The sequence below is a fragment of the Theobroma cacao genome, chromosome 1 (assembly GCF_000208745.1).
Source record: "Theobroma cacao cultivar B97-61/B2 chromosome 1, Criollo_cocoa_genome_V2, whole genome shotgun sequence".
NCBI lineage: Eukaryota > Viridiplantae > Streptophyta > Magnoliopsida > Malvales > Malvaceae > Theobroma > Theobroma cacao.
Window position 1 is genome coordinate 33836358 of NC_030850.1, and position 71217 is coordinate 33907574.

General features: G+C 34.6%; 7 protein-coding genes and 1 pseudogene across 9 annotated transcripts; 1 reads left to right on the plus strand and 7 right to left on the minus strand.

Moving 5' to 3' along the window:
* Positions 11579 to 14636, plus strand: LOC18614005 (probable WRKY transcription factor 46). The gene is made up of 3 exons (XM_007051534.2): positions 11579 to 12446; positions 12575 to 12703; positions 13770 to 14636. Exons 1-3 carry the CDS (start codon positions 12154 to 12156, stop codon positions 14404 to 14406), a joined length of 1059 nt encoding a protein of 352 aa, XP_007051596.2. The 5' UTR covers positions 11579 to 12153; the 3' UTR covers positions 14407 to 14636.
* Positions 14904 to 17999, minus strand: LOC18614006 (dihydroflavonol-4-reductase). Its single transcript, XM_007051535.2, has 5 exons — positions 17552 to 17999; positions 17295 to 17464; positions 16845 to 17057; positions 16395 to 16762; positions 14904 to 15183 (listed from the first exon to the last, which is right to left on the minus strand). The coding sequence occupies exons 1-5, from the start codon at positions 17664 to 17666 to the stop codon at positions 15024 to 15026; spliced, it is 1026 nt and encodes a 341-aa protein (XP_007051597.2). The 5' UTR covers positions 17667 to 17999; the 3' UTR covers positions 14904 to 15023.
* On the minus strand, positions 18094 to 20964 carry LOC18614007 (dihydroflavonol-4-reductase). Of its 2 annotated transcripts, XM_007051537.2 has the most exons (6): positions 20607 to 20964; positions 20344 to 20513; positions 18957 to 19169; positions 18687 to 18853; positions 18486 to 18578; positions 18094 to 18352 (listed from the first exon to the last, which is right to left on the minus strand). In XM_007051537.2, exons 1-6 carry the CDS (start codon positions 20719 to 20721, stop codon positions 18208 to 18210), a joined length of 903 nt encoding a protein of 300 aa, XP_007051599.2. In that variant the 5' UTR covers positions 20722 to 20964; the 3' UTR covers positions 18094 to 18207. The 2 variants fall into 2 exon arrangements, with proteins under 2 accessions (XP_007051599.2, XP_017982303.1); XM_018126814.1 differs by having other exon boundaries at positions 18486 to 18853.
* On the minus strand, positions 27056 to 28827 carry LOC18614008 (hydroquinone glucosyltransferase). The gene has a single exon (XM_007051538.2). It carries the CDS (start codon positions 28690 to 28692, stop codon positions 27277 to 27279), a length of 1416 nt encoding a protein of 471 aa, XP_007051600.2. The 5' UTR covers positions 28693 to 28827; the 3' UTR covers positions 27056 to 27276.
* On the minus strand, positions 34328 to 35671 carry LOC18614009 (annotated as a pseudogene).
* LOC18614011 (protein trichome birefringence-like 25) lies at positions 38895 to 42158 on the minus strand. Of its 2 annotated transcripts, none has more exons than XM_007051542.2 (3): positions 41620 to 42158; positions 40710 to 40987; positions 38895 to 39769 (listed from the first exon to the last, which is right to left on the minus strand). In XM_007051542.2, the coding sequence occupies exons 1-3, from the start codon at positions 41900 to 41902 to the stop codon at positions 38987 to 38989; spliced, it is 1344 nt and encodes a 447-aa protein (XP_007051604.2). In that variant the 5' UTR covers positions 41903 to 42158; the 3' UTR covers positions 38895 to 38986. The 2 variants fall into 2 exon arrangements, with proteins under 2 accessions (XP_007051604.2, XP_007051603.2); XM_007051541.2 differs by having other exon boundaries at positions 40710 to 40993.
* Positions 44626 to 50600, minus strand: LOC18614012 (uncharacterized protein At5g05190). Its single transcript, XM_018129029.1, has 5 exons — positions 49647 to 50600; positions 46605 to 48915; positions 46294 to 46354; positions 45974 to 46197; positions 44626 to 45066 (listed from the first exon to the last, which is right to left on the minus strand). Exons 1-5 carry the CDS (start codon positions 49759 to 49761, stop codon positions 45012 to 45014), a joined length of 2766 nt encoding a protein of 921 aa, XP_017984518.1. The 5' UTR covers positions 49762 to 50600; the 3' UTR covers positions 44626 to 45011.
* Positions 57730 to 62653, minus strand: LOC18614015 (jasmonic acid-amido synthetase JAR1). The gene is made up of 5 exons (XM_018130000.1): positions 62324 to 62653; positions 61096 to 61449; positions 60892 to 60993; positions 59906 to 60729; positions 57730 to 58359 (listed from the first exon to the last, which is right to left on the minus strand). Exons 2-5 carry the CDS (start codon positions 61386 to 61388, stop codon positions 57821 to 57823), a joined length of 1758 nt encoding a protein of 585 aa, XP_017985489.1. The 5' UTR covers positions 61389 to 61449; positions 62324 to 62653; the 3' UTR covers positions 57730 to 57820.

Sequence of the window (71217 nt, forward strand, 5' to 3'; positions counted from 1 at the left end):
ATTTTAGTAATTCTTGTTCTTTTTTTCATGCAAAGCTGGTAATTAATTTAAATTTGGATGTCAAGACAAACTTTTATGGTTGGTGGAATTTATGTACACTCAAATCTTGCCAAAGGACAAAGTTGGTTGGACATCTTTTCAGTTGACTGTTCTTTTTGTTTTGTATCGGACAAGGATGCTCCAGATATAATCTACATCATTTTGGCCCAAATACCAGTAAGAGATGCCTTTTTTTCACTATATATTATTAATAGTAAAACTTTATAATATTTACTACATAAGTAAAAGAAAAACTCAAAAAGGCTTCATCTTCTAATCACGGGAAGGTCAGAGAAAAAAAAATTAAAAAAAAAAAAAAAGAAAACAGATAAAAAAAGACCCGTGTGTAACGTACGAGCCATAATTTAGTTAATAGGTAATGAGACATTTTTTTTACATATAATAATTTTAAATTACAAAAAAATATATAATATTTATAAAATATCATAAATTATTTTTAAAAAAACTTAAATAATTTTTTATTATATTTAATTAATTTTTTATATTTTTTGTGTCAAATAAGCTCTTATAATTAATTGTTAATTAGTCAAAATAATACTTATTATTTTATGTCACTTGACACTAACGTGACGTGCTAACATGTTATAAATAAGTGATAATGTATCATGCTAATGTTATATAATGAAATCACTATGGAACATTTTTCACTCTTTACATCGATGTCATTTGAGAATAAAATGGTAAGCAATATTTTGACTAATTGATAATTAATTATAAGGATTTATTTAATTTAAAATAAAAGTACATTAACTTAATTGAATGTAATAAAAAAATAAAAACTTATTTAAATTTTTTCAAATAATTTAAAAACTTTTTTCTAATATTGTGCAAAAAATAAAGAAATTCTCTTCATCTTATGTATCTCACTTTATATTTCTTATGTTAAAATTGAGACCTTTAAGATGAAATTTTGAATTATAATGGCTACAGTCTTTATTTACCTTTATTAATTTTTCATTTTCTTAACGCTTGAAAAAAAAAACCATTAAGGTCAAATGAAAGCAATAGTTTAAGAAAGAGGTGTTCTTATTTTTATTTTTAAGAGGAAAGAGGTGTTCTTATATATTAAATAATATAAAAAAATAAAAACATCTGAAATTTTGATTGAATAGTTAATGTATAAAACTATAATTAAATATACAATTAATCAACATTTATCAAATTTGAAAAAGAGTACAAAAACAATAATTTGATCCTCTTATTTTGATTTTTCGGATCAAGAGATTCATGAACCGAGATTTAATGCATATGAATACAAATGATCTAGTGGGAGTTATCCTTTTAAAGAATTGGACTCTATTCTTTCTTTTCGTAAAATAAAAAATAAAACAAAAACATTTAGAAGTAAACAAAAAAGAGCCAAAGTAGTTTGTTGGGCTGAGAAATTTTTTATCATAATATATATATATAGAGAAAGTAGGGACATGGTTTGTACTCCAACATCCTAGGTACTTTGGAGCTGTGAATATAATTATGATTATTAATTTAAAAGACCTTATGAATTATACAAAGTAAAATATTTAAATAAATTTTTATTTTTTATTGTAATCAAGTTTTTATATTTTTATTTTATATCAAATAAATCTTTATGAGTAATAATTGATTAATTGTCATTAGTCAAAATATTATTTGTCATTTTATATTCATATGGTGCTGATATAATGTTGATATGTAAGGTGAAAAATACCATATTCTCATGTTATTATATCAAATTAGTATATTATGTAATCAGTAATTATAATATGTCGGTATAACATGTTATATCATCATCAATTATGATATGTTAACATATCACATTAGCATCACGTAACATAAAATAACAAATGATATTTTAATTAAGTCAATTATTAGTTATAAGAGCTTGTTTAACTCAAAATAAAAGTATATGAGCTTATTTGATTCAAAATGAAAATATAAAAATTTATTTGAATCAAAATAAAAATATAAAAATTTATTTAAGTTTTTTCAAATAGTTTAGAAGCTATTTCACATATTATACTTACAAGGTATAATATTCAAATAAACCCTTAAACTATTGAATATTTCCTTCTCTTCTCTTCTAAGCTGACTTTGAATTGCTAAATATAAAAAGAGGTATCCGATATTAAATAATGGATACCAATTAATGTATTTATATTATTTTCTATGTTAGAATTTCAACAACTGAAACTGTTCCTACTTTTTTTTGTTTGTTTCTATCTTCTTTATGTGTTTAATTATTAATGCTGCTTCTATCACCTAATAATATCAGAATCAGTACTCTCATTTAATAGGAAAAAACGAAATAATAAAAGCGGTGCCTTTCTAAACCAATAATAATAATAAAAAAAAAACGATGGGGAAGGGGCCAGAGTTAAATGAATATGAGTTAGTTGGTACTTTTATTTTATTTTTATATTTTGAATGTTTTTATCATATGAACCTAATTATGATTATTATTTTTAAAATATTATGTAAAATTAAAATCTCAAAAACATGTTTTGAAAGTTTTGAAAATCAAAATTTGTAACACTTATTTTATTTTTTATAATTTTATGATTTTATTAAAAAAAATGTTATTCAAATTTGTTTGACTAAAAAAAATCAATAAAAGATAGTATTTTGTTATTGAGTTTTGTCCTTGACAATTTACTGCGGCTTTCAGGTCAATAAAATATAGGCTGCGTTTTTTGGCGCCAGTCCAGCAAGTCACAAAGTAAAACAAGACAAAATGATCAACCAATACACATGACGAAAGCGATATGACCTGCCAACATATACTCACTACAAAAAAATAAATTGGAAAAGCATAAAAAAAAAAGAAGAAGAAAGAAATGGAAAAACTCAAACGCAACGTTTTGATCATTCTTAGCTTCAAAAAGGTTAGCGAGGCAAAATGGGAAAACAGTATACAAATTGGAGAGTACGTCCAATAGCTAATCTTTAAGAGGTGTTGAGAAAGGAGATGTGAAAGTGAAAAAGCACACACGTGATGAGCAAAGGGAATTTTACGTAGTAATATGTGGAGCCTAGGCAATGAGAATGTCGCATCATGACACCTACAAGGGTTGTTTTAGCAATGGGACAAGGATACACCCTCTCACACGAAGGGGAAAGAAAAGGAAAAGATTGGAAAAAAAAGAAAAGAAAAGAAAAGAAAGCACCTGCCTTTTATTCCTCAGGAAGTTGTTTTCCTTTTGATTTGAACTCTTAATGTTTGTATCATCATTCCTTGTACTTTATCTGCATTCTTTTGAGGCGTTAAAGTGTTGCACGTACAAGACGAGTTAGCTGCTTAAAAATCACCTAACAATGTCCCCCCTATACACTAACTGCCTCATCAATTTTTCTTTTTCTCAATCAACAGTCAAAACTCACTAATCTTGTAAATCTGTATCAAAGTGAAAGGGCCCCACGAATTGCAACTTTTTTCTTTAATTTTGTGTTAAATTTCTAGTAAGCAATTCTTATATTAAAGTTTAAGTTTTATGATTTAAAGTTTAAAATTAAAATTTTTAATTGATAGTATAAAATTAAATACATAGTGAAAAATTATGAAAGAAAATCATCAAGTGAGAATAAGAAATTTATATTTCTTATGAACCATTCAGTTTTAATTAATACAGTGCTCTTCATCATTAGCTGTATAATTGAGTTAAAACTTAATTAAATAGCCTCGAATAGTTAACTACGTCGACCTTGAATTATGTTTTAATACTAAATTCGAGTGACTCGAGCTTAATCGAGTTTTTAGTATTGTAAGTATGCAAAGTGATCATAAACTTGAATTGGAGCATTTGATTAAGTGATTGGTATATGATGTTTTACTCAAATAGAAAGATTTGAATTCCCGTCATTTAAATTACTATCTGGTTTTCAGAATAGCAACGTTTGATGATTTTTGTCTTCTATCAGGGCAATCCACCAGTCCAACAGTCAAAGCCCATAGCTTCTGGGCAAGTATCGACCCGTGTCCCCACTGTAGCCTGGCCCATAGCCCTGCTCCGCGGCTGGTACTCATCATCAAACTGTTTCCCACAATCTATCGAATTTCACAATGAGTCGGCTTTTGTGGAAAGCGCTCTGCCATTTTTGTATATGTGCTTTGCTTTTTTCTTATTTGTCGGAAGAAAAAGAAAACAAAGAAAGAAGAAAGAACAGTTTTATTTTTACACATACGATAATGAACTTTAGAGTTAAGAAGGAACCACGACCAAAGACAGATAGTGATTAGATAAAGATAAAACTGAAGTCCTTTATCTTCTAGCAGATTTTGAAGATGTTTTTATTTCTTTTTGTTTTGTCGAGAAACAGGCCATCCTTGCAAGTTTGCTGCAACAGTTAATGGTGGAGAATAAGAATCCGGGCTCACTAAATTTTGTCCCTCGCGTACTAGAGTAATTTTTTTTCTTGTTTTTTGGGTGCTCAAAGTGACTTTGCACATATGGAAGTATTAAATTGGATCGACCCATCTATCCCAATTAGTTTCCTAGTGTTGATATATTATTGGTGACATAATTATCAATATCATAAGATATGCGATATGATATGATGCGATATTAATGAAAAATAATATGTATTTATAGTTATATCGTATTTGATTAAATATTGTGTATCACATTTGATTAAATATCCAAATTTTATTTTTTATTGTGAAAAATATATGTTTATTTAAAAATATATATTATTAAAGAATTATTGACTGTTTAAATTTAAAAATAATTATATTTTTAATTTATATTCTATAATCTTTAATTTTATTTAAAATATAACATATGTTTTGTTTTTACATGTATAAATATTAATTATAATTAATTTTAAAGTTTTTTTATTATATTTTATGATACAATACAATATTTGATATTAAAAAAATTTATACTCGTTATTTATTTCGATTTAATAATTATGATAAATGATCCAATGATAAGGATAGGACACGAAACTTTTCTTAGTCAAGTGAGCTGCTCGGTACGGTGGCGGGCTGTCAGGCATTTATTTTAACAGCTTGACGCTTACTTTGGGACGCTGTAAAGCCCAACTCAAGAAGTTGAAAAGGACTCGAGAGAAAAGTGAAATGGGCTCTGATTCACGAATTCTCTTATATTTTTGAAAAAGAAAGAAGAAAAGGCTTCTCATAAGAATTTTTTCTTAAATTCTTTTTTTAAATTTTTAAAAAAAAAATTTAATTTTTTTTTTAAATTTATATTTAGTCTGATTTTTACTTTTAAAAGATAAATAAGATAAAAAAAAAAATCAAGCCAAAAAGTACTTAGTCTGGTCTACTCTGCCCACTCTTTAGAGGGAATGAAGCTCCAAAATCAATCTTCCCATAATCCAAGGGTTGTTCTATTATGTCCATAAAAACTGAAAATAAGCAGGTTGTCTTACCTTTTTAGGGTTCGGCTAGTATGCATATTTATATCACTTTATGGAAAGTGTAGAAGCTTAATAGGAATTAAGAAACTAGAGGAGACTGGTTGGTTTCCTCTAGGCCAGCAATAAAAATACATCTGTTTAGTCTATGACTTGATCACAAGTTAAAACAAAATACAACATTTGGTTTTGGGTTTAAACTTAAGTTTAGAATTCCTATGTTTGCAAATCCCTTGACGAGACATGTGGTAATTGAGAACTTGAAATCTAGAATTTAAACAAATTGAAATATATTATATATAGGGGGAAAAAATCCTACAATAATAATACTGTGAGTAGATGAGGTAAGCGGGGAAGGTGTCAGCTCTCCTCCGACGACCCAACTTATAGCTAGGAAAAGATATGCCTGCCCTGGCTTTAAGTTAAAATGCTTTGTTTGAACAATTCGGATTGCGTTTGAATTTAATTTAGTACTTTACATTATAAACTAGAAAACGAATCTCAATTAGATTTGAATTTCTTAAATATTTCAAGTCACATCAAAGTCTGTAAAATTCTAATTAAATATTAGTAATAGTTTATTGGCCAAAAGAAAAAACTATTACTTTTAGTTTAAATACCATCTGCTTTTCAAAAGAAAAAATTTAAATGCCATCTAAAAAAGAAAGAGTTTGACTTTAATTTAGAATTAAATCAGCTCACATCCAAATAGTTTTATTCTTTCTATATAAATATATATCCCAAAGATGAGAACAAATATAAACAAGGGTTAACCTTGCACCCCTTTTTCTTCATTAGAATTCATGAAAACTTCATGTGAATTCCTTTTCTGTACCCTTTCTTGCCCAGGTAACTAACAAAAATGTGGCCACACCATAGGCCAACATACACACTCTGTGATTTCCCTTTTAGAATTTGTGTTTCCTAGGAATGCTATTGTTTCACACCCAGTTGTTCGATTGATAAATGGGAACGGATTGTAGAATCAAAAGGCCGCCTTACGCTTTATCACTTTGTCTTTCTTTTCAAACAGTTAAAAAAGGGGGCCGACACTCTTTTTATGGACCCCCATGATAAAGATTACATTGAACTACAGAGAGATGAAGGGTTTTTCGTTCTTTTCCAAAAAGAGTCTCAGGCAAGCTTGTTTCTATAATCCTAAACAATTTCCTGGTCAAGGAGACAAGACAACGTTAGAAGGAAGTTCATAGGAATTGAGATATAAAGCAATAACTTGGGCATTTAATTTATTAATTAATGTATAATTTTTTATTTAAAAAATAAATTTTAATTTTTTTTCTTAATTATAAAAAAATAAACCATCAATATATAATCTCAAGCAAATTTTGTTTCTTTGGGGGTTTTAATGGTAGTAGAATCTAAGAGAATGAAGAATATAATTATGATATGCTTTATTTCATAAATTTTCATCAGGAATTAACCACCAAATCAAGTGCTAATGTTACCCGATTCTAAGGGCGTACAAATCATTTTCTTTTCAAAGTTTTTCTGAAGTACGAGATCATCTATAGAATCTTCCCTTAAGAACGACGTTTTTGAAAGAAGTTTTCAACTTTGTACCCACAAGAAAAACGAAGAAGAAAAATAAGGTTTTGTACTAGAATATGATTGATGAAGAAAATCTAGGTGAAGATCAAATACAATCAACCTCCCCTAATAAAATCTTTATCAGAGAAACCGAGTCGGATGGAAAGCTCCACGTGGGGGCATTGCCCGATTCTTACCCAACATCATAATGACCTGTGGAACTTGACCCAGTCCAATAAGAAGGAAACAAAAAACCAGAACCAAAACAAAACAAAAAACTTGGACCCTACATATTTATAGCTTCTCCTCACTCAAGTAATGGCTTCAAAGTTTCCCACCCAACAACCATGAAATTTCTTGGAAGTTAATGGGTATATGCATCTTGTGCTCACAAGTAGAGACTTTTGCCTTTTCCCAGTTTTTCAATGTGTCGCCAATAATTGTTGTGGAAGAAAAAAACCTAGCAGGTTCTATTAGGTGGTTTTGTCAAAAAGGTGGATTCAGGGTTTAAATTCATGGCCAATCATGATTGTTGATCCACATTTTATTTTTATACATATCATTAGAAGGAAATACTTTTCTCCCTATAAAGACAAACTATATGCTTGAATCTTTTTACATAATATTCTCTTCAATACTAGTAAGAAATTGAAGGAGAGAAGGAAAATTCAATGAGAGAAGAAAAACAGAAAGGAAAATGAAATTCTCTTCCTTTGATTGCTATGCATACGTTACGGTGTAACTTGATAGATAAAAAGCATACAATAATCTAATGTGTGTTGTAATAGGACCAGTGCTTTATAATGAAAGATAACAACCAGTCCATCCAATCATCGTACGCTGTAATAAACATTGCATGTCCCACACAAATACTAGGTAAGCCCATCTTTTTACAGCACGTTTGGTTTGCGGAATAGATAGGAATAGAATAAAATAGTTATTACGTGAGAATAGAATGAGGTGGGAATAGAATAGAATAAGTATTATGTAGTTTGGTATGATGAATGGAATAAAGTATGAATAATTATTATGACTTATTATAGTGTTTGGTTGGTAACAATAGCTTTGAAATAAAAAAGAAATAGAAAATAAAAAGATAAAAATACTCTTTATTATATATAATTATTTTTTTATTTTATTTTTTAAATATTAATAATTTATAATTAATTAAAATATTAATAATTTAAATATCAATATTTTAATATAATTTAATTACTTATATTTNTTAAATGAATAACTTACACTATTTTAGAATAAAATAATATAAAGAGACTAAATAAATTTTTTTGATATTTATAATAGTATAAAAAATTAAATTTATTGGACTTAGTTTTTAACTTGAATTGAACTCAAATAAGCAAAAATAGGTTGATTTAGTTACAACTTTCACAATTTACAAATATTTATTCTTTTTTATTCTATTTTTGCCTTTTTTTTTCATGGGCCGGTCGCCGGAAAAGGCGATCGGTGTAACAAAACGCCGATCTGGCGCACCATCTGGCCGGATCTGGCCACTATGGCGCCAGATCGGCGCTTCCCCACGGCTGGATCTGGCCGTGGAGTGCCAGATCCAACCGTGGGATCTGGTCGGGAAGCACCAGATCCGGTGCTTCCCGCGACGAGATCTGGCCGTTGAGTGCCAGATCTGGCTGGATCTCGGTTCAATATTGTCGGAAAGGACTAGATCGACGTTTTTCGATCATATTCGGTTGCTGCCGTCGCCGTCGCCGCCGTTGCCGCCGGTGTTGAGTTCCAGTTAGAGAGAGAATGAGAGAGGGAGAAGAGAGAGAAAGAAAAGGGAAAATGAGAGAAAAAAAGTATTTATAGGTATAGGGTTGTAATATTTTTAGGTTATAGGGGCTATTTTGGTCATTATATATTTGAAAGCTATTTCATGAGCCATGGAATAGCTATTACTGGAGAGGGGGAAGAGAATAGCTATTACTGACTTTTAACCTATTTGACAGAATTTTTATTCCTGCGGAATTGCTATTCCGTATTTTAATTTGGTACCAAACGAAGGAATAGGAAATGATCGAGAATAGAGGGGGAATAGCATAGCTATTCCCCGTACCAAACGTGCCATTAGATTTTTATTTTATTTTTTTTGTACCTTGTTTCTTTTATACTTGGGTGTAACATTTCAATTTTAATGATCATTAAATATTTTTATTTGGCATGTATGAAATTTTTGAATAACGTAAAAGAGTAATTAATGCCAACAATGCATTTTGTAAATCTAACTAATTTTCATACTAATATTATTTTTTTTTCTAATTGAGTTTTAAAATGACGTGTACTAGTGAACGAGACATCACCAATCATTACAAGATAAATAATATTTTGATTAATGATGATTTAATTAATTATTAATTATAAAATTTTATTTAATTTAAAAGAAAAATATAAAAATTTAATTGAATGTAATAACAAATATTTTTTAAAATGATTAAAAATTATTAAAAATATTATATCAAAATTTAATGATAATAATTTTTTTTAATCTGGATAATTATGACAGGCTCCTAGGTTCATAATGTAAATCATTCATTGGACGGAGTCCTGTTGTGACATAAAGAAGCCATCCATGTGGGAATGCTTTTCAAAGCAAGTGTGAACGCGAATTTCAGAATTTAATTGATGTATTCTCCCCCACACTGAAACTCTCAAGTTGCTACCTTAAATCTATGAGAACCCAACTTGCAAGGCGAACTAAAAAATTCAGAAAAAGCCAAAAATCAAGCAAACACGTGCTTGGACTTTGTATTGGGGGGACTCCATGTTCGAGTATTTTAGCCTTTAAACCCCTTTTGTCCCTTAAAGTAATGCACTTCTCTTCACCTTCGTTCGAATTGTTTCTCTTCCAACCAAAACTGTGCGATTAACACAAGTTTACCCTCCCAAAAAAGAAAGTTTTCATGTGGTCACAGCAAAGCATCTTGATCCTGCCTTATCATCTTCTCTGTTAAACGCGGGATTCTTGCCTAATATGTAATTAAAGGGGTCAAATTGGCTTGTTAATTAATGCCACCATCCCAACAAAGGCCATCAGGTTCAATTAACCTTTTGATCAAATTCGCACGAGACCCAGTTCCAGCTTGCTTATTTTATGTTGCAAGATTCAAGGGTGGTGTTAATTAAATTACTATAACCTAACACTTGAACGCAAAAAGAATGAATATCCTGCAATATATGTGAACAAATTCCATACCCAGATCTCTTCCATAGTCTCTAGTTAAGGCCTACTTTTCCTTTTTCCTTTGAACAAAATTTGAAAATGTTCTTATATCTTTTGATTTTGTCTGATTGCCATTCCCCTGTTTTCTTCGTTTACTTTGTCTGATAAGCTCATCGTGACATAATCACAACATAACTTATAATTTACTTATTGGTGTGTATAATAGATTAATATCTATTCGCTACATTTTAATTGGAAACAGGTTTGAATTCATAATAATGCTAGAATCTTGAAGTCCCAGCCATATCTTTATGCCGTGGATTTGGATTCAAGACTTCAACATCATTTACATCCGTTACCGGGACAACTTTTTCCTCTTTGGGTCAAGTATAGTTAGAACCGTGCCATCAAGCTAATTATGAACATTACCTCATAGTTGCAATAATAAAGTGGCATATATTACAAAGTGCACCACAGACGTGTCCGCTCAAGTACTCTGAGAGAGAACTAAAAAAAAAATACATATATAAATTTTAGAGAAACAAGATGAAGTAAATTCATTTGTTTAAGTTTTAATAATCATTATGGTTATGTTTGATAACTTGAATATAACTTTGAATTTCAAATTTAAATATAAATTATGTGATAAATTACGTACAAACATGATTTTCATAATTATTTTTAAATTTATGAAATTGTTAGATCTTTGTGGGGAAATATCGAGGGTATGTCACAAGCAACAAAAGGGATACCGACCAATATTTATTTTTCTGGGATGTGTTAACCTGCTGTATGGTTGTAAAAGGAGTTGTATACTCCAAGCGGTTATGAATGCAATTATTATGATTGTCTTTTTTTTTAAAAAAAAAAAAAACTCTATTTAGTGGTGAATTTGAAATATTTATAAAAATTCTTGAATCTAAAAAAATACATAAATATATTAAATTTTAATTAGTTTTTACATAATGTTTGAAACATAGCATGAGAAAATTGGACTCATGCCTAACTATAACTCAAGTATTTGAGAGAACCCTTTTCTTGTTTTATGCAGAGAGAGAGAGAGACAAAGCTTATTGTGAATACAGCGTTAGGCTTTCATCGTTTGTAAGTTGTCCAGGAAAGAAAGGGAGGGGGGCGGGGCGGTGTTAAGTTAACGAAATCTGAAATGCACAGTCTACATGTTTTTGTGTCTCACATGGGTGATCAATCAACATCCATCGTAAGCAAAGGGTTGGACGTGACGCCTCCGAGTTACGTCACTCTCTTCAGCCCATTTAGTAATAGTGAAATGTGGGAGGAGCAAGGGCAACAACGCGGAAGCAGAATTGAAGATTCTACCCTTTTTCCTTTGGTCCCATCGGCTCTATCACTCTCTTTATTCGTTCAATACTCATCTCTGACTTTCCACTCTTCCTCTCTAGAACTTATCGTCTGTTCACGATTGCCAATTTTTTTCTTGCTGGGTGGGGTTTGAATTGGTCAGCAACTCGCCCTTCTCTCGCTCTCTACTATATTAACACGTACCACTCCATTTTGTGACTATACAAACTTTCTCTTCCCAGTCATAGTTGCCCCCCTTTTCCACCTCATTTCTTTCCAATATCCTCCTCCCTTCCGGGGTTGGCTTTGTGCCAAAGCCTCTTTTCTTATCCTTTGCATGCATAGCTTTGCCATCGATACCTTTTCTACTTAATTTATATCTCGCTCTCTTTCTCTGTCAAATTACCCACCATCATTTCCCACATTCTAGATTTGCTGTTTCTGCTTATTCTCCCTTGTATTTGGGTTTTGGTTTCTGAGAGCCATCTGGATCTTAACTTCTTCTATGTTGCTTGCTTTTGGCTCTTCACTTTTGTACACTTTTGATTCTTATCAAGCTATAGCTTTATCCTGACATGATCTAGTACCGCTCCATGTTCTTAAAGTTTATAAATTAACCCCACAACCAAGCAAAGCTTATCACCGCCGAGAGCGTATAGTTCACCACAGATATTTGGGAACATTTTTGTTTTTGAATGGAAAGAACGATGGATTGGGAGCAAAAGACTCTTTTGAATGAGCTAACACAAGGGAAACAGCTGACCAATCTGCTTAGGCAGCATCTCCATCCTTCTTCATCTCCCGAAACACGCCAGGACTTACTTGAGAAAATTCTCTGTTCCTATGAGAAAGCTCTTTCAATGCTGAATTGGAGTGGTTTTGTGGTTGAAACTAAGCCCACAAGTAGCACGTTGGAATCTCCTGCTTCCATTGCCAACAGCAGCCTAGGAAGCGAGGGCTCTGATAAAAAGGATGTGTCCAAAAAGAGGTAAAAATACCATTTTCTTATTCTTTCTCACAGCTTTCTCTAAATAGTAGAAGTATAATTTGATTCAAGTTCAACTTTTGATTACTTTGTAGTATGGGTTTTTATGTCTCATATATTAACTGTTACAGAAAAACATCGTCCGGGTGGACCGAGCAATTAAGGGTTTGCTCTGGGACGTCATTAGAGGGGCCTCTCGATGATGGATATTGCTGGCGAAAATATGGCCAGAAAGATATTCTTGGATCCAATTTTCCAAGGTGAGAAATGTTCTTACTATTACAGTACAGAATTTCGTATATACCACGCAATTAAACCTTGCTGTAGTATAGTTCTCTTTCCCCCTTTTTTAAAGAGGTTTGCTCAACATGACAAGAGTCTCATCGGCAAGCTTATCCAACGTACACCTTTTAGTCACGACACCACATGTAGGTGGGGTCGTATTATCATCTCTTAACACTTATTGGCAGCAGGAATGGTCCTAGTCCGAACCCGTTAGATTTTTTCCCCCCCCATCCGGGGCCTCTGACAATTTCACCTTGAGGCTCTGCCTATTGTCTTTTGTTATTGTTCCAAGCGTTGAATACTACTTAAGTAACTACTTTGATGCCACATAAACAAAAAAGGCACATCCTTTATAATGTGTTCTAAGTTTTAAAGGTGACAAACAAAATGTTATATCATCTGTTCTCTAGATATAAATTCTCAACATAACATTTTGTTGCCGTACATTTCACTGATTACTTAATTAGACAAGTTATGAAAGCAGAAATTCCTCCTATTTAGCATTTCTCTTTTTTTCCAACTCAAGAGAGAGAAATGAAGGAGGGAAGAAGTTGCTCAAAATGTATGTGAGATGATTTTGAAAGGTCAGCCAGTTTGACTGTTTATAGGAATGGAAATGGAGGTCTTAATCAATGTTAAGGCAGTGCTGCACAAAATTTTCTTTAAACTATATGATACTACCAATTAAACGAGTAGCAACAGTCAAAAACTTCCCCCCATTAACCTTATGGAACGAGGATTATTTCAAATCTTTTGACCTGGTTCTGAAACTGTGGTAGCAAAAAGTGCAAAGATAATAGCAATAATAATATAAGGATCGTGGTCAGTTTTGATTGGAGTTGTCCTAAGGACCACAAAACAGTTCCCAAGTTCAATTATTCTCCAGTCCAGTTGAGGTTTTGATGTTGAAACATGTCTGCAAAGTATCGATAAAGACATACCGCCCTGTTTTTATTTTCTTGGAATTTGGTCTAGTAGACGAATAATTTTCTAATTGTGTTGATATGGCTTCTAACATTTAATTTGCGTGCTCAATTTCAGGGGATATTATAGATGCACTCATCGTCACTCACAAGGCTGTTTAGCCACTAAACAAGTTCAAAGATCAGATGAGGACCCTACAATCTTTGAGGTGAAATATAGAGGAAGACATACCTGTAACCAAGTTTCTCACTTTGCTGTCACGTCTGTACCAGTAACAAGAGAAATGTCCAAAGGGCAAGGCAATCATTCTCGGAAAAGGCAGCAACTTGAAGAGAAACAGAAACAATCACAAGAGATGTTTATGAGTCTTGGAGCAGGGCTTAAGGTTAAAACAGAGGAATTGGACACAAGAGAGGACATTTTTCCTTCATTTCCTTTCCCTGTTGAATCAGAAGAAGTGGAAAACAGCATGTTCGTAAAGTCCCTAATGGAAAATGATATCATGGGAAACCTTTCTCCGACATTTATGTCTCCAGCGACATCTGAATCCAACTATTTTTCAGTGTCACCGTGCCACATGGGCAGCTTTGGTTTTGCCCAAAACGTGCAGACTTCTGAATCTGATCTTACAGAGATTATCTCTGCACCGACTTCAGTTACGAATTCCCCAATTGGAGACCTGGATATCTCATCACTTGATAAGTTGGAATTCGATCCGAGTTTCCCATTCGATAATTCTGAATTCTTCTCTTAATGAGTTTTCAAACTTCCACCCCATTAGGAGCAGAAGGAAGAAAAAAAGGGAGGAGAAAATAGAAATGTAGTGCACTGGTTTATTAGAGTAAGCTGATCCAGAAAAAGAGATTGAGGAGTGTTCATATAGCTGTGACCAACAGCAATGTATCAGTCTCTGATGGAGCTGGCCAGGAAAATTAACAGTTGATTAGGCAGTTCAATTCTTAGAAATAATTTGTTTTCCCTTCATTTGCTTTTCATTATTCATATCTCTTTCTAATCCAGTAGGCTTGGGAGTGTTTCTTGAAAGGAAGTCACAGAAAAAAAAGAGTCGTAATCTTCCATCCATGTAAAATTTTCTAATCTTCAATTGACATGGGATAGTGATGTTTGTTAATAAATGTGTCAGGTAGCCTTACCAATAAATGGTCTGGTGATGCAATCAAATCAATAGCAAAAAATGACGAGTTGATCTTTGTCTGATGCAAAAGAAACAAAAATATGTAATTGGTCTAGTTAAAAAAAAAAGCTTTTCTGCAGCTATCTCATCATTGTGGCAAGTACATAGGTTCATCCGTCCAGAGCAGAGTATCTGGCATTAGATAAATTAGAAACGAAAATCCGAGAGGATGGCTCCTAACGGGTTGCAGGAAAATGTAAACCGCATTCACCTAGCCTCAGCCCACAGTTGATACTGTCTTCTAGTATCATTTTGACATCACATTTGTAACCAAATCCAACTTCTTCCAGCTTCGCAGAGCCCCAAGAGATTTCCCTCCCTAAGTTCTCCACAAACCTGAAACCAAGCATGACTAACTTATAATAAATCACAAAATCTGTGAACCTGTTTTTTGGGTCTTAGGTTTAACAACCGGCAACAAGCTTCACGTACGGTTTCCGACGATCATTCAGATTCTACAGTCAATTCGTTGGGAGACAACAATGATCTGACACTAGCTGAAGTGGCAACAGTAAGCAAGTTGATATTAACGATGGCAATACCCCCAATGCTAGTCTCCAAATTCAAAAGGATGAATTAGAAAACTAGACAGATGTAACGAAGGATGGGTTGTCAAGCAGGAATTCTAGAGGTGTTTCGGTTGGAAAAAATTCCAGCATTAAAGAGAAAAAATCACACGAAAACAGGGGTGATGATTTCTGATGCTGGGAATTCTGATGGGCCCATTCTTGTAAGCCCAGATAAGCAATCAAGGCTTGGGCATTTGGACGTGACTCGAACTCACAACTTTCGTCGAAAAATTACTTTTTGCAAAGATGCTGATGATACTATCATTTTCGGTTGCTTTCAACGTATTTCGGGCATCAAGATAAAGTTCTCTAAGAGTTGTTTGGTGGGGGTTGGACTTGGACTGATTATCAAGTGACTGAGTCATGGGCAATTTGATCTCCCAGAGACAATCAAGTACGTTGGCCTACCTCTTGCTGCGAACCCTAATGCTAAGGTTGCATAGAAGCCTGATGTAGACTCTTTTCAAAGTAAGCTTGCTGGCTGGAAAAGTTAGTACTTATCATTGGATAGAAGGCTCATCTCGATCAAATCTACTCTTTCTAATGTACGACTAAATTTTTTTTTGAAAAGCAAATGTACCACTATATTACATGTCTTTATTTCATTTACCAGCAGGTGTTAGCTAGAAACGAGGTTGAAAAGATTCGAAGAAGGTACTTTTTGTGTGGGCTCAAAATGACAATTTATCTTTGTTAATTGGGATTGTTGTTGTCGTAGCAAAGATCTAGATGGCTTGTTGAAGAGTTTGGATTGATGGACTTATTCTTAATATGAAATTTCCTTGCGGTTTTGCTCTAGCTATTAACAAATCGCGTCTAGCTGAAGAGATTGGTTCGTGGATTGAAGAAAAATGGTGCTAGAAAATTGAGCTAGAAGACCTCTTTTTGATTGGGAACTTCATCAATGGAATGATTTTTGGTATCTGATAAGCCTGTCTTTTTAATTAAAGGACTAGAGGATCATGGAAAATAACTTACTCTTCATTTATCTCGATATGTGGATAAAGTTTTCGACTGTGGCTCGCAATATCTGCAGAGCTCAAGTACGCGCTGGCACAGAGAAACCTGCCTTTGATAGAGGGCTTCTCCAGGCAAAAAATGAGAGCATTGCAAACATCTTCAATGTGCAAAATTGGGACTCTTCCCAACAATTCCTCCAAAAACCTTAGAGTGCGATACCTCCTTTTGTTCTTTGCTGCTTGTGAAATGAGCACTCCCATGCTTTCAGGCATGCTAGAGAGAAGTGTTTTCCCTCCCACTAAGCCACAAACGAGGCTCACAACCTCTAGCTCTCCGTTATACCTCAACAATTCTTTCTCGGAAAGTGTTTTTGAGCATGTATATCCCTGCAATGAATACAAATTCCAAGGTTTTAATCATGTGACGGTCCAATTTGCATCAGCAAGGAAGAAAGTTAAAGTCGTTTACCACCAACAACTCGTTACTGTAGGGAAGTGCTATTTCTTGGAGAGTCCAACAGGATTCGTCCATCCGATCTTTGAAGCCCTTTCCATTTTCTTTTATAGGTGATGCGGCCGTCACAGAGGCTGTGTAAATGAGTCGCTTCACAGTTCCTGATCTAATGCACAACTCCATAATGCTCTTCACTCCAGCAACTGCAGCCTCGGATGTATTTTTGAACTGTATAATATTGATTTATAGATTAAAAAAGAAATTTAAGTGATAATGCATCTTTCATTTTTGTTGGATAAGAACTTGGGATAGTGTTAATTAGTACGACTGATTTTCATGTCCTGATGTAAAACTGGTTTGATGGAATTTTTTTGATCCATGTATATATGCAACTCCACTGTTACATCCTTGAGTTTTTGGGAATGAAAATGAAGTAAGGAAACCACCATTGATGCAAATTCAAACCTGAGAACTGAGGGGTTGATGGAGCAGGGGGGTGGCCATATGGACCACATATTCACAACCTTCAATTGCTTGTTTGAACAAACCGAGATTATACACGTCAGCTTCATACAACCTTAATTTGGTCCCTGCATTCGGGAGGCTACTAAGAAGCCCAACCTTATACGGATCTCCTGCAACGTATCGTACAACAATTTAAACAAGACCAGAAGAACCATTTCAAAAGACTTGACAGATGGAGGGGTAGAGAGACAACAAACCCAGATTCCTTAACGTCGCATGGACAGTGTATCCCTTTTCTAGGAGCTTTTTGACAAGCCAAGAACCAAGGAAGCTTGCTGCTCCTGTCACACAGACCTTGGTTTCCTTCTCCATTGACGGAGGATCTGAAGAGAAAATTGGAATATGTTCCCTTTCTTTTTCTTATTGCAACGGCTCTTTAGTGGGTTGTACTTCGTCAGTCACCTCCCTTTTATAATGTTTCTTATCCTCGTTAGTCCAACGTATTTCTCCGATGCAGACTGAATTGATCATATTTTAGTAGTAACTGACTTCAATAGGAATAAATTTTGTGCAAGCCCACGTGAAGCCAAAAAAGGAAGGCCAAACGTAACAGCACGGTACTCCTGCTGCATTGAGATTGGAGAGTGATTTTGCTATTAATTTTTACTTAATCTTTATCTACTTTTGTCATTTAAGTGCTCATTTATTTAATCCATAGACCATCGTCTGACCACTTTTACTCTTTTCCTGCAAGATGCATTGACAAAATTCCAACTTCTACAAACGATAAGGAAAGGAGTTGTTTAAAGTGTCCAATAATAAGGGACATTCCCTTTATTCATTGAAAACGAAAATTCGAGTCTTGAGAGCATGTACTTCTAATCAAAGGATAGCAATTAACAAAGGGGTCGGTTCAGAATATTGAAAATTCACCCAGCTTCAGCCCACAGTTGATACTGTCTTCTAGTATCGTTTTGACATCACATTTGTACTCAAATCCAATTTCTTTCAGCTTAGTAGAACCCCAAAGGATTTCTCTCCCCGAGTTCAACACAAACCTGAAACCAAGCAGGAACGAGATTGTCATAGCCATAGCAGAGAAAGCAGGAAATCTGTACACCGAGCTGTTTCAAATTCCTTGATTAGCCTGCTTTCAACGTAAACAGTAAAGCATTACGAGCCATTACTTACTCATCAGGTATTTCGATATCTGGATAAATTTTTCGACAGTGATTCGCAATATCTGCAGAACTCAAATATGCGCTGGCACAGAGAAGTCTGCCTCTGATAGAGGGCGTCTCCATGCAGAAAATATGAGCATCACAAACATCCTCAATGTGTAAAATTGGGACTTTTCCCAACAATTCCTCCAAAAACCTTAGAGTGTTATACCTCCTTTTGTTCTTCGTGGCTTGTGAAATGAGCACTCCCGTGCTTTCCGGCATGCTAGAGTGAAGTGTGTCCCCTCCCACAAGCCCACAAGTGAGGCTCACAATTTCTATCTCACTATCATACCTCAGCAACTCTTTCTCGGAAGCGGCTTTTGAGCTAACATAACCCTGCAATGTTAACACCAATTCCCAAAATTTCAAACCATGGGATATTTGCATGCATCCTATTTATCTCGTCATGATAGAGATGAATTTTGAAAGCGACGTCTACCATTAATAGCTCATTGGTGTAAGGAAGAGCAACATCTTTGGGAGTCCAACAGGATTCATCTAACTGATCTTTAAAGCCTTCCCCATCTTCTTTTAAAGCTGACGCTGCTACCACCGAAGCTGTGTAGATGAGTCGCTTCACTGATCCTGATCTGATGCAAGACTCCACAATGCTCTTCACTCCAGCAACTGCAGCCTCAGATGTATCTTTGAACTGTATCATGCACATAATATTAAGTAAAAGAAATTAGACTAATTTCTAATTGTGTCAAATTGTTACCAAGAGTCGACTTTTGAGGGATGCTAGTCTGCTATAGTGGCACGATCTCTGTTTTCTAATTTGGGGAACACTTCTTGTTATTAACTAGAGCATATCTTTCATTATGTTAGGAGATATGGAGGAACCCAAATTATCATCAATAATGCTAATTTCCAAAGAAATATTCCTATCATTAATTACTTATTGAAAAATATAGTAATTCATGCATGTGATGTGGGATTATTTCAGTGATATGGTAGCTCTGAATACCTACTAGTGAATTTAAGCCTTGAATAGTTTTATTGCAACATCAATTATTACTAGTTTTAATTACTAAATATAATGCTTCAATATTGTTTTGTTACTTGAGCTTGTATGTCTTTTCATGTGCTCATCACACACTACGGACTTATTTCCTTACTCACAAAAAAAGGATATATCTATTTTTTATTATATAAAATATTTATTTATATATTTTTAAAAAAATTACTATTATTGTAATTTTTATGTCTCAATGCATACATAAAAGGGTTTATAAATTCTATTGTTAACTACTCAAAATATTCTTAAGTCGACTACTCATTTTTTGATTTCAAGTAATTTATTTTATTTAATATCGAGTTTAGATTTACATAATAAAAAAATTAAAATACTTTCCTCATCTAACTAGCCAAATAGAGATTATAGATTTAAAAATCTTATCAATAAGTCTTTTATCACACCCTGAATAAGACATCATTTCATAGACCTTGAATTCGTAATAGGAAAATGAGGTGATGGTTGGTATAAATTAAAATAGATTTCAATAATAATATAATAATTTTCCCTTTGGCCCAAGTACTAAAGGCTTAAAAAAAAGGTGAAAAATACAAGAGCAACTTCCAAAAACGCCCGGGCCTTTTGATACTTACTGCTGACTTGACTACTATACCTAGCAATTAGCATGGAACATTACAAAGGAAAGTATACTGTCATTTGTTTTGTTCTCTGCTTTTGAAAAACGGTCGAAAAGGAGTAAAAACAATCACATCTTTCCTTTTTAACTTGTAACTTCCCTTCTGAAGGAAAAAAAGAACCCAACAAGGATAAGTATGAAGATGAAAAATGAATAGTATAATGGTTTTGAAACCTGATGATTCTGGGGTTCATGCTGTAAGGGAGTGGCCATATGAACAACGAATCGACAGCCTTCAATTGCATGTTGAAACTGACTGGGATTATATATGTCAGCTTCATACAACCTTAATCTGGTTTCTGCATTTGGGAGGCTTTTAAGAAGCCCGATCTTATTCGGATCTCCTACAACATACATATCATACAAAAACTTAAAATAAGACAGAATTCAACCATATCAAAGACTTGACAGCAGAGAGTAGGGGCAAAAAAACTAACCCAAATTCCTTGCTGTTGCATGGACGATGTGTCCCTTTTCTAGCAGCTTTTTGACCAGGGAAGAACCTAGGTAGCCTGCTGCACCGGTCACACAGACCTTAGTTTCCTTCTCCATCTGGGTGAAGATTAATTTCAGCAATTGATCTCTATCTTCTTCTTCTTCAGCAAATCTCTATACACAAGAACAGGGAAAGGATGTTAATTAGATTTACTAGCCAATATCAATATCCCTAATAAATAGATTGAACAGTTAAATGAGCTCCTGGAAGTCCAAAAGGGACCAGCCGCAGAGCAAAATCCAACTCGTGGTTGTGGTTTGTTTTGCTCCCAAGGCGGTCCCCTTTTTGTTTCATCCATTGAGGAGGCTTTAACTGTGAGATGGTCTGGCCTGTTGTTATTGGGCTAGTGGGGGGACCTCATGCTCGTTTGGTTTTTTCTTCTTTTGTGCTGGGGTTATGATTGTTGGATTGTACAGTGTTGTTTTGATGTTTTTGTGATTTGCTTCTCTGGATGGGGAAGGTGGAAGTTTTTTTCCTCTCCTGCTGAGTATGGCATGGTGTACATTTTGGTTTTTGGGGTCTAAAGGGGTTGCTTTTGCAGGTTTTTTGTATTATCCCAGGCTAAATTTTTTAAAATCGACATTTTTAAATAGTTCATGGTCTTATACACTTATTGTTGACTTTTGGATTCTTTTCTAATTAAATTAATAATCATTATATACAAAATAAGCTAAACATTTATAATCTATAAGCTTTCAACTCATGAAAAGGATACCTTTTTTAAAAAACCTTTATCATTAAATTAAGAACTATTTTAAAAAGTTTTATGTTGAATATAATATTAAATATATAATTTTAAAAAAAAAAACAATAACAGTAAACAAAATGAACTAATGAATGAATTATAATGTAAATTACATGGATGTATGAACTTTCTTGTAATAATATTTATAGATTTGACACACCATTCTTTGTAATTTACATTACCAATAATAGAATATTATTGCTGAAATTATTATTTTTTAGAAATCTTATAAAATTTAGGGTGAATCTTAGATCACACCAAATAGTTAGTTGATACTAGGGATGCTATTATGAAAGAATGGGCTAATTTGCGGTCTAGATCTTTTAAGACCTATCCTATATGGATGGTCTATCATATCAACTTGTGATATAGACTTTAAGACCGTCCATCAGGACCGTTCTCATTCATAATTTGAGAAAAATATCTCATTCATAAATGAATAGTCCGTGATCTCAATTGGTGAGAATGTCAATATCGTTGACTAAGATCAATCTCATTCCTAATTTGAGAAAAACATGATGATAAGGAAACACAGGGAATAGGGACTTGCGTGGACAAATTAAAAAGCGACTAAATTACAAATTACTACTACTATTACTACTGCTGCCTAACAATCACTGTACGAAATACTATTGGAGATCCCCTGACCTTCTTGCGTATTTAAGTTCAAAGCCCTTATTAATAAGCCTGCTTGAGCTCCACTTTATTTCTCCCTTCGGATTATACAAATACCTGAAACCCAATTTTTTAGCCCTGTTAGAAACACTTTTGGAACATTTTAGCTCTTCTGATTTGCAGCAGAGTAGAAACTAATTACACTTGTTTTATGTGAAATTCTGGATAATTTTGTTGGTAAATATTTAGCAATTTCCACGGATGAAAACTATATAGGAGCTGGCGCATAAGAATCTGCCACGTGATTGAGGGAATTATTTCCGTGCAGAAAAATGAGCTTGGCAGACATCAAACCATGGATGTCTCATTTGCAAGCTATGAAATAGATATGCAAACTTTTCAAGTTTTATACGATAACCAAAACACAGGTAGAGGTCATTGGTGGTTGTATTTTTATCTTTCGCACTGACACTATTTATGTAATGGCCAATTGGCCATGGCTAGCTGTTCCTTCGCTTACAAGTTTAGAACTCAAGTCCTTAACTCAAATTGAGTTAATTGGTCCATAACTCCATTACCCACTCTTCAAGGATACTCAGATTTATATTCAATTTATGTGAAATATAAGTTAAAATTGAGGGACTGCATGTTATTCCTTTTATAACAATCTCCATTGCCTCGGAATCATTCCTTTTGTAACAATCTCCATTGCCTCGGAATCAGTAGTCGCATTTAAAAATCTTTGATCTTTTTTCTGAAAATTTGGTCAGGGTTCAGTGCACAAAATGTCACCTAGTCATTAATACATGATGCTATTTCAGTGGAATTGTCACTCTCATGTCCTTGTCATATTTAAGAATTAAATAAATTAAATATTTTTAAAAAATTAATTAATTAATTATAAAAAAAATCAAATTGATTAAATATAAAATTAATTTAATCGATTCGATTTTGAATCAATAAATCAAAATTTTATATTTTTAATAAATGATAATATTAAAATTTATAAATTTTATTCATAATTATTGAATATACAAATAATCTAAATATAAGAAAAAACATGCATTTATTGCTTTACTTATATAATTATGTCTTTTTACATAAATTATCAAATTAACATTCAAAGATAATAAAATTAACATCTACAAAATAAAACTATAATGTTATAATGTTTTATATCAAAATTTGAATAAATAATAATTAATTATAAATAATATGTTATAAAAACTAAAGTTATTAAATGTAATCATATAAATAAAATTTATTATAAATTATAATAATACTTATATATAAATTAAATACATGTACATATATAATATGTTATTTTATTATATATAAAATTAATGACACAATTCATATATTATAATAATTTAATTTTTATATCAAAATTTGTAAAAAAAAAATTAATTATAAATAATATTTTATAAAAACTAAAGTGAAGTGTAATTATATAAATACTTTTTATAAAAAAAGTGTAATCATATACATCAAGTATGTTATAAGTTATAATAATGATTATGTATAAATTAAATATATGCATATATAATATTATTTTTATTATATATATAAAATTAATGATACAATTTATATATTATAATATTTTATATTAAATTTTATATAATTTAATATAAAACAAAAGAGGCCTTACAAACATTCCTACATGTTATCTGATCATGCCTGACTCGATATTTCAACTCCTATCGTTGCATATTTACTAAGTGCAGATGCCTGCAGACTGCAAGTCACCTCGAAAGGCAATGGTACAACATTTTAGAAACTTCAAACGGGCCGGAGTTAGGCTTACGCTCCCACAGATTAGGGCCTTTGCTCTTTTTCACGAAGTGGGCCTTCTGAATATTTTCTCTCCCAAAACATGGGCCTTAGCCCAAATTTAGTCTACGCCCTGATTCCTCAAAAAACTCAAAAGCCTGATTTGTGCCCATGAGAACAGTGTGGCAGAGGAAAAATGTCAAATATGAAAGCTAGTTATTCCATTCACATTTGAGTGGAAATTTAGAAAGCCATAAAAATTGAAAAATCAGGACATATCATTGATAAGTAATAAGTAGAAGAAGTAAAATATTTGCATTGAATTGCATAATAAGATAATAAGATGATACGATTATAGGCAACTTTTCACCTTGTGGAGTGCTGACAAATAATACTCCAAAGTATTGGATAGGGTACCTAACAAAAATGTTCTAAAAGGGCCTTAAAAATTAAATGGTGATACATATATATCTTCTAGATGGAAATGATGACAAGATCCTTTTAGCTTCCGAATCATTCTCCTTTTGACGGCTGTATAAACAATAATTGCAGTACCTTTTCTTGCCCAGTTTGTTGACCTTTCACTTTTTTGAGGTCTTGAGTGGGAGTTTGAAAGGTGGGAGAGAATAGCAGCCCTTGGCCTGGAGGATTTAAATTTAAAATGTGAAGGAAAGGAATCTATTAATCTATTATTACTACTATCATTATTTATTTACATTATAAAAATATACTTGTAGAGCGCTAGTGTCAAAACTATAGAAAAATGCTGTTAACCTAACCTCACCATTGTGGATTAAACAAAAATAATAATAACAATAATTACAGTGGTTGAGTTAATTTCAGAAGCAGAAAAAAAAGAGCCGACTACCAAGAATCAAATATAATGTTTCCAAAGTCTTTATGACCTCTTCCTTTTCCTCATATAATGGATTTTGTTAAGGAAATCGTTTAGCTTATGTATCCATAGTTGGAGTTAGTACAACGGGCTGGTGATTAGTCACAATCTAATAACTAATGTATTCCAACTTTACAAAATGAAAAAGAGAAAGAAAAACTTATGAGAATTACCCAATGTTGCTAAGGGCCACATGAATTGTATAAGGTCAAACGCTCTGCGGACTGTAGCCGCCCGGCCGGCCGGAAAACAATTCGGCTTTTGACGAATATTTTTGGATAATAGACTCTTCTATTTAGAATGGGATTTGTTCTTTGAAGTCAATGCCTAGCTTCTGATAGCTATAGCTATAGCCTTGTGACCATTTCGAATTTCCCCAATACGTACGTTTCAATATCGATCAAACAAATACTATTTCTAATACAAACAACAACAATTGCAAATCATTATAAAAGTTTGATTCGTGTTCCTTCCTTTTCCTTCTTTCTGTGCCGATGAATAGGAGAAAGTCGTCCCGCCTATTCTACTTCTACCCTGTTGCAGCCTATGAATGATTCATCGATTCCCTCGTCCGTCATGCATTCCAACAAAGACAACTTAATAAAGACGCAACAACTAATCACAACCACATGCATGAGGAGAAGCCATGATCAACTTGTTAAATACTACATTTGTGCTAGGAGTAGATGCATAGATGAGGAGAGTTGATCCTTAGCTCCGAACCCTTTTTTGTCCTTAGTGAAACTGAAACTCTAAAGGTCTTAATCCATTAGACAAAACGTGAGAGATTTGGATGCCATTAATAACAGCATAGGTTATCCTAGCTCTCCGACGGCACCAATCACGATTCTTTGAATTAAACAATTAACAAATTGACTTCTTAGTTAATAATTCCTTCCCCAAAATATAGTTCTAGTGTTGAACTTGATAATCTCACAAATGATTTCAATTAATTAATAAAATTAAAAATCATTTTGATAATTTATTTATATAAAATTTTTATTATTTAATTGACTCGTTAATTGATACATAAATTCTTTTAAAAAAATAAAATTTGAATTCTTCATTTCTTAAATATAAAAAAAAAATGAATTCAGACCAGATAATGTCGGGCGATGGAAGTTTTGTCTTTCCCTCTCACACTTGTTTTGACCCAAAAACATTATCCCAATAGCTACAAGAACATTATGTACCGATCCTAATGGACTAGTGATAACTCCCATGCTTCATCGTGGGGCCAAACGATGACACGTAGCTTTTGAAGAGGTCAGTGATGCTAAGCTTAGGTAAGCATCCCTTGGCGAGCACATTCCAAGTTTCCAAGGTTTCCCTACCCGTCATTATTGCATTAAGGGAGGTTTCGTGTTTCTTTTGAAACTAAATAAAACTTGACTTTGCTCCTTATTAAACCCCTTATCTTACATCTGCAAGTAATTATTAGAAACTGATTAGCCTTATCTCTAATCTTTTCAACCTTCTATGGCTCTGATTAAATTATTGAATTGATGTTGTAACTAAGTCCAACACTTTGTTAAAGTGGTTTATGGCAGAGAGAAACATTGGAAGAGTGGCTTTGTATCCGAAATAGGTAGGTCCCCTGTGGGTAACATTTCTCTGGTATTGGATTGGCTCCATTGAAGGAAAAACCCACTTTGAGAATTGAGCACATCGTACTAAGTAGATTGTCAAATATCAAACTGTGAGGTATTACTGTCACAAATCATATTTTCATCTAGAAAAATCAGTATGGCAATATTACCTACAAGTCCTTTTCAGTGCCCACTGCCACAAACGTGCATCACGTTAAAAGTTTCAAAGTTCAAATCTCTCCAGTCAAATGCTCATCAATTTTCTCTTTTGCCCAATTTGTGTTCCTTTGGTTCCAAATTGTGTAAGATGAGAAGGGGTTCATGAACTCCGAAATTTGACTGTCGCAGAAGCTAGCTGATCATGCTTCCAGAAGGGAAATGTAGTCTGTAAATGAACTGTATAATGTATGAGGCAGAGAAAAATTGATCTGTATTTGAGATATTTTGAGGCAGGAAGCTTTTAACGGGATCACCTACCTTGTTGCTCTCCTAAGTCTTTGGCAAAAAGTTTTCCTTTTTCTTCTGGCTTTCAACATTTGCCATATATATCAATGGACTGGATTCATCTTCATGTCAATACCAGCCACCTACTTTCAATCAATGCTAAGTGTGGCCATCACTAAAATGTGATGTAACAAGTTTTCTTTGGTCGTTGGGTCCACCCCTTTAGTATGATTGAATGCTCTTATGCACTTCAATGGAATACTATTCTGCGGCCGCACCAATCTCACCTACTTCATAAAATAAGCAAGTAAAAAGGAAGGGAAAGGAAGAACTTAACTAGAAACTCCCAAGAGAACTGATTACTGTATATCAACAACTTCTAACATTCAAACACATATTGCTAGCTGTTGTTACAACTTACAAACCAAATGGCCTAGACCATATACAGGAAAATGGAAAAGAAATGTAGAACATAAAGTTAAATACTAATACTAATACCATAACTTAACGGTAGAGAGTGAAAAAAGATCGAAAATGGGTGCGTTTCTAATTTCTAGATGCCTATCTGGTTCCTCCACTTTTGAGCCACTTCAGAGAGTGCCTTGCCGGAAGACCCATTTTCACTCAGAACCTTTGCGGCTGCTTCCTTCAGGTCCTTCATTCTATTTCGGACACCTTTCCCTTCTTCGCCTTCCATTAGACCCTTAACAGCTTTTGCAATCTCGTCTCTGCAAACTAACCCGTTTTCGTTGGGTTTTGCTCTCAATGCAACTTTAATATCCTCAGCCAGCATCACGGCATTCATTTTCTGCTCGGCGTAAAGTGGCCATGCGATTAGAGGCACCCCATTAACAACACTTTCGAGGGCTGAATTCCATCCGCAATGGGTCAAAAACCCTCCTGTAGAACCGTGGCTCAGCACCTGAGCCTGTGGCGCCCACGACGGCACCACCAGACCTCGGCCTTTCGTCCGCTCCAAAAACCCCTTTGGCAGAAAATCGAAAGGGTCCTGCTGGCTCTGTACACTGAAAAACGTGGCGTTAGCCACCTGATCATTTGGGCTTCTCACAACCCACAAAAACCGTTGCTGGCTCATTTCCAATCCCAGAGCTAACTCATTTATCTGGTTATAGGACAGGGTCCCACCGCTCCCAAATGACACGTACAAAACCGACCCATGTGGCTGACCATCTAGCCACTTCAGACAACCCGACCCATCAGCTTTGCTACTGGAATCAACGTTAACAAGTGGACCAACCGGGTAAATCGGTGGCTTACCGGGTTCTTTATCTTGCAAAGCCTTTATTGCTCCTCCTTCCAAGTCCACGAAACTGTTCACCATAATTCCTTCAGCCAATCTGTACCTCTTTGTATGATGAAGAAGCCACTTGTAAGAGTCGTTTTTCCTGTCTTGAGTTGGGTCCAGCAATTGATTCCCGTATATTGGGATGCACCCTGGAATTCTCACCATTTCAGGCAGGTCCCTGTACTCGCATGAAACCATTTGATCAAGCTTTGGCAGGTAAAGAAACAGAGACAAGGTCATAGCGGTGGATGGGAAGAATATGTACGGCGAGACGTTGAATTCTCTAGCAACGTCAAATGCGTCCGTACCAAAAAGATCAACCACCAAGCCAACAAGTTTTGTCTTTGCAGCCAGTGACTTTAAAGCATCACGAATGAAAGAAAGGGAGCGAGCCACCGTCAAAGAAATCACCGTTTCGATTTTTGAACCTTCGGGTAGGTCACTCAAGTCAACAGGAGGAAGAAAAACAGAGTCTATCGAGCTCGGAAGAGAATCAAGAGTTGATTTTTGAGCCTTAGAAGGAGAACCATCGGTGGGGATAACAAAGGTGACAGTGAAGTTGTGTTGGTGGACGAGTCGTTTGGCGAACTCGACGAGTGGAATGAGGTGACCCATCCCAGGACTCGGCAGAATGGCTATATGGGGTGTTTGCGCTGTTGCCATTGCAGTGAAAAAGAGCTGCTCTTTCTTGCCTTGTTTTGTTTTTTATTCTGTCTGCGTTTTAGGTATGAAGCAAAAAGAAAAGAAAACAGAGGTTTATATAGAAGGTTGAGTTGTGATTGTTGTGGCGTGTTGTAAAGCAGGGGAGAGGCCAGGAATTTTTTATTTGGAGGGGTATTATATTTAATTTTTTGTGTGGAGATAATTAAGACGATTTGTTTTTTTGCTTTTGGTGGCAGGATTTGTAGAATAAATGAATAATACAGGGCTGATTATGAATATGTAGTACTCTCTTGGTCTCTTTCCCTGATTGTTGAAAGAATGTGGGGAATTGCTGATGGGTGATGAGGATGGGGCAGGCAGGGAATTTCTAGAGGAAAGAGATTTCCAGCTAGGTGTGCTGTGTAATTCCATGCGGCGGGTGTGGTGATGTCAGTTCAAACGTAAGGCTTATGTTATCAACTTTTTTCTTTCTCTGCATTTATTTTGTGCGAATTTTGTTCCCCTTTTTAATTCCAAGCTCGTGCTGTTTATGGTGAAAAGTGCAGCTTTTAACTCGAATCATTATTGGATAGATTGAAACCAGGCCGCAGCATTGGTTAACACAAATCATTATTCGCTGGATTCAAGCAAAAAGACGCATCAGATTACTCATGGGTTTAATCTTATCTTCACTCTCGTTCCTGGCCCTACATCATCCATATTCGTGCATGTGGCCAAGCAGAATAAATCCAGGCAAAGAGAAACATTCTACAGAAAAGGGTAAAAATTCAGTAATTTCCTTTTTAACTGAATCCCAGGCTGACCACTACCACGTCTTCAAATTGAAGATTTCAAATTACAATTCGGCTCCCCACTGATCAAACTACTAAATTTTGAGAAAAATAAAATAAAAGAAACATTATTAGTCTCTCCTCGGACCCAGCATTAAAAGGAGTGGACATGAACTTTATTGCAAATTTTTTTTGTCTGGTTGTCTTGCTTGTTGATAACTCTCACAACATGAAGGTGACTTTAGATCTAATCTCACTTTGCACATACATATTTAAAGATTTTTAAGGATTACTAGAAAACATGCATGTTCTTAAGTCTAGCTTCATTCATTTGCCAAATACTGCAAATGACCAACAGCTCTAGTAAAACTAGTATTAATTAAAGTAATTAACCCAATATTGGACCTACAAGCTTCTAAGTTGGGCATATAGCTCTTCAATTTAGCTTCGTAAATATTTGGGTACTATGCATATAACCCAAAATCAAAGTTTTTATTTATTGTCCATCTCCCAAGCCGCGTACCTGAATTATTTCCTTTTTCTGATACAATAATTGTTTCCCTTTTGTTCGCTTATGAGTTTGCTTTCCCCGATTGTGTCCGTGCTTTGTACACAATTTCTTGGTTGGCCCTTTCCTGGCTCAAATCTTTTCCACTTATCATAGCCAAACATTCCCAGAAAAGTTACATACAGGAAACAAATGCATTCGATTCTCACCATTCCGCAAAAGGAAATTGAGTGAGGTCGATCCTATTAACAAGTTTCTATAAACCTTTATTAAAGATAACTAGCTTTTGTCATTTTCAAAAATAATTTCATGTAATGCTTGTATGTACTTTTTAACATGTCTCATTACTTTATTTTAAATCAAATTAATTAATTATTATTATTAAACGTATTGCTTACCATGACGCTGAGTGCATTGTTAATTATAATAGGCATTATCCAATAATTAAAAAAAATAACCATTTTTGTTCTGAGGTTCATGTCTTTTCATTGCATGATGATGATCATATGGAAAATAAATAAATAAATAAAGTAGAAGAGAGCAGAATTTATAGTTGGCGAAGGACCAACCAGTGTCTACTGTCGAGCTAGTTTCGATAACAACGAGAGGAAATACATGGAAGCACCGGTTGCGACAATGTCGAATCAATCCAAAAATATTCATGTAATATTTCACTACCTTCTTGGTTCAGACGAACTATTTTTAAATAATTTTTTAATTGGTTCAGAACCGTTAATGATATATGCAAATTATTAGTTCAAGTTACATAAAACACCTAATCCTGAAGTAACAAAAGAGGATTTTGTGCATGGTGCTATTTTATACTACCATAACAAAATTAGCTATTAATACTAATTAATTACTACTAAATATTAGGGACCATACTACATTAAAGATATTAATATATAAGAAATTATTAAAATACAATGACGGTGTTATGATGAAAAGATGATGCAAAATATGGGATTAATATATGCCAGTGTTAATTGCTGATGCAAATGACGACAATCGTGATGTTGCTAATAGTAACAAACCTAATTTAATTAATTTCTGTATTAATTAGTTTTTTGATGATAATTTGTACTCTCATTTTAACTAATAAAAGTCAGCTTAAGAATCTTCAAAAAAAAATAAAAAAAAAGTCAGCTTAAACGTACTTGGTATGGTACTATATTATTTATTTGTTTTCAAGATTTTACTATCATATTTGACCTTGTTCATAATTAGACTTTCGGAAGGCTTCAAATTCGAGCCACTTGTTCTGATTTTAGAAGAGAATGGCGCACGTGTGACGTTCTTCAAACAAAGATTTTTCTCTTTTTTTAAGGTCCACAAAAGAGATGGGAAATAGAACCAAAAAAATGATCAAGGCTGTTAACAGCGCGACGTCCCACTTTCAAGAACCCACGAAGAAATTTGCTTGTTCATTTAGATTTTAAAATTTTTTAAAAATAAATATTTTTAAAATTATAAGTATTTATTTTTTAACATTTTTTAATGTTTATTTTTATTGACTAAAGAGATGATAATATTTAAATCACTAATGATAGACAAAGTATTAAATATAAAACTATAACACGATGCACAGTCTCACTTTTAAAAACTGAAGAATTTGATTATTCATTTATATTTTAATTTAAATGATAAAGATGTTTTATTTTTTAGGTTTTTTCTTGGTATTCTACTAATATTATAAATGTGTGAACTGCGTGGGATTTACGGGAATATAATTTAGGTTGATCAAGAGTTTGAGTTTTTTGTGGATTTGGTAATTCGTATTTTCGTATATTAATCGTGTCGACAAGATTTAAAAACGAAAGATAATAAAAATAAATTCAAACATGATATGAATAATTATTTGTATCAACATCTTAAGCATGTATACAGTTACGTTTAATAATTGTGTAATACGACACGATTAACACGTTTATTTAACTTGTCAAAAATTTTTATATGACATGATTAATAAACACGACTAAACATATTTTTTATCTAACATGATTAAAACATTTGATACGTTTAACACGACTAAATTAAAATATTTATAATTAAATATAATTTTATTATTCAATTTTAAAATAAATAATTATAATAAAATAATAATATCAAATATAATAAAATTTGACATAAATAACATACATAAAATTTATTATCATACTAATAAAATCTATCATTATTTAAGTAAAACTAAAATAGTATTTGACTATTAATTTTAATCAGTTGATAAACGTGTCATGTATATACGTATAAATATAATAATAATTAATTAAATATATTACTCATGCCTTTAAGACACGAAAATTGTGTCTTATCCGTGTCAACGTGATTAAAATAAAAAACACGATAATACTTAATCTAATTTTATTTAATTTTGTATTTTTTCATATCGGATTTAAAATTATCAAATTAAATTTTCTATAAGAGATTGTCAAAAGCTTTTTGTGCAGTGTTGGTATAATTATTCAGTTATCTTGTCACTTGAGTTAGAAAGCCATAAGGAGTCTACAATTGAATAGGTCATAGACTTGTATTGGCATTGTGCTTTCGATACGATAATAATATCAATAAAATTGAAACTTTTCAAAAAAAGTGATAAAGATTTTCACAATAAAAAAATTAAAAGATAAAAAATGGAAATATTTGGATAAAAATTTCTAATTTGACTTTGGATTGAGTTTTTACTTTTCTAATTCGACTTTGGATAACATATTGGTGTCTTTACTTTTCTATAACTTATAATAAACAGCCGCCATCATTGATCATTGTATGCTCATAGTTCTGGGCTTTAATCCAACATTCTAACAAATTTATGTTATCTATGCATTATAACCCATATTTTAGTTGGAACTTTGAATCACTTAGTAGATTAATTAATAAGAATTTTAGAGAACTCCCTACCTGCAAATGATTCTGTCCACATATTAGTGACTCTTCAATGTATATTCATTAAATTCTTAGTAACAAGGTATTCTTCGTTCCTCTGCTAAGATAAATAAAAATTTTCACTCATCCAAAAAATAAAAAATAAAAGGAAAAATCCTTTGACGACTTTACTTACTTCAGTCTTATTTTAATCATTAATCCAATCTCTTGATTGACTTGTTATGCTTATATGGTTAATAAACCTCCAACGGACTCGCACCTATGTCTGAGTATGCTGTCATGTAATGTTTCGCTTTAGCGTTACCAATTCGGCAATTCCCATGTACATCATGATGATAAGCATATGAGACAGAAAAGCTGTTACGAAGAAATTTGATTTGCTACAGAAACCATATATACAACAAATTCTTCGTGTAATAATGTAAAGTTCAGATTGGATAGACATGCAACCAAACTGAAAAAGGCAAACTCCATTCTTGGTTATAAGTTATATCCTTTGGATTCTTCCACTCGAGCTCCAATTTGGGTATTGAAAAGAGTTCTCTAGATTACTCTTCAGCCTCCATTTCGATATTGCAATGTTGGAATTAGTCTCAAGAGTCAATATATATGGTTGGGGGCCATTACCCATTTTCCATTCGTTTTTGGTCTCAACGTGCCACTTATTTTATTCCAACTAAACATTGCTGCATTTATAATTTTAATGCTCTCGGAGTAAAGAACATTTCTCTGAAGGTTTTGACGATGGAATTTCATCCAATGTGGGGTAAGATATCCACAGGCTAAGGATCTTGATTTATAGCGAATAAGATACATAGTCATGGCAGCATCATATCTTAATTTGTCCCTTGGCGGAGTTTTTGGGATGTTGACCAAAGTTTGTCAGGTCTTCCCAGTGAGCCATTGGGGCACACCCCAAGAACTCTATTGGTTCAGGAAGGTATCTTATATCTATGTTCACAAGGAAATGATGACATCGTTATCAAGCATTTCTTCAGAGGGATAATGGGGCACAACTTTATTCGACGCCCACGCTAACAAATCATCAATCTTCTAGAGAACAATTGAATAAACAAATACCTGATAATATTCTATGTTTTTTACCGAAAACAAAGACGTTTGGAGACTTAGAAATGGGCTTGGGACTTGCTTTTCAACTGGACATTGGAAAAATTGAGGTTGAATTGGTTGATCCACAGATTAAAAACCCTTCCTTACTCTATGCCGATACTTTGAATTGACTTTCCTCAAGTAATTGGAACTTATGCATATTCATGGAGAAAGAAAGAGGGGGGGCAGATCAAATTGTCAGGACAGGTGTTAGCTTGCAATTCAATGAAGCTCCTTTTGTTCACACAAAATAGTGTCATTGAAATGAAACAGCACGTTTTTAACTAAAATGAAACAAAAGAAGAATCCAGCCAGCAGTCCCTTGTTACAAGGAATTTTTATGGAGGATGAAACAACTTTGAATTCATATGCTCTTCTGGCTCTTCCATCTGAGCACTAGCTGAGAGAGTGATTTTGTGGACGACCCACCCTCAGTCACAGCCTTGGCAGCAGCGTCCTTACACTTGTTCATTTCTTGACGAATTATCATGCCTTCTTCTCCCTTTATCAAACTCTTGACAACCTCTATTTCTTCTCGTTCCATAAGGCCGTTTTGGTTAACTTTTGGTCTCAATGCCACGTTTATGCCATCAGCTAACAAAACCGCATTCATTCTTTGCTCGGCGTATAGAGGCCAAGCAATCATTGGTACGCCATTGGCAATGCTCTCAAGAACCGAATTCCAGCCACAATGGGTTAGGAAGCCACCAGTCGAGCCATGACCTAGAATCTCTTTTTGTGGAGCCCAAGATGGCAATACTAGACCCTTTCCTTTGGTCCTATCGAGAAATCCTTCTGGCAAAAAGTCCAAAGGTTCTCTGCTACTTTGTGGACCAAATTATGAGCCCATAGGAGCCCATAGGAGACTTTTCATTTGGAGGTCTTACAACCCATAAGAATCTTTGCTCACTCATTTCTAAGCCCAAAGCTAATTCGGTGAGCTGATCAAAGGAGAGAGTGCCCCCGCTGCCAAATGAAACAAGCAGAACTGCTCGGTTGATTATCTAACCATTTAAGACACTGAGACTCATCAACCCCACCACTTGAACCGGTTTGCAAGCGTGGCCCAATAGCGTAAACGGGCGGCTTATTGGGTTCCCTCTGTTGCAAAGCCTCGATAGTTTCTGGTTTCAAGTCCGTGAAGCTGTTTAATAGCACACCCTCAGCTAAGCTGTATCGATTTGCCTGTTTAAGCGTTCACTTATATGAATCTTTGCTTCGATCTTGCAGCTCTACAGGAAAATCTCTACCGTGAACAGGGATGGACCCTGGCAATTTCAGTGGTTCAGGAAGGTCCATGAAGTCACGGGAAACGGTCTCATCTAACCTTGGCAGGGCAAACATAAGAGCCAAAGACATAGCTGAGGAGGGAAAGTAAACGTATGATGGGATCTCAAATTCCATTGCAACGTCAAAAACAGAAGTGGCGAAAAGATCAACAACCAAAGCCGTGGGTCTGTTACTTTCAACCAATGACTTGAACACATGGCGAAGTGAAGACAGAGCGCCTGATTGCTATGGAAACCCTGGTTTCAGGGTCAGAGCTAACTGGTGGAATGCTATGATTGAGAGCTCCAAGGAGGTCCGTTGGTCCTTTTGTTGATATCGTGAGAACGATGAGAGTGACAGTCCAGTCGTGGGAGTGAACAAGGTCTTTGTCAAATTCAACTAGTGGAATGAGTTGACCCATGCCTGGAGTTGGTAGCATGACTATATGTGCGGTTTCTGTGCCATGGTCGGTTGGCTAAGTTCACTGAAGAAAGGGCAATGGAGAAAACTTGACTATGATAAGTGGAATCAGATGGCTCAGATGTTACTGAAAACGAAGGCAGAGCGGTCCATATAATATATATATATGCCTACATTTTTCGGTTGATCGGTAGCTAGGTTCAACCCCCCACCCCAAACCAATGGCTATATCTTTCTTTAATCATTGGTTTGTTCGCCATTTTGTTAAGAATAAAAGGAAAGGTTTTTCTATTCTTCAAAATGGTTATAAAAAATTATGTATATGATTGGCTGTGTTCTAAAGAGAGTTGAACCAAAGTTGATCGGAGGTTAGAATTTGATGGATGGGCTCTATTTGCAAATTCTCGGTTAGTTCATTGGTGGCTCAAATATTCTTTTAATCATCTACTTTTATTTCTAAAGATATAAACTATTGCTTTGATCAGTAAAGCTAATTAAAAGCAGCCTACTGGTCGAATGTGACCATCAGTCCATCAAAATATTATAAATTGGACGAAGGCGCAATATGCAGTGACTTGATTAATATACTTAGGCGCCTTGTTCTGTCTTATATGCTGGACAGTGTCCATTGAGCACTGACTAGATTGCTAGAAAGCTATCTTTCTTTGATATCAGTTTAGATACGATGAAATTTTTGTAACTCTCATCTCTAGTTTAGCTACGTTTTACTCTTAACTTCGCTTGGATTCTCTTCAAATGTTTGTGGCATCAACCGGCATGGCTGTGGCAGCCCTCGTCCGAGCACATTATGGGGTTTTTTTTTAATTTGATGTTTTATGAGTGTATAAATATTATATTATTAATGCATCCAATATTATATATGATCTTGTAAATAAATAAATTTAACTTTTGATTTGTATATGGAGTTGTCAATACATTTATTTAATACTAATAATGTTATTTATTTAATTAATTTTCTTAATTTATATTAAAATAAAATGAAAGAAGAAAAAAGAGTGGATTTTTATTTTCTTTTTTTATTTTTTTTAAAGCATGAGATTGTCCCTATTATTGAAAACGATAGATGGCGGGCCTATGGATCAGGGCCCAGAGTTGAGCCCAATTTAACCTAATCAAAGTAGAACCCAAGAAAGCCTCAGCTTAGCCCATTGGGAACTCCTCTCTTTTATAAGCAACCGAGTTGGTTTTGACGAATTATTGGAATGTTGGAGATCCAAGGAGAAAGAAAGAAAGCTGAAACTCATCGCAGAAGAAAAAGAAAACAAAAAAGGAAAGATGATTCACCGGAAATGGAGTTTGCTAACAGGCCCAGTCGCCATCCTCGGCGGAATCGTGGGAGCCACCGTTGTCGCCCACTTACTCTTTGTCGACGTAATTTCTTTTTTCCCTTTCCCTTCCCTTCTATTTTTTAAACCCTAGTTCACATGTAAACAGGACATTAGGAATAATGTTTCTTTACTCTTTTTACTTCAATAAAATTTACTCATTAGGAACTTTATTTGGTTTCCAATCCATCGAAATATTGCTGATTGTGGCCGTAGAAAGTATATGGAGCCATTGTTAGGCAATTAATATAATTGGGAAAATCAGCTTTTTGAGTGTCCTGTTATTCTAGTTCTATTTTGTTCTTTGATTTAAATTGAAATGGATGGAATGTTATAATTTAAGGAACATAAAGATTTAAATGATTTTTTTTATTTAGTTTATAGGTTACAGAAAATCTAGATTCACTGTTCCAAGTTTCTTCATTAGATCCAAATTGAAGTTTCTTTTGTATTTGAACTTTGAATTGCAGTTAAATTGAATGAAAAATTAAATTAAGAGGTGGAAAAGAAAATGCATACAAGAAATTGCAGTTGGAAAATGAGAAAGGATCATATTTGTGTGCACGTGTGATGTGTTTTTCGTCACCGTTTGTCTAGGTATTTTCGTGTGGATTATATTAAAATCGAGATACTTGTGACTTCATGTAAGTTACTCTGTCTAACATCTTGCTAAAATTATGAATGTTGCAGGATCCATATCTTAAACCGAAGAAGAAGGAGATGGATACACCAGCGTTGACCAAGTAGAAAGAAGTTGACAGTGGCTTGTTGGTTCTGGTACTAGCTTTCTATGACCTCACTTGAGCAGGCAAATGCCTAGGTTGCTGTTTGAAACATGAGTTCTTTGTTGAATAATATCAAATCTGATGATTGTGTAATTTCAGCTAGCTTCTCTTTTGTGTCTCTTAATAAGAATTCAACTACAATGTTCTTAGAACATTGAAACTCAGAACTTGTATAAAGTTACACCTGGCAGACAACTTTGCAAATCAACATGATTAAGCAGGTTTTAGCTACCAGTTCCATACTTCTTTCCCCATTTATGGATTTATTGTTTCCACTATATTTCTTGACATGTACATCAGTTATGTGCCTTCATGTGTGCATTTATCTCTGAATGAAAATCAATTATTTGCAGCAATCAAGGCTGACATCCTTTGTGTTGACTTGAAACCTGTTTGGAATCTGGTAAATCTTGATAAATCCTTGGATAAGATTCACTGGAGTGGCAGATTGCTAATAGCTCCATTTCTACTGTCTCAGAAGTGTAGGTATCATCACAATTGGTTTGGGATAAGGTACAAAAATTTACCATTCTATTGTAATTTATTACTGTACTTTTTAATTTGGTTCAGAAATGATCAAAAGTTAGCAGTAAAAAAAAATTTCTTTAGAAAATGAAAGAATATTTTATAAAATATTTTTAATTTTTATCATTTTTTTAACCGAATTATAATGCACAATAGTAAATTGCATTTGCATAAAGATAGATGGTAAATTTGATTCATCATCATAAGTAAAAATGGCAAAATCTAGATCTTTTACTAAATTTGACTCGTCATTTTAAGTGTAGATATTTTCCTAGTTGGTTTTAATTTCTTTCGAGATGCTAATAGGATAAGGTAGAGTTGAAGAAAAAAATAGTGCACACTGTGCAATGTCCTTCATTTGGTAGATGAATCTAAGTGTCTTTTTTCGTTAGTATTGTTTTTATCGGTACAATGACGAAGGCCGAAGCCTGTCAAGACTCAAGCTATACAGTGTGTAATACCTAGCTTTGTTGCCTAAGAATGTTCAACGCGATGAAATAAGATAATTACAAGTGACCACCTCTGGCCTCCCAGATGCCTTGGATGCCCAAGATCTCGTTCATTCATTCTCAAAAAATAAAAAACAAAAAAAATCCTGTTCGTTCATATAAATTATATAATCAAAGAATTGTACAACCTAGTATCTCAAATCCACAAAAAGGAAAAAAAAAAGATCAATTATTGGTGTATTCCTCTATTTATCATCTCCATTAGTAAATCATTCCAAGAGTCTATGGGCCCTGGTAAGCACCAGTGCAAACAATCATTCTGCGCTTGGGCATTCTTATCCTTAGCAAATGGCTGGAACTGCCGATAGGGTCCCGGATGCCCATCAGGCCTTAGCAGAGAAAGGCGAGTGGTATCTAGTAATTTCAAGATCACCCCATTTTCAGCTCCCACAGGAGCAGCCTTCTCATATTCTTCCAACTCAATGTCCCGCATTACAATATCTACATCTTTCATATCCACCTCACCATCCTTAAATGGTGCAGTTCTGTTACAGGTCCCTCCGCTGAACCATTCTCCATTCTCGAAGTGGTCTGGGGTTGTGGTTCGGAGGAAAATAAAAGCTTTGTGACCAGAGTTCGTCATAAAGTTCAGCACCGTCTTCAGTGCTCTGCGGTAGGCGTAGTCAAAACCCAACTCTGTTAAGTTCTTTCCTGGACAGTAATGGCAACCTGTCACTGTATCATTCTCACGGTATATCGCAGTTTTAAGAAACCACTTTCCACCTGCGATCACGGCATAATCGAAGTTCTTGTACTGTTCAGTCCATGTTTCATCAAGTTTATCGAGATGGAGCTGAATTTCCGATGAAGAAACCCCATTCATATCTTCAAAAATATCAGCTTTCAACAGGAATGGGGTCCAAACCACTGAGAGGGTGAAGTTGTGCGAGGGGAAGTGCCATCTCTTGGATCTATATTCCTCGTCGTGATAGACCTCGACAGCTTGTTCCACCTGTGGGGCATAAGTTGATCAATTATACCATCTGAGAATATGATGCTAATCGAACAAGACACAACAGAAACATTTACCCACAGTTAGGCTAACATATCAGGCTATGGTAGGTCCTTGCAACAGAATTGTATAGAATGTACAGGTAGTAGGTAATATTGTTGATCAGATCTTTGGGTTTCAATTGAAAACTAAATTCAGTCCCACCATAAGATTAGATCAGAGTCGGTACCCAATGCAATATACAATTCTAGAAATTTGCTGACAAATAATGAATAACTATAAACATACTTAAACCATCTCTGTTAAACGGCCTCTTGCTGTATGTAGATATGAAATTTTAACTTGCTATGAAAGTAAAAACAGAATGAACCTGAAGCTGATTGTTTCCTTGTTAACAAATGAGAAATTATGAATCCATTGCAAATCATTTAAGCTCCAGAAAACATTTTAAAATTGGACAAACAATTACAACCCTTCGCTTCCATGGTAGGTGAACCAGCTATGGGGAGAGACTCGATAACGAATTGACACCTTAAAAAGAGAAGCCTAATCGTCAAAGCAAAGCTGTCATCCACTACTAATTAAGACTATCCCATCGACCCCAGAAGGAGTTGAGATGGGAGACCCACAACAAAAGCCAGTAAGCATTTGGATCCTTATTACCGCTAAAAAATGTCTTGTCCGGCAATTAGGACTCTACCCTACAAAAAAAAAAAAGTTTGCATAATAGTAAATGGGGTGTTCGAGACCATTAGGAGCTTCAAGACAAGAGGCAAATAAAAATTCCACAGGAAAAAGCAGCCAAACTTTTAAGGACGTGACATTACTTGCAAAGAAACTGTTGTCGATCATCACAAAAAATTCAATCATTTTTGCAATCTGCTTAGTAAAAATAGTTAAATGTAGTTAAACAGAAACATGTGTAAAGAAAAGCACGTACCTGAGAGAGAATGCAAAGCAAAGATTGGACATGGTTACGGGAGATGGAATCACCAATAAATGCCCATGATTTGTTCCTCGTGGAATCAAGAAACTTCCCCGGATCGAACCTGGGTAATTCACAATCCCGGGGATTCCACCGCCAGTAAAGGTAGCCTGAATCGGGTCTCCCATTTCTCATACAATTCTGATGACCTTCAATTTCATGGCAACTTGCATTTGTGTAAGCTGGAGCTGATGGGTCCGGTACCCAATCCCCCGTGAATATATCGCATTCAGCTGCAACTGCATACGTAGAATTAGGACTAATTTCTAAAGCAGAAATATACATATGAATGATTAGAGATTGCTGAAGACAGAAGCAAGGAATGGCATAATGATAGCCGTAGCACAATGTCACAGCTTGCCGAATATAATATGTGAGGAGTGTTTTTTTCTAGATGACAAAGGTTTTTTTGGCTGTCTATAGTTCAATACAAACTGCTAGAGATCTACATCTTCTTTTACTTAAATGGATCAAACTGGAATGGGGTAAGAGTAAATTCCAATCACACAGATATTTTGAACCCAAACAATCAGTCCATTTCCTGAAAGGAATTTTAAACATAGTAGGATCAATCCTCCGTTAAACCAAATAATGGGTAAAAAATAGTAGTAATTTTTAGGGAAATGGGCAAAAAAAGAAAGAATAAGAAGATTATAAACCAATGGCCGTCTTTTCACCCGCTTACTCAATGTCTCAATCCAAATTCATGCATAGTTTATCAATTTCTAATAAAGGAATCACTAACATGTAGACAGAAAAGAAGGAAGAAGACAGAGAGTCTAAACAGGAAGAAACACTTATTTCCTCACTTTGATTTGCATTTCTCATTTGAATACAAGCCAAAATTTTGAAGACAAAATCTTACCATTCGGAAACGCCTGGCTCTCATTTGCCAACAAATCACCAGAACTGGGAGCTTGAGCAGGCAAAGAAGAAGAAGAAGGAGACAGAGGAGGAGACTCGGTTATAGAATTAGTCTCTACAAAAGGAGGCGTGTCAACAATTGATGAAGAGAACCTGATGGAATCAGAGACAAATAGACGAAAAGCAAGACCTAGTAACAGAAAAGAGATTGCAAACTTTACAAAGACATGATGGCGTTTGTGTAGTGATGAAGGGTTCAAATCTATCCTCATTTCCTTCAGCATTTTGGGGGGTGGTGTCACGCAGACCAAGAAAGTCTGTCCTTCAATGTTTGTAGAGAGAGAGAGAGAGAGAAGAAAGATGACGCTGGGACTGAAACTGGTTTTCCGCAACCACCCAAAGGTGTTTTTAGATGAAGTTTTTCAGTTGAGTTTTGTTGAAGTGGTTACGACAAGTTTGCTACAAGGACATCTCTCCTCTACAAGACTTGGGGACTTGAGATTCCTGTTGGATTTTTGTGTTTGTGGTGTTAGGGAATGTTTGGTCGATAAATACTAGTACTATAATTTAAAAAAAAAAAAGAGTAAAAAGGTGAAAGAAAATGAGAGGTTTCATACTTTCATTGTCATGAAAACGTACAGAAAATTGCTTAATTCCTTGTCTTTCTGGTTTATTGTTGGGTACAGGTAAAAAAAGGAGGCAATTATTCAACAAATTCCTACGTAAAACAAATTGGTAGATGCTTAGCTTTATGGATTTCTTGCAATGTGATGATGGTAAGTGTAATAGCAACTGAATTTAAATTAACGCGGAGCCATGAAAATTATGCAGATTGACATTGATATTGGGACTGTATATGAGTGATTGTTTCGACCATACTTATTGAGATGGTACATTGTTGGTGGGAAATAGCTTAGCAATAATTGAAATAGTTTAATGAAATGGCCTAATGGGACCATTTTATGATGAGCAAAGATCAAGAATGCACCCAAAAAAAGAAGTAGCAATGACCCAAAGATCAGAAAAAAAGAAATGTACATGTGCTCTTCAAAGAATGTAAATCATTTTTTTTTCCAAATCTAAATATATTGTACTATCATATATAATAATATACTAAGGTGATAATATTGCAAAAAAATTAGATCCAATTCACATGGTCTGCCCCTCTCCTCCTACACCTTAGATCCATTAATCAGTGTTGTGGATGCCAAGTACAGCTGGCTCGAACTTTGCTTCTGTCTTTTAGCCTTTAACGTCATGAATGGACCATTTCACCAATTCATCATCCTTGTTTCTCTTTCTTACCTTCATTGGAATATTTGAAGGAAACCCAATCTTCATTATGGTTTAAAGACTTGTACTCTTTGTTTTGCTTTGCTTTTTCTGTTACAGAATATTGTTCCTTACTCGAGTTATTGCCTTCTGAAATGGGTTCGATGCAGTTGTTAATTCCTGCCGATTTAACTAGTGTGTTCTGTTACTTTTGATTCGGTAGGTGCTTGCTTTGCTTTATGAGATTTGATTTGCTCGCAGTTAAATGACCCAAGCCTTCTATCTTTTTGGCTGTCCGGTCTTCTTTCTGCCATGAATACGTGTATGATTTATTCTTCTGGTCAATATCAGGGCATTAAGCCAGTCAAAACCCAATAAAAATATATATGTTTTAGTGGACGAATGAAAAATGAGATGCTTAAACTAAACTAAACAATGATTTGAGGGATGGAAATGAGACATGTGAACAAGCTTTGACAGATGGAGATAATTTGTTCTCACGTGCCATGAGTGTGAAAATGTGTTTATTTAATCGAGTAAAAATTGGAAGAATCAGACAGGGAAGAGGAACATGCCATGAATGTGAGGACATCTATAGTCTTATTGTCCCATGCAACAGTGAAATTTCGTTTATATTCTCAAGAATAAAGTGGGTCTTCTCGTATCCCAATGTGGACATTGGCCACATTGGGTCGTGTCCTTCCCAATAATTAAACTTTACTAGTACTGTTTCATTATATGATATATGACAATGGAAACTATTCTCATTGCTTTATTTTATGACAATGGAAACTATTCTCATTGCTTTATTTTATGACAATGGAAACTATTCTCATTGCTTTATTAGTCTATCTTTAGAGTCTAGTTCTGATGCTAATCACAAAACTAGATGCTCCAGGGCTTTTGGTAAATTACTTAATTAAGCCAGTCGTTTATAGTTTTTAACCTTTGATCACCAACAAAAAAGCTTACGACCAGAATAAATGGATTTGTATCCAAACATTTGATTCCATAATTGTCCTAAAATCACTTATTAGAAAAGATTGTTTGGAATCTTCCTTTCTTTCAAATTAAAAAAAAAATAAAGATAAGAAGAGGCAATGGGCCCATTCCAGAGATTAGGCCCACCAGTGAGGTCCACTTAGTACCCTGACCTGATGAGTACCAAAGAGTGCAAGGGCAAATTACCCAAAGCGTATGTCTTGTTCTTGTGTTGTCTGCAAGATCAACCAATGATTGTTTTGTTTGGGCTAATCAACTTAGAGATTCGTGCCCCTTCAACAGTGACTTCACATGCCGACTAAGTCTTGAGTCTGGAGTGGGATCACGGATCGACTCATCACTCAATTCCTTTGCTCCATTGAGATTGTTCTTTGTAAACAATTAGAAAATGTTCCACAACTCCTAGCTCTCACAAGAATCTGTATACTACAATCTCAATCGTGGTTATGTCAAGCACGTTTCCCTCAATCAGTTCTTAAATTAACCACGTTTTGTATATCTTAAGCTAATAAAATGGTATAAAGTAACCGTTGATATCTTTGTCACATAAGCATCTAGGTGGAGCACACATGGCTAAATAGCAGTGCGATGCTGTTTGGTGCTTATGTGTCACCAACGTGGCAAAGAACCAGAGTAACAATACATGTTTGTGCTATCTACACTGCACTGCTGTCGTGTTTTCTAGCTAAAGCAGACATGATGATGATGTTCACATGCTGGATTTGCCAGAATCTAACAGGAACTTGACATTCTGGTTTTGAATATTCAAGGTTGATAGCTAAGGAAAGCCAAATCTCACACGGTAAACCATGTGGCAGAATGAAAGAAAATTTACATAAATTTGCATATACAAATGCAGCAAGAGCAAGCAATAGTTCAGAATGTGCATTCTAACTACCAGAGAAAATATCAAATAAATCAGAAACCTCATTCACTAATATAGTTTCCACTTATCAAGGGCTTAAGAAACCATCCAACACTAACCAACCCAGAGGAGTAGCTAGAGAAACACCATTCAGTCCTTCCAACCGTTTTGCCAAGATGGTAATTCCTGCACTTGATTTAGATTGAATCAAAACTTTTTGTATCCATGGGATAACTCTGTGATTGTTTAATTCATCATGCAGCTGATCTTGGAGCTTTCATGCCGAAACCATGCTTCGCTTTCTCAACTCTGTTCAAAGTCATATCAACAATGCTTCAGAATATTATCCTCATTAAAGCAATCCCAACTTGAGATACAGAAATTGTAAATAACGATCTATAATTAATAGAAAAATGAGCTCAAAGTTATAATGAATACACTGAAGCAAGAAAAAAGCAATCCCTAAAAATAGTGACAGTTCCTATTATTGTTGTAGATAAAACACAGCAAGGCTATGAGACATGAAGGAGGAAAAGGTCGACGCAGGAAAGCAAGAAGCGTGGAGGGAAGGGTGCAAAGCATAGCTAAAGGTAAGAACACAGCCTGAATATATAATTCCCATATGCTTTCGCTAATCACATAGCTATCAAACATCCTTAAAACTGGACTATGTTGGAATGATGCACTAACAATTAGTAACACTCATGACAAGTAGATTTTAAAGCCATCATCCAAAAATGCTTGATTAATGTACTAATTGTACCATCATTAATGAAAAGAAATTTTCAATGGGCGTTATAGCCATCAGCCACTATCAGAGCACAGAAAGTACATTTACTAACCTTCAGGTTGCAACATAGCCCTATTTCAGGTGTTTCACCTGGTAAAGCCCACCAACCCTATTTCTTTTCATCCTAGATATCTCAAAGCCATGTCTTTTCCACTACACTAAGATCTCATTGGCCTCAAGGCTTACTCCAAAAGATCCAACATTCATAAAGAAAAAGAATTGTACGAGCATTATGGCTACAAAGGATTAATCCTTAAAACAGTTGAGTATATCCTTACTCATTAGCTGCAGGTAATAAATTAAAAGAAACGAGACCTATCACTTAACTAGTTATAGCAACATTTAACTACCAACCAAATACCGTGTATAAGGAGAAGAAAAAATTACAAAAATGCAAAAATGAACAGTCAGAGAAGTAGCCCTTACGTTGGGGCAAGTTTGCCAAGGCTATCTAGCTCTTCACCAGTGTCCTCATCCAGAACTCTCCCTGAAATCTCAATGATGTAAGATCTATCTCTATCAGTTGGAAGACCTCTATTAACAAGCAAATCCAAATCTTTCTGATGGAGCTCCCTCCCATTTACAAAAACACCAGTGGTCCCACCAGCACAATTTTCTGGCATCGGATAGTTAAATTCTTCGATAAATGGCTGCAAGAGTAATTAAGTTAAGAAAAATTATTGGCAAAACCAAACAACAAAAATTGCTTATCCATTAATATACAGGTAAGAATTAGTTAATCTTACAGGAATTATGCCAAGACAAGGCCCACCAAGAATACCCCAGAATCCAGCACGGAAATCATACCTGATTTAGACATGTGCAACAAAAGAATGTCAGTTACTCAAAAGCATGAGAAACTGCAAGCCCAAAAAGCATATAGATTATAGTAAGATCAAGCAATATCAGGATTAGATTCATTTATCTGGTCCAATTACCAGAATCATTTGTAAATCTATTCCTTTATATGGGAATGCACACATCCATCAAGAGAGCCATTAAAAACCAGTAAAAGTCATACCACAGCAGATGAGAAAGAATATTAATGTAGCCGTACCAATACTGTCCAGGGTGAATTGGTCCAGCCATCTTTTCAGCCTTTTTAACCACACGTTCAGGTATGGGATGCCCGTTAACTGAAATATTGCTTTTTCCACGTTCCTCTGTTTGATTAGATCTCGAAAAATCCTTAAAACTCCTTTTAATAATATTTGCAAAAAATGATTCACCTCCTTTTGTCATTTTCAGTTGATCATCTTCTCTGGTTGCATCCCCTGAATCTTGAGAAATACCAGTATTGGAGTAGTCATTGAAAGACACCTCCATCTCAGTAGGTAATGATGCTTCTTTTAAAGAATTTTGTCTTGTGGTAGCCTTGTTTGACATAACTTTCTCTTGATCAGAGCGACTACTCCGATTTCCCTTCCCAAATCGGTTGACTGCACGATTGTTAGAAGAGTAATCAAAGTGCTCTTGAAGAGGTGAGCCTGCAGGTGGAGGAGACAAAGTGGGTTTGATTGGCTGCTCAACAGAATTCACTTCATCTCTTGAAGCAATTAAAACATCTGGACTGTTTTCGTCCTCAGAGGTGCTTGGAGATGAAGAATGAAAGTTCTGCAATTCCTGGGGTCTGACTGAGTTCAAAGCCTGGCCCATTGACAAGGCAACAGGTTCTCTGTCCATTGACTGAAAGTCATAACCTGAATGATCATAATCATCAGAAGAGAAGTTAGCAATCCGGTTCACACGGCCACGGAAATGTGAGGAATTATCATTCACAACTTCATTAGAGCTATCATCAACCTCCACAGAAATTCCCTTTGTTTCTGCATGATCACAAAGAACAAGTTTCTTGTTTACGACGGTAACGTTTATTACAGTAGAACAGGCTCCACAGCGCAATTTATGTTCATTTTTCACTATGAGCTGCAGTTTCCTGGGCATTTGTAGTAGCTCAAAGCAATTATAACAAGTTATAAATGGAGCACCGCCAGCTATAGGACGAAAATGGCGGCCACCACTGGCTAACACCACCCTCTGGGGACGGCACCGAACAAAACCACCTATTTCAGTGTTAATATCACTGGGCCATCTAGCATGCACTTGTGTACCACGTACATTTAACGGAGGAGGCATCGTAGTCCTAGAGTTATGGAAATGCGAACCAAAAGTCCCAGGGTTCTCAATATGGTACATTGGATTGCTAGGGACATCAGGGAATCTTTTATTACCAAATGCACTGGGAGGAACAGGTGCTGGAACCCGCCGATGTTTCTCATAACAATGAAAACAAGAACAAGAAGCATGGTGCAAGACAGAACTTTGGGGATATGACATAAATGGGTCATGATTATTTTCAATGTACTGTCCAGAAAAGTATGTGTGAGGCGGCTGTTGTTGGTATTCTCCAGGCAACTGGTGGGGAGCTCTCCCAAGAATTTGGGGTCCAAAAGGATCTCCATATGGAGGAATATGATTTGGATTATGCATTGGAGGATACAACCCATGCCGAGTCATATCATGCCCAACAGGATAAGAGAAGGGTTCTGGGAAATGACTAAAATAAGAGGGTCCTGCTCCTGCAGCACGTTTATCAGGTCCATAGAAAGGCATTGAGGCATTGCGTGATCCAGAAGAAACATTTGGAAACCAGGTATCAGCACCACCATGAGGCTCTGGAGGAACAACTCTCCCATCAAGTGGAACCTTCTCGTTTGGTTTTTCAACCACATCACAAGAGCGACTAAGTTGCTCCTTTAGCTCATCTAGCTTCCTCAGAAGCTCAGCTCGATCTTGTTCAAGCTGAATTCTACTAGGGCCATCCTGGTCAGTTCGATTCCGCAATGGTTCGCTATAACCATAAGAGGAATCCAAATTATGGTTTGATGGGCCTTCATCTGGATTGTTTGAAGTTGAAAGTCGCACACCTTCTACAACCACTCTTGGAATTCTCTGAGACTCCTCCATCTCTTCTTGCTTCCTAGATTGCCAATCTGATTTATGTCCCAGTCCTTGCGATCCACCAGTATATCCAAAATTCGAATCCAAATCCTCCTGTCGCCTTCCAATAGCATTTACTATTTCATCCTTATTTCTGCTAACATCATTACCATTCTCAACAGACCATTTATCACCAGCAACCTTAGACTCAGTCCTACTTCTGTCAGCGCAATCAACATCATTCTTCTCGGGATCCTTTTGATCACACATCAAAGAGCCAGCACTCGATTTAACATCTGTATCAGAGGCATCACTCGAGTCTACTATTCCTTTCTCTGGGGAAATTTGGGATTTGGTAGAAACTCCTCCAAGCCTGTCCTCTTCCGACTTCTCTGAGAAGGTATCTGCTTCACGATTCCTAACTTTTGCTGTTAAACATAAAATTTTCCACTATCAAAATTTAGAAGAACTATAAATTTAAGGAAGAAATTCTGTTTATCTAATCACAAGGTACCCAGACCAAAAGGTTCAGAAAACAACAAGAAACTGAAATCTGTAGCCTTAAATTATATTTCGTACGGTTTCATTTGATTTTCAACAAAATTAAACCAGAGAGTTCTGTACTTCTGTTATAACACTTGTATACCTTTATGACCATCTTGGAATCTATCTTGTGAAAACGATGAGGCTTTAGTCATCTCAATTCTTTCCTTTTCTTATCATTATGGTGGGTTTAATCCAGAATGAAATTGAGGGTAATATAGCACGAAGTGAATGAAAAGAACAAAAACCCAACTTTAAATTTTCCAAGAATGCACCTTGTCATTGTTGATAAATACAATAGAAATAACTAATAATTGGATTCTAATAAGTTTTCATTATCAAAAACACCAACTAAAACCCTTACCTTGGCTGTGCCTAAACCTTCAATTTAACCAACTGGTTCGAGTTACGACATTTATAGAAACAACATGTTAACAGATCAAAGGCTCAATCACGTTTCTCTCTCTTGTCTTCAACAACTTTCTCATCAAACAAACTACTACAACTAGGAGAAGAGAAGAGAGAGAGAGAGAGAGAGAGGAGAGAAGAGAGTACGGGNTAGGAGAAGAGAAGAGAGAGAGAGAGAGAGAGAGGAGAGAAGAGATAGGACGGGTACCTCGAAGAACAGCACCGCAACCACCACACTGGTAAACAGAATAATCAGCAAGCTCTGGAAGAAGGTTTTCACACTTTGGACACCGAACCAACCTTACTTTGGTTGACTCGGCCATTTTTGAGTCATTCAACGCCCTACCCAGGGATAAAACAAAGATGTCACACCAGAAAAAATAAATAATTAACCTTCCAATTTTTTTTTAAGGAGCTTAAAAATCCCCCAATACTATTCCAACAACTATCACTATCGTACTCGTTTTATTAAAACGAAAAAAACAATCTTTTTAAGCAAAGTGTGGGAACCTAGAAACCAAGACCTAACAAAGAGAAAGGGAAGGGAAGTCATAAGCAGAATTCAGGTTCTTAGTTTTCTCAGAGACGAAACAGTTGAAATGAAGGTATGCCCAACAGTGGTTAAGACAATTTAGCTGGGAAAACACAAAGAGGTAACCTAGAATTTGTGGAAACACTCTGAAAATTCCAGTAGAAAAACAGAATAGCTTGTGTTCCCTGAGAAATCTGATTTTATACTCTGCTCTACTTTGTTCCACTTCGGGGAGAGAGAAAAAAGAACAATATAGAAAGAGAGAAAGACAGAGACAGAGAAACCGAGCTCACAGGACCGAATTCCAATGTTGCAGGCGAAAGAAAGAGAGAAAAGCAGAAAACCACATTAAACGCAGTCGTCTCACTGCTAAAACTATCATCCCCCCAACGAATGAACGACATCGTGTTGAACCCCACTTGTGGAATCATCGACTTTTTTCCTACTTTACTCTTTTTCACCTAGGTAGTAATTTTTATACATTAAATATTTTGTGTTCTTCCCGCACTTTATTCGGTCCAACAAATTGCTTTATTTGGGTTCCTTGTTGGCGACCGCTGAGAGAAAAGCAGAGTTTTGGCCGTTGTAAAAAGAAGTGAAAGGAAAAGAGTAAGGTGCCTGCCTGCGTGGAAAATGGAAAATCTCTTCCATCCCTGACACCACTCTTTAATCACTCTTTCCCTTCGTTTTCTTTTACTAGCATTTGGGAAGTGAAAGTGAATATCATCTGGTGCCCCACAGCTCACCCAACTTCCCATGTGGTCCCACTCTCCCTATTATTATTACCTACTTTTGTCTTATGCATCAACGTTGCACGTTTCTCATTGCATACTTTCCTCATCAAGCTCTTATAGTTTTTTTACCCTGGCCTCATATTTTGTGTACTACCCTGTAAATGTTGTATGCTATAACTATGATTATGGATATTATGAGGGAGTGGGGGCTTGGGATTTGGGGGATGATTGTTTTCCTCTTTTGATTTTGCTGTGCCTGTGAGAAATAAGTGGAAGGAGAGCGGAGTCGGCTTGGAAAATGGGACTGTCGGGAAGGTTTGACCTAAAAGCAGGATGGTATGGTGGGTGGGGGTTTTAACTTTAAGTTAGGTTTACATTTAAATCAATGAATCATCAAGTGGGCTTAAGAATTTATATCCAACCTGGCAAAATTAATGAAGAAAATGCATCCAAACTCTTGCTCCCTTTCCTTTGTATTTCTTGTGTTAAGGCTTTAATTTGGATTATGTAAATGGTAAGTCGTTTATTGATAATTAATTACTAAAGATTTCAATTTCGTCTAAATAAAAGAAATGCAAGTCTAGCTTTATTTCTTTAAAGAGTTCAACTGTCATCTATTCTCATATTTTTTTTTAAAAAAAAAAAAAGAAATTCCAATCATATTCTTTAAATAAAAAATTATATATTAATTAATAAATTAAATATTTAAATGTCGAATTGAACAATTCTAATCAATTATAATATTTTTTTTATAAAAATGGGTGAAATTTTTTTTAGACGCAAAGTTCATTAATTATTGGGAGCATTCTACACGTTTAAAAAACATATAAACCCTACATCAGGAACAAAATAATGACCACAATTAGAGTGGTTGTTTTCCAAATTCCATTAGCAACCGCTATCAGTCTTCCTTTCGCTTTAAGATTGTGGTTGCCACTGTTGTTTTGTTTGAAGGGGACGTAAAACAAATAATTCTTGGGCGAGGTAAGTGTATTATTGACACCGGGGGGCGGGTTACCATTATGATGCTCTTTTTTTTTTTTTTTGACATGCTCACATGCTATTTCGATAATTCTCTGTTTTTTAGCAAATTTATTTATTTATTTATTTATAAAAGAACAGTTTAGCAGTTAAACTTTAAAATTTTAATTTGAAGCTATCGGTTTCAATCATGCAATAAATGAGATTAAATTCATGAAATTAAAAAGTACGTACAAATAAAAATAGCAATAAAATAATGAATCCAGGGAGCATCCAAGGCATTATACTAGTAGTCTTAAGTCTTCCTATATACATTAAGAATGAAAGGGGCCCATGTATGTACGTATATGTAGTGTGTGAGAGAGAGAGTTGGCCTCTCTCAAGCAAGGGGGGGAATTGAATCCAGTAGCTCTAAGAGTTATCCACCGTGTCCTGAGAATTTCCTTGGAATTTGATGAAGAAAGCAACCCATCAGAGAGCTGCTGGTGGTGACATTGATCTCAGCATGAATGACGCATTACGGTGTGTTGACTCCAATCGACCAGTACAGACGGCAGATGAAGAGACAACCTCTGATCCATTTGGTTTACTATAAAAAAAATCAAACATTTGAATATGTCCTGAAAGATGAGGATGTTGATCTTTCTTGTAATAAATTAAATGAACCGAGTTGATATTAGATTAAAATTTTGGTTGACACTTCAACTGAAGAGACATGTGGAGAACACTTTGCTTGATTTGATTATTTCTTACAGAAAATGCAACCGCGGGGACTATTCGTTCAAATTGCTATACACGAATACGACTTCAAACTGAAGGTTAGGAAGTTGAAGGTTTATTATTCTGTCCTGGCAGGGGGGAAAGGGTATTGCAAATTCATGTAAAGAAATTTGAAAGAACTTTCTTGGTCAAAGAGGGGTTGCTTAATTCTAGTATCTTTAGGATGAAGTCAATGACATTTCATTTCATATAATTTCTAAGCTCTAGCGATACGTGGGTCATGACACAGATAGCTTTGAGGTACAGGATCAACAGAAAAGAAAAGGGTATCAGCTCGTCAAATTGAAGCTTAAATAAAGAGTCCCCATACCTGGCTAGCAGTTTTTCAAGGACAACTTGACTAAATGGGTACACTTTATTCGGAAGGGAATGAGGAAAGATGCCAAGATGGTCCCAAATTGGTTAAACTCAAATGTTTTGTATGGATTACCCAAAACTGAATTCCTTTGGCAGTTTGGAGTTGCAGTTTATCTTCATCTCTGTTCTGTTTAAGCTAAAACTGGTACACCGTTTCTGCTGCATTACAGGACCCAAACCAGACAACGAGGCCCATGATCAGGAACTTGAAAGTGACGCTTTTGGTCACCAGGCCCAATGTGGAAGCAAGTGAAAATGCTATAAGCTGTACTCACTAAATCGTAGACTGTCATGGGAAAGCCTTCGGTTTTTTTATGAAAGACTGATGTATTGTCCAGGGCTGGCCTAAACCAGCGTGTTAAATCTTTCTCTGACCCAAAGCTGGGAAGAGAAAAATCAGAAATGAAATGATTAATGCACAAACAAATGTACATATTCCAAAATAATGCATTAAAAACTATTGACTGGTGAATTCTGCATTTAAGTGCCTGGGTGATTATTTTTTTGACCAGATTCATTCTCTACTTTTTATTGTTTAACATTTTGGTTGGGGCCTCCTGAGTCCTGACATCCACTCTTTAACAGTTAAATCGGTGGAGGTGGGGTGATTTTGTTCTTGTTATTCGAGCTGAGAAAATAAGGATCTCACTGCTGTTAGCCCAAATCAATAGCGGGCTGGATCAATATTGTAAACTAATTGTGCTTTCAAATTCAAGGTTTACTTCGGACGTAGCCCATGACTGTCTCGTTTGAATTTTTGTCTTCGTCAGTCAGCTTGGGCTTCAGTCTAAAATTTGCAGTTTTGATTATTGTCACAGGATTGGGCTACGCCAGAGCCAACTTTGCTCGGTCATTGTTCATATCAGGGGATTGAAGGATTACGACCGTTGGTTCAGGTTCTGTCATGTTCGTCATGAACAAAATCGAGTTCCAAAATGTTCAACAATGTCTGATTGAGCTTCTTTCCTCCGTCTTTAGAACTTTATCCAGTTGAATTCTTAAATTTGGTTTGTTCCATGACGTTTGTTCATAAGAAAACACATTTAATCATGAGAAAACATGTACGTCGAGGGAGAATATATTAAACAATAGCTTACTAGATGTTAAGTTTAATCATAGGAGAATATGCTAGTTATGGAAGACCACGTTAAAGAATATAATATTAGGGTGAAACACATATACTTAAAAAAAAAGGTTAAAAAGAGTTTTTTTAATTATCTCCATATCTAAACAGTTAAACTCTCTAAAATATCCCAAATGTAAAAATAACTCATGAATCCTATCACTCATTTTGAGTTATTTTTACTTTCTCGTATAAATAGTTGTTCTATGCTTATTCTTAGATATTTTCGCACTTGAAACGATCTTGAGTAATTTCACGCTCAGAACATCCTTCTGCATTTCCACGCTTGGAATGTCTTTAACCACTTCTACGTTCGAAATGCCCTTAAGTGCTTCCAAGCTTAAAACATATCTAATATAAGTTTTCTGTGACACAATACTTCACAAAATAATAATTAATCAAAATTAAATATCCAGACAACCAAAAGTATAATAAGTTTCATATTGGCCATAACAAGCGATGGGACAACAAGCTCATCCAGCTCCAAATTAATCCGAACCCCCCACTAATGAATGATGGAGACACTGCACGATCCAATATCAAAATTATGAGAGACATATTTCCATAAACTAAATTGGTAATTAAAATTGTTGTAAGTCTGGTTTGTTCTCTAGGAGACAGGGGGCTCTTCATCATCATCAAACATCATTTCTTCCCCAACGCCTCCAACATCCAAACAAAAGGAAAACGAAATGAAAAGAAAGGACGAAATAAGGTTTTGTTTTGTTTTCCATGGCCCAACTCGAAATGAATCAGACCTGTATAACTTGGTTGCCTGGCGCTTACAAATTTGGCATTTATGAGCTACTATTTTATAATCAATAGGCTGACATGTCTGCTCATCCGCGAGTGGGACAGGAAATTGAACAGCGAATCCTCACCCAGATTCTCTAATTTCCCACACCAGAAATCACTACCAATTGGATCATCTAAAAATCATTGCTTTTTCAACGTACAACTGTCCCTGCATGTTATTAAGTTAGGAAATGGAGGCAAGCTTATTGTTGGGATGTCAAATCTGATATAAGGAAGGGGAGTTGGTGGTTATAAGAGACAATGGAGATATTGTGAAGAAGACTTCTTCATGTTTTATATGATAGATAAATACAGGAGTATAATTCTGAATATGGGAAAGAATTCCACTTGAGATATACAGTTGAAATATCATTATTGAAAACCAAAAATCAAGAAAAGCAGCAATGAACAAGAAACATAATTTCCCAGGCATTGAATTTACCTGTTAATCTGGTATATTCTTTTGTATATCTACTTCTTGGAAAAACCAGCTCCATTGCAAAAGCATGACAGTCCTTTTCTCAACATTTTAGGCTTATCTCTCCCTTGTCCAAAACTTCTCCTCTTCCAAAACTTACTCCCCACGAATTTTCCAAAGCTGCTCAATAGAGAAAAAGATTCCTTGGCTCCCACAACGCTGGTGGAATCAGAACTGGTGGCAGGGGTGACATCCGACGGATGAGAAAATCTGGTGGTCTGCCTCATTGCTCCGCCCAGAGATGGCAGTTTCATTAGATTCCGCTCGATTAGATGACTGAGCGTCACCAATTCATATGAATCATATAAAGGGCTGCCACAATCCCATACAGCAAATGCTGCTGCATCTTCATTTTCTTCTTTGGTTTCAGATAATCTTTTCATTTGAGCCCGAAAAACTGCTGGAGTTTATCAGATTGGTTGAAGAAGAGTTTTTCCAATGCAGATTGACAAACAGATTTTTACCTATGTATTCTATCCATATAAAGAGATTCTCGAGTTATATGAAATTTAAACTTAAGCTGGCCTGTCCCGTTTTGATGGGGGCATTCTTTCTTTGCAATGTGGAAAATATGAAGCTTGCTTTTCCTTAATTATCCCTGATAAGTGAGTTGAATGTCTAAATACGTAGATTATTTAGACAATTATTGTCTTTTAATAATATCCTTAGTAGGTGACCCTTGTACCCTAAAACCAAGATGAATGGCAAGAGTGGAAAAAAAGAAATAAAAGGGAAATAGTTGTCCCAAGTTCGGTGAAGATAATGACAGATCTGCTCATTAAAAAATGGCTCTCCAGGTTAAGCAATCAGGATTATGGCATCAGACAAACTATGCATTCAAAACCACACCGTCTAAAGCATAATTTGCACTTTAGGAATGCATTTAACAAATTTAATTGCAGTAACATGGGTTCTCTTCATCATCCCTCCCACAATAATTGATTGGTATATCTGATTATCTCCTTATTTGTTTTTGAAGCAATAGCACTGCAATCCTCATTTGATAGGTCGCTATGACAGCTGGTTTAACAGTTCTAAGATTAAGATGAACACGGAAAATTTCCAACTTTTGAAGGAAAAAATGTAAAATAAAGGCAAAAAAGTGGGCATTGATCATCTGTCAACATTTCTCCACACGATAAAAGAGAACTTTTGTGTTGCAGTCTTCTTCAAATAATATATATATATATATATATATATATGTAAGTACTTATCGAAGTTCATTTTATTGGATAAATGCCAAGTACCAGACACTTACAGAGAACAAGAACGAAACAGTGAAGAATGGCACGGAGTACTGCTCGTCTGCTGTTCCTGATCTTGAAATATTGTCGGTGAGGGACTAAAGCCTAAAGCACCTCTCTTGTTTAAAATTTCTAGTATAATTGATTTTTGTACTCTGACACCGCTAAAAACCAAAGAGAACACGTATATTCTTTCAAGACAACCAGGTATTGGTCTTAACTAGTGTCGAAGGAAGATGAACATAAGGTAAAGAATCCAAAATACCCGAATCGTTGTTGTGTTTTTGTTGGCTTTGTATTCTGTGTTTTTTTCCCCTTCAGGCAATGGGGAGTCTTAGTATTTCTTTTTTCTTTAGAGAAAGAACAGAAACAAGAACAATTGGATCTTTTTTGTTGATAATGATTTAGACCATTCGGGAGAAACTATCAAACTTTCTAGACTAGGTTTTCCACGCCTTCAAAAAGCAATCCACCACCTTAAAACCTTCCAATCCACTTTAAAAGTGATTAGAAACTCAAAAGAAAGTTTCCTCCCATTTTTCTTTTTCTTTTGAATCCCCACCAATCGTGAAGATGGAAAGCTTTTCAAGAATCGGATTTGAACAAAAGCAAAAAGGAAAAAAGAAGCTTGGCCAGGCCAAGTAGAGGACAAAAGATAGAGGTGGTGATCTGAATTGACAAATGCATGTTCCCATGGTGTTTCCACAGTGATTTATTACTATACTTGAATAAGATTACATCAATTGTAGACAATTATTGACATCACGAAAGCCGTTTAATATTATACAATTTGTCGAGCAAATGCAAAGATAAGATTGTGGAATCGAGCTCATTTTTGGACAGGTTTGGGTTGGATTTTTTTTATTTTTTTATTTTTTCCTTTTCTGGCTGAGTGTGTCTCCTCTCAGAGAGGTCGATCCACTTTCATGTGGTCCTACTTCATCGTGTCCATAAAACAAAATGGAATTCAACCAATATCTTAAGCGAACATCTTACCTACTGCACAACATTTCATGTGGTTGGATTCGTAAGTTAGTTTAGCCTTTGTCAAATCTTGCTTACATGTAGGTTTCGTCGGAAAGGAAAGAGAGATAGTTTTTGGTGATAAAAAAATGGGCCACACCGACCACCAAGCCCAAAAAGTCAACCGTAGCCCCTCTCTGACAAAGCCCAGAGATGCTGTGGACTGAAGTGAAATCCCCCAAACTCTTTGCCACTAGGTAGATGAAATGATTTAGCAAATTCAGTATTCAAAAGATAGAGGTGGTTAAGATTTAAGCCAATAAAAACCTTTGATTTATTATTTATGATATGAGAACTGATGAGAAAATTACTTTTCCCCCATATTTAACTAGGAACTAGAAAGCAGTACTGAAGTAGCTCTTGGCGACATTGCCGCACAAGATTTGCAGCACTTTATTGTTTGTAGGCCCCACGCATCGTGGCGTTTTGAACTGACTAAGAGCAGCTCCTAATCCTAGGTAATGATCAAGAATCTTCTGGAAAGTTCCCCTCCAAACAACTCGGAGTTCAAGAGGCCCAATGGCATTGACCTTGCGGGAACTGATATAGCCTGCATCAACAAAAGAACGATCCAGACAATTGCAGCATTCTTTCAGGACCTCATCGCTCACTTCGCCACTAATTTCCCAAAAGATCACATAGTGACCGGGGTCGGTTGACACATCCACATGACTAGAGAAATCAACAACTTCCATCTTTTCTCCAGCAATTAACTTGGCTGCTTCCTCCACGGCGAGCTGCAAATCTTTCTCGGTGTTCTTGTCGATGTTTATGGTGAGCATCAGGTTTCTTCTGCAGACAAATTTCAGTTCCGGGGTTGAGTTATGGAAGCCCATAACCTTGACCACATCCCCTAGCCTATACCTGTACAAACCTGCGCTTTACAGTTTCAGAAGGGTATTAAAGGATTGAACTAGTTTTAAAAGTCAGCACAAGAAAATTCCAACTAAGAACTTCGAGGTAAGTAGGTGTGAATGTGTGCTTGCAATTTTTCCAAGTGAGAAGAAAGGACAACCAACAAATTAAACTAACATGCCAATGTTTCAAAGAGCTCAATTATTAATATGCTAGACATTATACATAATAAATACAGAGAAATATGACTAGTGCAATGTTTTGAAGGAAGGGGGGAAAAAGGGGTAGACAGGGTCTATTTCCAGAAAAAGACAATTTCAATGGCAACCACTTGCTGACCAGGATTCGGTTGCCAATGACTAAACTACAAGAAGTTTTCCACTAAACATCTTTTAATATTACTTATTATATTATATCTATGTGTGATAGGCATGACCATTTAAATTATTCCATAACCAAAGGCAGTTTGTTTTACATAATCCTCAACTTTTCCAGCACGCTACACAAAAACCTAAGACATATAACGGCCCCAAAGGCATCAATCTTCTCCTAGTTTGTCTTCTATAATGATTTTTATTCTTAAAAAAAGCTGATTATAAAAATATCAATCATAATATTTTAACACAGTCCATTGACAAAAAAACCCATCCCATCCTTTTCATAGTACATCATAGTTTAGCGAATAAGTCTATCTTTATTATCTCAAAGACCTCACTATAATCTAAGAAACCATTGACCTCTTCCTTTGCGTCATTTATGCCTAAGACTAAGCCTACTCTTTCTTCCTGGGGACAAGGCAGCAACTAACTCATCAGACTACCCGGAAAGACTTTATATAAAAGACTTCAAAAAGGGGAAACCAATAAACAAAAAGTATATTCAGAGCATGTAAATATGATGAAGAACGAGTGATAACCAGAAAACTAAAAAAAGATACCAGATAGTACTATTTTACTTAAAAAAAAATTGGCTAAAAGTAAATATATATAAATAAATAAACATATAAAGATATGATGCATCAGACGTGTCTCCTCTAAGAAGATTATCTCTACAACTAGGAAACAAAAGTACCAAATTCTTAATTCAGAAGTTTGAAGCAACGATATATATGGCAGAGAACACATGGGTCTTCTTGAGAAGGGAACTTCTGTTTCCAAATTTTGTGCCAAAAGAAGATAACATTAAAGAAAAATCTGGATGTATAGAAGCATACAGCAAAGAGCGACAACAATAAGCCAATTTATTCATGACACTGCAGCAAATCAAATAAAGTCGGTAAAAAAAAAAAACATAAACTATGGAAAGGAGCAACTAGAAAAAAACTTGTTCTCCCTATCTCCTACATGGCTACACCCACATGAAGAGCATTTATGTCATGGTTGGGTCATTGCATTGACAAATAAATAAATTAGAAGTTGCAGACACTGCAACGTGCAATGTTCATCTGAACGTGGTTGAGACATGGAGTAGAAATGGAGATTACAGACTGTTTGGGAAATCTCCACAATCTTATAAAGTAATTGTAACAGAAAATCGTTTCTGATTTGTAAGAAAAAAATGTGTACCTGCAAAACTGGTCATAATAATCTCATACTCTTCGCCAACCTTAACTTCAGTCAGACCCACTGGCTTGGGCTCGGCAGAGAGGAAAGAAGCATTAACTTTGTCTTGCACATGCTCCTCAACGTTCTCATTCAGAGGGATGAATTCAAAATACCCAATATTAGGAAGCACAGCATAAGAAGCCGACTCAGGAGGCAGGTTTGGATCGATATTGGCCCCAATCCACCCTTCTGAAGAACCATAATCAGCACTTAAAAGAGGCAAATCCCCTGCATAATGCCTTAACTTTTTCAAATAAGGCTCCATGGACCCAGTCATGATTCCATAGATGTATTTCACATTAGGGAAAAGCTCCGGTATCAATCCATACCAATTACTTAGTGCTGTACATTTCTTATGAATCAAATCAGCCAATTCAGGATTTGGCTTCAGCAATTTGGCCATAGCTGATCGGACAGAGGGAAAAGTGATCCTGCTAGAGAGGATCCCTTCTCTTATATCAGCACAAAGCTCTTCCCAAACTTGTTCAAAAGTTCGAAAGGCAAGAACAATGCTATGGGCAAACGTAGAGGAAACCAACTGAATTTCCTCACGGAAAATCAGCCCACATAAAAGATGGCAATACAAAGATTGGTGGAAATCAGGACCAAATATCACCTCATCAGGGCTGCAACACTGAGATTGGATTGCTTGCATCGCATTTTTAAACTGCGAATTGCGAAAGACATTGGTAGTTGCAGTTCCAGCAAACAAACCCCCTTTGGTTTTACTCTGCTTGCTACTGTAAATGAACTGCAAAGCCTTCCCCTTCCCAACAGGGAATTCTCTGTGTATCCAAGAAAATTATTAAGTTGGAATATCACGTGTTTGAAAACTGGTTAAGATACAACAAAAAGTAAAGGTGTGGACAAGAAAAAAATCGATACGGAGCATTACAAACTTGGTAAAAAAGGTAGTAAAAATAAAATTAGTATATTCAATTAAATACCTGTTTCTAAAAGCATAAGAGGTACGGTAAATCTGCAAAGTGGTTTCCATCAATTCATCATTGAAAGGCACAAACTTGGGCTTTCCTTGAGTAGTGCCAGAGCTGAAAATTGCAATAAAAAGGAATTTATTTACAATAATTTAGCTCCCAATTTTGAAAAATTAAATAGTAGCAAACAAAATAAAAGTAGAAGAAAACAAATACCTGAGAGATATGGTGGTTATTGGTTTTCCAGTGAGAATCGGGGAAGAATCACCATCAGTGATTCTTTGAATATAAGGCTCCAAGTCCTTGTGAGTAACGAGAGGAACACAAGCCTTGAAGCTCTCGGGATCAGTTCTTCCATTCAGGCCGAGATTCTGCAAATACTCAGCGCATGCGTTTTCTTCTAAAATCTTCTTTAAAGTCTCCCTTTGAACGCTCCCAGCATCTTTGGTCATCGCTTCGAACTCTTCAATCACTATTTCAACGTCCAGAATTTCCATCTTTTCTAACATCGTCGTTGAAACCACAACCAACGAGAAGATAAGGAAACGAAATGAAATTATCACTGTTTCGCTGTTATTTAGAAGAAAAAAATAGTTATAATAGTGGAAAAAAGCTGACTTGAAAGGATAGGAAAAGCAAAATACTATCGTCTTCTCAAAAAATGAAAAACAAAATAGTTACAAATAAAGTTTTTTTCTCTCTCTGTGTGTGTCGCCAAACAGGAGCCAAATGGAGTTTTTTCTTTGGTATAGATAAGTGCAAGAAGAAGAAATCAATTCAAGTAAAAGAAAGACTGCTACCATAAAATCATGTTAAAAAAAAAGTCAAAAAGAAGGAAAAAATGGAAAAACAAAAAAAAAAAAGGAAGGATCATTTAGAAACAAGCTTTCTCTGATCACGAGTAATCCGGGAAAACGAAGATGATAATTGCAACTTTGCGAAGCTTTCATTTTCTTTGACGGATAGTCAACTTAGTCAACTATCAAGAAGTTTACCGGAAAGTGTAAATCTTCCTCTAGAAAGTAGAGATTTAAAACTTTGGAAATTAAAATTGAAAGGCCAAAAAATGGCAAAAGTAATGGAATTGAAGTCCGAAACAACAGTAAACTGAGGAAATCACAGAAATTAACAAATTATCAGGTAAATAAAATAAAATAAAATTTCAACTTCACATCCTGCTATAAAACTTGAAAACTCAAATGAGACAAAGAACAAAATTAACAAAAGAAATCCAAAGAGAATCAAATTACCGGCAAAAGGTGACGTTAGGGAAGTCAACAACCCAAAAAAAAAGGAATTTTCAATAAAGCAGAAAGAGAGAGAGAGAGAGAGAGAATAAAACAGAATCAGACTGTGTAAAGAAAGTAAGTAGGTATCTGGATTAACTGCAGCGTGAAATTCAGTGAAGGTATTTTCAGAGGAAGAGAGAAAAAAGGCCAGTTACCTGAAGAAGCTCAGTCTTTTCTGTTCTAACTAAAACAGAGAGAGTTACAATGAGGAAGCTGGTTTATGAGTCAGAAGTATCAACGTGAACGAATTTTTATAGGGCGAGAAAAAAGAAAAGAGGTTTGGTGAAAGACGTTACAATTTTTGTTCTTTCACCGTTTCCGATGCTTTCTTTTCCTTTCTTCCTCTCACTACTTCTCTGCAAATAAAACCGAAAAGATTTTATTGCAGGAGAGAAAGAGGGTGGGGGGTTGGGGACTGGGTGCAAAGGCAAAGTGCTTTGAGTTTGATTTGGCGATGGTGGATTGAGAGATGGAGAGAAGATTCTTCAGCTCGCATTTTATAGGCGTTACCAAATGCCGTCCACATTTTTTCCAAATTTGCAACTTTTAATCCCCATTCTACCCTCGGTCTAACGTGAGAATTCCGCACATACCAGCCCCTGTGAAACTGTCGGATTGCGGAATTACCTTTGTGAACCTGGGTTGTAGTGAGCATTGCCTGATGTTTCAGTAATAATTGGGTCAACGTAAAGGGCAAGATTATAACGCCAGGTAGGAAAAAGCCGATTCTGGCAATATTGCACTGGCATCCCTTTACTTTTATGAAATTTAATTTTTTTCCATATTCTTTTTCTTTTTCCTCTCAAATTCTTCAGTCCCTGATTTTTATGTTTCCATAATTTCCTTACTCCTTTTATGCAAAAGAAAAATAAGGAAGTAAAAGTGGCTGCCTTAAACTGTCTGATCTAAGTTTCCATATACAATTAATATATAAATGGAAATTTGTTGAATTTACCATTTAAAAATAATTTTCTATTTTTACTTTTTTATTTTATGGTAATGCATCTCCAGAGCATTTATTAATGTCACCATTTATTACTCTTTATTTTAATTTTATCTCAACAAAATGTTATAAATAGCATCTTGTTAGAATTTACCTTTTGTACTAGGTATAATTTAATAACATTTATTGTTTTTTACTGTATCCTAATCATCATTACCTTTAATGCAAATAATGATAATTTTTCATTAGTCAGACAACTTTTTAGGTGTTATAAAATAATAAGGATTGAGGGAGGACAGGACATTGAATGCAAATACTTAATTCTGTAATTTTCTATTAAGACATCAACAGGTCGGCTATTCGATAATTTTAAAATATTTAAATTTAAAGTTATATTCATTAGGAAATGGGATATTTAAATTTTATAATTATTTGAATATTTTTAAAATTTATTGTTTTAACTCAAATCTTAATATATATTCATTACTCGATAATTAGCCAAACTCGTTTAAAAATTCGATTATGTACAAAAATTATTAAAATATTTTTCATAGGTACCTAATTATTTGAACTTGAATTCGTACCTGCATTTATATATAATAATATTTTCATTCATATTTCATATAATTCACTAATAATTAAATTTATAAAAATACACAAAAAATAAAATTTAAATTTCAATAATTAAAAATAAATATCTCAAATATCAACTTAAATAACTAAAAACAAATATCCAAACAACAATTTAAACAACATTACAAGTTTAATTAACTATATGGGTTTATTATTAATTACATTAAATTAAAAAAACAGTTAGGCTCAAAAACTATTTTAATCTCACAAATTCTTTTTAAGAATATAATTTATAAGTTTCTATAAACAACAGTAAATATATTATAATTAATAATTTTATTAGTTATAATTTTTGTAACATTAATATAAAATAGAAAATAAATATATTCATATATTTAAAGCATATATACTAAAAGTATATATATAATAGTAATTACATTTTTTATAAATTAACACAATATATAGAGTATATGTATTAAAAAGATATTACAAGTTAATTAATAATTATAGTTCATGAATTAATTTAATTAATAATATAGGTTTGTCTTTACTTATATAAAATTAAAAAAATAATCGAGTTCGAGTATCGAGTATCCAATGGGTGATACCTGAATCCTACTCGAACTCGATACAAGCAATGAAATTATTTTCTCAATCTAATTATAGGGTATTTTAATCTTATATAATCGAATTGAGTGTTCACGAGTACCTTATAACAGGGTACTCATTACCATCTTTATATTCAATAATCAATTTACCTCTTTATGGTAAATACATTGTATCTTCATTTGTGTCTAATCCTATCTATATACTCAGCTTATCTTTTTTCAAGAGAGTTGGTGCATATGACCATTCAATAGTCAAATTGCAATAGTGTAACTATGTAAGGTAAGGTTCTTTCGTATTATGAATTTAATTCCTTGTATTCAACTTTAAATATAATGTAATGTCATTCCAAACAAGTCAATGAGTTCCCTTTTACATAGACAATATTTTTGTCTACAAGTATATAAACGTGTGATCAATAATTATTTATATTTGATACATTATTCCTATATGATACTTATACATTATCACTTGATCATATAGTGTCATCTCATATATATATGAACAATAAAAATTTAAAAATCTTTTAAAATAAATATTTTAAAATTATAAAAATTGATTTTTGATAATTTTTAATTTTTAAATTTATTTGTTATCAAGATAGCAATATTTGATTCACTGATAGTACAAACTCATGAGGGATACTTGATCGAAAAAAAATTATAAATTACTTTGAAATGATTTATAGATCTTAATTTTATTTTCTTGTTATACATATTATTGGATCTCTTATACTACTATGCTCTTACATTAGATTTAGGTTTAACAAATTATAAATGCAATGCATCATTTAAAACAACATGCCAACATAGAGGGGTTTATATATTTTATAAATTTGGTAAAGCTAATAGTAATTTTTAAGTTGTTACTCCATTTACATTGACATAGTATATAAGCTGTCAATGATACACCAATAGTACATTAAATTTTTGATTTACATAACAGTAAAAACTATACAATAATTCAAAGTGCACCATATGTCCAAGAGATCAATGCCCTTCGTGGTTAAAACTTTTTCGCCTTATAAGGCAAATTAATTGTATTTATTGTACACGAGTAATAATAGTACTAGGAATATATTGATGAAAAATCGGTGGTTTGATAATTAAGATTAATGTGCTTGGCGTGGAATTTAGTTAATCTTCCTTAAGTAGATATAAGAATTTGATTGATCATAAGTGTCTAGGGTGGCCCTCTAATTAAACTTCCTTTTATAGTTGTCAAACATTCATCAGATATGTATTTTTTATATTGAAGATAAAAAAAATCAAACTCAACTCTTTAAGTATCAATTCTTTTTATTTTTATATAAAAAACAAAAAAAAATGATGTTATTTGGACCTCTATGATATTTGTTAAGAACACATTTTTATCCAAATTTATTTAAAAAAAAAACTAAATATCACTTATTAAATACGGATTGATACAAGCTAACTGAAGGCATATACCAAAAGGCGATGGTGAGGTGATTCGGATTGGGCATGACCACAAGGGATATGGTGGAGCAATAATGTGACGGCTCGAAATGTTGGTGGGGCTCCAAATACATATGTCGGCAAAACCTTTGAGACAGCGTAGTGTGTTCCAGAACCGACAACGTTTTGTGGTCATATGTATGTATAGCTTAGCATTAGTAAATTGAATCTAATGTGTCAAGTGCTTTAACCATATAAGCATATTTATGGATTTCAATTATTTGGCATGATTGAATCTCGAAACCAAGCTATTTATTGATAGAATTATGTTACTTCCATTTACATTTGCACGTTGCAAGGGATGATATAGTGCATAAATTGATCTCCTACATTATTTATTTTTCTTGCTTTTAAATTATTTAAGAAAAATATTACCTTCAGCGAACATTTCTAAAATTGGTACAGCAAGTGGAAATAATTGTTAATATGAAACCTAATAACAATGTTTAAAATCATATACGTAATATTTAATTTAATAAAAAATGTATATAATATAATTTAAAAAGAGAATCATGACTCATATCCCAAACTTTTTTCATTCGGTTGGTTTTCTTTAAGTAACCTCAGAGGAGAATCAAAGCTTTGGAGCGGATTTATCTTTTTAAACCTTTTTTTTTTTTGTTTTCATTCATAATGATTTGCTACCCTTTTCGGCATTCATTTGTAACGAACTTTTTCCTATATTGACAATGACACACAACCAGGGATGTGCCTGATAGGCCCGGTGACCTCTATTCCCGCCCCCTCCCCCTTGCTAGCATCCTATATAGTGAACTTTGGATGGATTAAAATTTGTTAATTTGCTTCACTGCATATGTTGGGAAGCCTGGAAACATTGGCAGAAGAAGTACAGAGCTGCCAGGCTACAAGATCCTATGTTGTAGCTAATGGTTAACATTAATTAATACATGAAAATCGAAATTGATTCAATTATGTTAATTCAATTTAATTTTTTTATTCTAATATTAATTTATTATAAAAATAATTTATTTGATTATTTTAATTAATTATAATTATATTCAAAATTCATAACCGAATTAATAAAAATATCGATCATTGATTATTTTTAAAAAATTTTTATATATAGTTACATTAAAAACATTTAAATTTAATTAGCAAAGTTTTATAAATAAATTTTTTATATCGCGATATTTTGGCTGGTAAAAAGACAAGTGCATGTAACTAATCATAAATGACCAGAAAGGGTATTAAGTTTCTGTTAAAAACTGCATTGCAGATTAAAAATTGACTGAAAATAACGTATCCCGAGTCCTGACACCAACTTCTACTAGCTAACACTATCAATGGTGGCTTTTTGTGCGCTTTGATTCATCCGGGATGTTGTTGTTGCCGTTCAACATGGGGCGCAGGCGGAAGCCCAAAACCCCCCACTCATGTCACTCGGTGGGGGCCGCACATATATAAACATCATCAGCTTTAACATTTTTTTTTTCATGTAAAAGGTCATTTTCTAATATTGCTAGCAACAAAAAGTTTAATTTGATGCCCCCCAAACTTACTGTTTTTTCCACCTTCAATTTTAAATCAGAGAATTAGGTTATTGCCACTTCCCATTTTTATTGTCTTAATCATAGTTAACAAAAAATTTGCTGGGTCCCTAACTGAATTGCTATACAATTTTAAAACATTAATAAATACCCCCATATTTATGCACATTTTCATTTTTATCTACAAATGACAGATTAATTCCAAATGGCATAATACTTAAATTTTTTAAATAATTTTAAAAGATAAATAAATTATTTTTCTTTTATTACGTTTAATCAAATTTTTATATTTTTATTTAACTCAAATAAGTTTTTATAATTAATAATTAATTAATAATTATTAATTAAAATATTGTTATATTGTTACGTGATATTAATTTGATATATTGACATGACAAAATGAAAGGTAATGTGAAATGTTGATATGATATGATTATATAATTATGTAATTTTTTTGTTATTTTTATTAACGATACATTAGTATCGCGTGATTATACAAGTTATATTTTAAGTAATAATAATTAATTAAAAATTTAATTATAAAAAAATTTAAATAAAAATAAAAATATAAAAAAATTTAGTTAAATATATAATAAAATAATAAAAATTTATTTAACAAATTTTTAAATAATTTAAAATTTTTAAAAAAAATTATGTCATTTAAAATCTGCATTCGTGAACAACTTTTAAAATTCAACGTCAACATATTGAATTCGAAATTCTTTGTTAATTTCTTTCCCATGATTAAGACTACTGGGCTTCAGAGCCCATAGAGGAGAGAAATTGACCATTTCACCCCCTTTTTATATTATAAAAATAAAAAGACCTTTTAAGTATTAACAATGTTTTGGGCGTTTTGGTATTAGACCACAGATACACAGCACACAATTAGATTTTGACTTGCCCTCCGGGCTTATTCGCGGGAATTAAGTTGTAAGCTACATTCAGTGCACTGATGCCCATCCTTTCCAACGCGTCGACCGTGACAGATGACATGGCCTATCGCACATCCTTTCCATAATTATGAACAAGAAAATTGGACGTACTCCCATTAGTCCCTGAATAATTACGAAGAAAGAAAAAAGAGAAGGTAAATTAAAAAGAAAAATGGTAGCATCAAGGGAAGGAAGAAACAAGTGTCAAAGTCTGACTATTTCCTTATATTTTTGTACGCAAAATTACAAGTGATAAGTCTACAGTTTCGCATTCACCAGTGGTCCTGAAAACCAGGTAATTTTGACGAACTATTTTTGTACGATTTTCTTGGTCTGTGAAAGAAACAATTCGAATTCCTATAAACCTAACGGGTGAAGGTTCCGAGGCAGAAATTGCATTTCGTTTTCTCCTCCACTTAAAATTACGAGGAAAATGACTTGTCAGTTTATGAGTTTAGTACTTGAAATGTTAATATTGCATTTGCAATGGTTAACGGAATGCAATATTAACAGGAGGCACGACAGGCTTTGCATGACAGTTTTTAGTTGAAACCTTTTGGCTGACCAATGAGTGGGTAGCTTATTGACAAGCACACCCACGCTTTAAACTTGAAAAGTGTGTGAAGTTTGGGGACCCATTGGCGCTTCGGTACAACATCATTTGTTACGAGAAATTAGAAAGGGTGGTGATGTCAGATAACAGGTACGTTTCTTTTGCTTAAAAAAAAAAAAGAACGCTTTTCTATAGTGAATTACAACTACTTTCTTCTATAAAATTAAAAATTATTGATACAAAAATTATCAAGTCTTGGAATGACGGCAATAATTTCTCATGTCATCACAAAGGTTTCCCAACCTTAACAAAGAAGAATTTACTTTCTGATAATCAGCAACAAATATTTCAGACTTTACAAAGAGCAAATAAATAGATGAAAACTTGTTGCTTTTGCCCTCCTTAACTTAAGCCTACACCCGACAAACCATATATATATATATATCAAATTCTCCACAGTCCATAAAAGGGGAAATATATATCCGCTTTCTGTTTTTGATACGAGGCCATATAGTTTTCAGTTTGAAAAGATGGTCCGACTCAGACCTTATCCTGACAGCGAGTGCTGCTCACATATTGATTCAGACGTGGTTTAATAGAATAAGTTGGTTTGTGCATGCGCAGCGCGATGATTTGACTGGACAAATTTCAGGTGCACGAGATAGCAAAACCTATTCTTTCAGTACACAAGAGGCTGCATTGCATGGCTTTATGATATAGTTAGGCAGCAGCAACATTTCCCTCAATTCCACAAGGTTCACACTGTGGGCGAAAATGATATTGACATTTGGCATTTTGATAAGTGAAGCAGCTTTATTTATCTAAAAAGGTGCTACAAGACAACAATCTGCACAACACGAAACAATATCATCAACACAGTCCGAAACTAGAAGAAAAGTTACATCAACAAACAAAAGTACTTCATTGGATAGGTATCTCTTGAAAATGATACTATTTTTTAAATTTGAAAAAACAAAAAACAAAGAAAATTCTATTTGTTCAAGTTGAATGATAGGATGCATGCGTTTTACCTTGGAAGATTTTCAATGGGCATATTTATTGTTCATTTTAAGTAATCTTACGAAAAGCTTAATGCATACCTTGTTAAATCTAATTGAGCTAGAGTGGTGCATATTTACAATAATAACTTGTTTTTTTTTCTAACATATGAGATGGTCCAAGAAATGGAGGATTAGAACCTTAAATTCTATTCTTTTATTTACTTATTCGTTTATTGGTCAACATACTTTTGGACAAGAGCCTTTCCACATTCTTTTATTCTTTTCTTTTATTTGTTTTAATTAAAAATAATAAACGACGACAACGATTAAGTCAAATATGAATTATTACAAGCTTTGAAACTTTAATCAAGGGAAACATTAATAGAATTTTCTATCATTACACGTGAGGCAAGTGTAGTGAGGTATCCCATGTTTAGGAGATCTTCAAAATCGCAGTGGTAAACCCTCCTCCTTACTTTTGGCTTAAATGTTCACAAAGTTCCAACACACATACCTCTAACTCTAATACGATGTTAATTAAGAATTGAAATAATTGAAAAGCTAATCTTTTAATCGGGAAGGAAATATGCCATCAACGTGCATGGTAATGCAAGATAAATAACTAGCATTTCAACAATCGCGACGCCATTGCTAAAGATCATCTAAGAAGGAAACAACAAAGGACGTCTTAATTGTTTTGTAGGATCAAACTAAATCGTGGGTGATTGTGAATTTGCCACCACCAAGCGAGAGAAATAGTTCAGCGGAGAAAACAATTGAATCCACAGGATTAAAGTGGAGATGCAAAGTCAAAAAAACTTATCGACAATTCCAATAATTTCCATCACACATTATTGGTGTTTCACATTCAATTGAACTCATTGGTTATCTCTGTTGCAAGCGGCGCCGTATAATTTGTGGTTGGAAGCAGCTATAGCACATAAAATTTTCTGTTGCCTCATATTTGCATACGGAAAACAGCTCACCCCGGACAAATGAGAAGGCGGAGAGGTGACTGTTAAAACTTACATGTAAGCATATTGGAAAATTATTGAAGGGAAAAGCTTGCCCCGTGAAAAGCTCAAATCAAGGACAGAAATTCCTCTTATGTATATCCGGGATATGTTATATCATATTTGGCTAAAAACTAAAAACCTTCGATCATGAGATGCTTTGTAAATAGATGCTCTTTTTCATAACGGACAAGCAGCTGCTTCAAAAAGGCCAATTTGCAGTATATATATATATTCTCTGAAGCTGTCCATGAATTTTTTTAGCAGGATTAATCATTTATGCTAATTTAAAGGAGGTGGGAATCTGTAGTACTCTATGATCTCTCGTCTCTTTGTTTCTGATTGGCTTTTGTTGTTTGGGAGGCGCGACTGCCAACGACAGTCTACTGTTTTCCCATTTCCCCAACTGCGATGATTTATTGCCTCGTCTTGTCGTTCAGCA

Coding starts and splice junctions, on each gene's coding strand:
- LOC18614005 (XM_007051534.2), top strand. CDS start 12,154: ATGGAAAGAACGATGGATTGGGAGCAAAAGACTCTTTTGAATGAGCTA. Junction 12,447..12,574: donor AAGGATGTGTCCAAAAAGAG/GTAAAAATACCA, acceptor TAACTGTTACAG/AAAAACATCGTCCGGGTGGA. Junction 12,704..13,769: donor CTTGGATCCAATTTTCCAAG/GTGAGAAATGTT, acceptor GCTCAATTTCAG/GGGATATTATAGATGCACTC.
- LOC18614006 (XM_007051535.2), bottom strand. CDS start 17,666: ATGGAGAAGGAAACCAAGGTCTGTGTGACAGGAGCAGCAAGCTTCCTT. Junction 16,763..16,844: donor ACAGTAACGAGTTGTTGGTG/GTAAACGACTTT, acceptor TATTCATTGCAG/GGATATACATGCTCAAAAAC. Junction 15,184..16,394: donor CATATCGAGATAAATGAAGA/GTAAGTTATTTT, acceptor GCTTGGTTTCAG/GTTTGTGGAGAACTTAGGGA.
- LOC18614007 (XM_018126814.1), bottom strand. CDS start 20,721: ATGGAGAAGGAAACTAAGGTCTGTGTGACCGGTGCAGCAGGCTACCTA. Junction 20,514..20,606: donor TGCAACAGCAAGGAATTTGG/GTTAGTTTTTTT, acceptor TGTATGTTGTAG/GAGATCCGAATAAGATCGGG. Junction 18,854..18,956: donor ACACCAATGAGCTATTAATG/GTAGACGTCGCT, acceptor TTAACATTGCAG/GGTTATGTTAGCTCAAAAGC.
- LOC18614008 (XM_007051538.2), bottom strand. CDS start 28,692: ATGGCAACAGCGCAAACACCCCATATAGCCATTCTGCCGAGTCCTGGG.
- LOC18614011 (XM_007051541.2), bottom strand. CDS start 41,902: ATGCTGAAGGAAATGAGGATAGATTTGAACCCTTCATCACTACACAAA. Junction 40,994..41,619: donor GAGCCAGGCGTTTCCGAATG/GTAAGATTTTGT, acceptor CTACGTATGCAG/TTGCAGCTGAATGCGATATA. Junction 39,770..40,709: donor TGCTTTGCATTCTCTCTCAG/GTACGTGCTTTT, acceptor TATGCCCCACAG/GTGGAACAAGCTGTCGAGGT.
- LOC18614012 (XM_018129029.1), bottom strand. CDS start 49,761: ATGGCCGAGTCAACCAAAGTAAGGTTGGTTCGGTGTCCAAAGTGTGAA. Junction 48,916..49,646: donor TTGCGGTGCTGTTCTTCGAG/GTACCCGTCCTA, acceptor TATGTTTAACAG/CAAAAGTTAGGAATCGTGAA. Junction 46,355..46,604: donor ATTCACCCTGGACAGTATTG/GTACGGCTACAT, acceptor TGTCTAAATCAG/GTATGATTTCCGTGCTGGAT.
- LOC18614015 (XM_018130000.1), bottom strand. CDS start 61,388: ATGTTAGAAAAGATGGAAATTCTGGACGTTGAAATAGTGATTGAAGAG. Junction 60,994..61,095: donor ATAACCACCATATCTCTCAG/GTATTTGTTTTC, acceptor TGCAATTTTCAG/CTCTGGCACTACTCAAGGAA. Junction 60,730..60,891: donor TCTTATGCTTTTAGAAACAG/GTATTTAATTGA, acceptor TTGGATACACAG/AGAATTCCCTGTTGGGAAGG.